The following is a 72,089-nucleotide window of genomic DNA, read 5'->3' as shown; positions in this document are numbered from 1 at the left end:
CCACAAGGTGCCATCCTATCCCCAATGCTGTTTAACAACTACATGAAACCGCTGGGAGAGATCATCCAGAGGCATGGGGTGTTATCAGTATGCTGATGACACCCAAATAGATTTCTCTATGCCTTCAATAACAGCATCAGCTAAGGATAGTGTGTCTCCTCTGAATGAATGCTTGGAGGTGGTAATGGGCTGGATGAGGAAAAACAAACTGAAGCTGAATCCAGACAAAACACAGGTGTTTGCTGTCAAGGGCTCTGACCTAGGTTTGGAGGTGTGTCAACCAGTTCTGGATGGGGCTACACTCCCCCTGAAAGACTGTGTTTGCAGTTTGGGGGTGCTCCTGGATCCGTCGCTCCAAATGACAGCCCAGATAGATGCGACGGCCAGGAGTGCCTACTATCAGCTTCGGCTGATACGCCAGCTGCGCCCCTTCCTAGAGTCGGAAGACCTAAAGACAGTTGTGCACGCGCTGGTAACCTCAAGGCTCGACTTCTACAATGCGCTCTACATAGGGCTACCATTGTACCTAGTTCGGAAACTTCAACTAGTTCAAAATATGGCAGCCAGGTTGGTCACTGGTACATCTAGGGGTGAGCATATTACCCCAACATTAAAATCACTCCACTGGCTGCCGATTAGTTTCCAGGCAAAGTACAAAGTGTTGGTCATTACCTTTAAAGCCCTAAATGGTTTGGGTCCTGGTTACCTGCGGGATCGCCTTCTCCCATACAGTCCGCCTCACACACTCAGGTCCTCTGGGGAGAACTTACTTCAGTCAGCCAAGACTAGGCTGACATCAGTTTCCCAGAGGACCTTTTCTTCTGTCGCCCCTGGATTATGGAACGGCCTACTGGAGGAAATTCATATTAACTCCCTCTATGATTTTAAGGCAGCTTTGAAGACTAGCCTTTTCCGGCAGGCCTACCCAGATTAATGTTAAATCAAGCATTTTTTTAAAATGTATTGATTCCTGCACTAATGTTGTTCCCCGCCTCGATCCAAAGGGAGAGGCGGGTAAGAAATAAATTTATTATTATTATTATTATTATTATTATTATTATTATTATTGCAGAGCATTCATGACTGATTCCCATAAAGATGACAACTTATGGTGGTTTCCTACTTTATATATGTTTTTTCCCAAAGCTTGATGTCAGCTTATCGTATTTAAATAAATAAGAAATCAACAGTAGAGTCCAGCACCCCTAATCATGTGAAGTAGCAATAATAAGACTATTCAACAACCATCTGGCCAACATTATCCAGCAATACTTAATGCCTGAACTAAATACTTGCACAGTTTAATCTTGATTACCATCCAATATAGCATAGCCATGTTCTGTACTTAATAGAAAAGAGTCCTCTATTTGAAGGCCACCTCTGTTTGAAAGACTATCAAGTCCAGTCCGGTTTAAAGATAAAGAGCCTTAAGGAGGGATATCACAGAGTCTTGAAATTGCCCATCAATAGCTACTACCTGGTCAACATGCTGAGCAAGCACACAGAACACCCTGTGAGTGTGTAGTGCTGAGATATATCGTAGTTCTATCTAAATCACAGTAATCATTTTAAAATTTGTGTCTATCTATATATTAGCATATACAAATTGTACGCAAACCTGTGCTCTCATTTTTTGGGTAATGCATTTCCTCTTTTATTTGGCAATCTGCAAGTGGCCACCTAGTCTAAAACAATTGGCACAATTGGACTTTCGAGGCCATCACTGAAAAGACCTTGCTCCACTTCTTCATGGAAATCAGCCCACAGTAGTGACAACACTAATGCTTAGTTGGATAACCAATGTTTTAAGTTGATGCATCACTTCTTATCTCTGCACTCTGCTTATTTAGATGCTACCGGAACAAACAGCTATTAGCTGTTTGAGGGACAACCTCCCACCCCCATGTTGCTTGTGAAAACTAGCTGTATCATGGAGGGGCTCCATTGAAACATTTCATAGAATAGCAGAGTTGGAAGGGGCCTACAAGGCCATCGAGTTCAACCCCCTGCTCAGTGCAGGAATCCACCCTAAAGCATCCCTGACAGAGGGTTGTCCAGCTGCCTCTTGAATGCCTCTAGTGTGGGAGAGCCCACCACCTCCCTAGGTAACTGATTCCATTGTCATACTGCTCTAACAGTCAGGAAGTTTTTCCTGATGTCCAGCTGGAATCTGTGCTTTGTGCTTTGCACATATATTATTTAGAGGTGGTAACAGGTCTGCTGGCACTTATTATTATTATTATTATTATTATTTATTTATATAGCACCATCAATGTACATGGTGCTGTACAGATAACACAGTAAATAGCAGGACCCTGCCGCGTAGGCTTACAATCTAATAAGTTGTAGTAAACAATAAAGAGGGAAGGAGAATGCGAACAGGCACAGGGAAGTGTAAACAGGCACCGGGTAGGGTGAAGCTAAACAGTATAGAGTCAGAACAAACTCAATATTTGAAGGCTATAGGGAAAAGAAAAGTTTTTAGCTGAGTTTTAAAAGCAGTGATTGAGTTTGTAGTTCTCAAGTGTTCTGGAAGAGCGTTCCAGGCGTAAGGGGCAGGCTCTCCCAGCACAATATTTCTGGCTCGTGCTTTATAACCCATTGATTTAGAAACTGCTTAAAAGGTATACTGGAGTGCTCATCCCAGAGGAAGAACATAATGGTGTAGGAACAAAGAGACTGGGAGGACGTTGCCAACAGGTGCTTACTGAAAATGCTCAAGAACTGTGGATCGGTGCTGCTTCCCTAGAGTCACAGAAACAGTTTAGCTCCAGCCTTAGGCTGCAGAACTATAGTATAGACCCGTTACTTACTTACCTGGGAGTAAGTTCCATTAAACTAAGAGGTTTACTTCTGAGTAGACATGCATAGGATTGCTCTGCTACAGTCAGGCTCTCTAGCTATAGAATTATTGCATTGCTCCTTATCTCCTTTTAGAAATAGAAATACCCTAAGTATTATAACAGGTGTCCTCATTTAAGAACAAAGAGAGACAGCGATATCTTTGTAGTTTACATAATACTAGAGACAATACTTACCTCTTATCCTGCAAAGAACAGATTTCTACTGGACAAGTATTTTTTGTTGATGTTTTGACTAGGATTGTACAAAGCAGTTGTAGGCTGCAGCATTCCCTAGATAAGGAACAAGACATGTTGAAGGGAACTTTAAAAAGACAAGTGGGGGGATTACAAAACTCAAAAGCAGGGTTTGGTTTTAACTACTGCAAATATCTACTTCGTCTTATGACAGGTGCAGGAATGAGGGTGGGAGGGAAAGAAATCAGAGAACACTCTCCCCACCTGCCATAGGCAGCACCTGCACAGTCCTCCCTATGTTAAAGCCTCCACGAGCCAGAGACTCCCTTAGGAGAATGAGAAGTTAGTTTTCCCATCGTAAGGCACAGGCACTGACTGAGAAGGGGAGAACAGACAACCACCATTAGAGGATGTGCCATACATTGGTCTCATCTGGGGAAGTCTGAAAGTGGCTTGGGATAATACAGATCGAATTATCACTGACCACACTATGAATAAAATGTTTTCTTGGCTCCTGTTGATTTCCATTGTTTTGTGTACTAATGCCATATGACATCTAGGTCTTTTTGTGGTAAATGCAGCCAGGTAGAGCCCATTGTGGCTTAGTTTATGCACAGCACAGGGCTGTTGCATCTTGCTGAACAACCACAAACACCATCAGCCACCATGATGCGCTCCTCAACTCCTTTGCAAAGAGGGGGGGAATATTAAAAAAAAAGTCATAAAAAATCAACCGATGACCCAATTTGATTCAAATTTTAAGCCAGGATGCATGGGACTACTTCACAATCAAAGCAGATTCTAAGGTGGAAAACTGAGTCCTTTGCATGCAATTGTCAGTCATTGCACAGTATAACGCTGGTGTGATTTATCTGCTGTAGCAGATAAGATAGCAAACGGGGTGAAGGAAGGAGAACAGGAAGTGGGTGGAGCAAACCCAGCAGCTCTGAGAAAGGGAGAGGAAAATTACCGGTAGGAGGAGGTACATGAATCTGTCGCCACGCTGGAACTAAGAAATAGAACCTGTAAGTACAACTCATTTACAACGTTGGAGACCCAGGGTCATGTGACGCTGTGCGTCACAGTAACCCATTCAAAACGTTAGAATAACACCAGTGTAGATTCCCACCTGAACTGGACTACTGGATATAAAATGCCCCCCCCCCCGAACCCCCACACTTTTCCAGTTGGATTTCCTTTGCATCCAACTATCCTTCCTTTTATAATATACTTGGCCTTCATCCTTTCAAAAAAGTGAAGAAACAGAGTTGCCATCTTTCATCTGGCAGGATTCCTCAGGCAGCAACAGCTGCAGGACAGGCAGAAATAAAGCGAGTCACGTCTGATGTAGTGACGGGAAAAGCCTCCCCTTCCCGTTTGGCATGCTGCTGTTGAAGGCATAGAAGCCCTGCCAGAAACAAACAAACAAGGTTGGCAGTCCTGCTTCTGCATTTAAAAGTCTACTCTTAAATTCCACAGCAGACAAACCTGTTGTTCCAGACCTTCACATGTACCAGGCCTTCACGCAGGCCCAGCTACTGAAGCGAGTGCAGCACTGTCGATTGTAACAAGTTGAATGGTACAAGCCAACCCATTTGGCGACCCTTGTGATGGTACATAGAGAGCAAGCAGGTGGAACAATTCCAGGGGGTTGTATTCGAGAGACTGTAGGAGAGGGGTTAATAAAACTCACACAATCAGCGAGGTTCAGAGAAACACCCCATGTTATAGCTTCCACACAAAATTGACTTTACTGAAGTTTTAAGGTTTGAAATAAAGAAGGAAAGCAAACAAGGAAAAAGTGTTGACTTCATGGGAAATAATTTCTTGTAATGTTTAGGTACCAAATAAAGGATTTAAAATGGGGATTTTTTTAAAAAAAAATCTCATATTTCATATATGTTATCTTGGCTTTCAGTCATTCCCTCTTCTTGTACCTCCTCAGTGTTGTAATATTTGGATTAGGATAGACGAATATTCCTGGTTTGCTTAGTTATGTACGAAGCTTTAATTTTATAATGTCCTATATTCTATAGCTCAGCATGATGTTATATGCTTTTAAACTGGAACAAACAAGGGGGGGGGGAGCATTGTCCTTTTAAATGGGAATACACTGGCTTTTAGCTCCAATCAGGGGAGTTCCCATTAAATCGATTTTAGCCCTGTACTTAATTCCCATGAAATCAAAACTAATTTCAAGGCAACTTAATGTAACTTAACTTTTCCCAAATTGACTCTCCCTTCGCACAAATACACACTTTTATGTTCAGGTAACTAATATTCTTTTCCTCGGAGAATAGAGTGTTCAAAGGAAGGGGGAAGGGCAGATGTACATATTGCATAATTCCCAAAGGATTCCAGGAAATAATAATACTGAAGTTGCCACAAAGTGGTAATTGTACAAAACTTGGCTTGCTTCATAATAGAAACACTCAGGGCCTCTGCCAGGCCTGGTCCTACAAGCTGGGAGGTACCGGGGGGGGGGGGAGAGAGAGAGAAATTCCCTGCTGTCTTCTTCCCCAGTCGGAGGAAGAATTGTCTCATGCAGCCTCCTGTGTGAAAAGCCGGCCTTCCTAATACATGAACTCAGCCTGCTGCTGCATACTCTCTCCCTGCCCTTTTCCTTCTTCCAGCCAAAGCAGAGGAAAGGCACAAGAACAGAGAACTCCAGATGGGTACACACACAGAGAGAGAGAAAGAGAGAGAGAGAGAGAGAAGCAGCGAGGAGGAGGGAAACTTAAACGCTGAAGTGCTCTATGACAGAACTGCTGCCTGGCTTTGACAGAGCTCCAGCCTTTAGTCAGCAGTGCAGCTTTAAACCCGCCATGATCGTCAGCCTCTCTCTCTCTCTCTCTCTCTTTTAAACTACTTCAGCGTAGGCTGAGTAAAAGGATAATTTATTGCCCGTGATAATAAGCCATTCACAATGGAGGCAACCATTTCCAGCACTGCAATATGATCACACACTGAAAAGAATCCACTAAAACCACGTTATAGCGTGCCTTGTTTTAAGGCCCGCTTGATAGACGTATCAGGCTGGTGGCCCTCCCTGCAGGGGACGCATAGGTGGAGGCTCCTCTCCTTCACCAATGACAGATTTAGACACAAGCAAAATAAGTTAAAGCTTAGGTACACATAGGGTGACCATTTGCAAAGGAGGACAGGGCTCCTGTATCTTTAACAGTTGCACAGAAAAGGGAATTTCAGCAGGTGTCATTTGTATATATGGAGAACCTGGTGAAATTCCTCCTTCATCACCACAGTTAAAGCTGCAGGAGCTGTACTAGAGTGACCAGATTTAAAAGAGGGCAGGGCTCCTGCAGCTTTAACTGTGGTGATGAAGAGGGAATTTCACCAGGTTCTCCATATGTTCAAATAGCAATGCTGAAATTCCCTTTTCAATACAACTGTTAAAGATACAGGAACCCTGTCCTCCTTTTCATATGGTCAGCCTAGGTACACATATTATGAGGGGGCTCTGAGGTTGTTTTTTTTTAAAAGACTAAATTTCAGGTTATACATAATTGGTTGAAAAATCAAAGAGAAAGGGAGGGACATTAAAAGAGACATTATCGTTCCGATAGGACAATATATTTATATGGCTGTGCAATTATTTTTCATACTGAGTTTGTAAATCCCTAAAGAAATAACCAAGTTATGTAAGGTTATATATAAAGCTGTCTGGGCTAAATATTATGTATATAGAAATGAATGAACTAACATTTGAAGACATCAACAACAACTTTGCACTCCAAAAATAATGAAAGTATTTTAAATGTTATGTGATATGCAAACAGACATAGGGCAGGGGTTGTATTGCTTCTCCAGTTTAGGAAAGATGAATTGTTTACATGCTCTTGGGTTTCTGTACATTAGGAGATTTCATTAATGCTAAGGAAAAAATCATAAGGTGCTTTCATTTAAAGGTGTTTCTAATGCAAGATAGCTGTTTTTGTGAAATTATTCATTTTATGTTTGCCAAGTATTAATGGAAAAATAAAGTTGATAATTTCTATTTTTCTTGCTCTTTGTTTTTGTAATACAACAAAAACAGTGAGAGGAAACATTCACCTGAAATGGATATATAGAGGCCTTCAGATGGAGTCGCCATCTTATACATAAACACGTATGGAATAAAAGAGGGAACAGGTCCGGCCATATCATTAGGCAGCGTGGAGCAGCTGCCTCAGGCAGCAGATGCTGTCTAATGGAGAATGGTGGCAAGACGTTGGTGGACAGTGCTGCGTGTGCCACGTGGCCTGGCCTGCACCCCTATGCTAGCCTTGCTTCCCTGAGGTCAAGATGATGATGATGGCCCATCACCATTGTCAAAGTACAACTAAATCACCAGTCTGGTCAGCTTTTGTACATCTTGACCTTTGCTCAGGCAGCAAAATGTCTTGGGTCAGCTCTCAAGGAAAGGTACATGCCTGCTCCTACACTGTGCAAAACTGGAATGCCAGCCTACTAAGTGTCAGAAGTGGGAATGTGTTACATCCAAGACCACTATCTGGTCTACTTGCACTTTATGGACCAACACATATTAACTTAGGAATGCTGCAGAGAAGGGCACTGCACGCCAGTAGAGGTTCTCTTGAAATGTTCACTGCCAACATAGAAGACCTTTAAAATAATTACCAACAGGCAAGCTGACCCCATCATAACACCTTAATTTCTCACCAGTTTATGAATCAAACATTATAAACTTGGTCAAAAGTTCTGGTATTAAAAGCTTCCCCATTCTCTTTGAAGAGCTGTGCATGCATATTACCAAAGTGTATCTTGGGAGCGTGACCTGGATAACGGCACTACTTTCCAGCCCCATCTGAGCATGCTCCCAAATAGCAGATTGTGGTTGCACAGTCATGCTCACCATGCATACACAGAAAATATAAATTAACTTCTAATCAATCTGAGTTTGAATGATGAAACATAGAACTATACTGGACTGGAGTCAAAGCTTCTTATACATGTGAGAATTACAAAGCTACTAGACTAGACTTTCGAGCACATTCATGTTGAGTTTTGGTAACATCACTAAAAATAATTAAACTCATTGAGTTGTTTGTGTTTACCAATGGCTATTACTTATAATAGTTAAAAGTAAGCTCCAGATACAACTCGTATCAACCCTATGGATAGTATGATGGGTGTTGTAGCCCCCCCCCCCGACGTTTTAATCTATAAGTTGCCCATCCCTGCCATATACTAAGGCAGTTTACCTAGAGTGGCCTTATGAAAAGGAGGACAGGGCTCCTGTATCTTTAACAGTTGTATTGAAAAGGGCATTTCAGCAGGTGTCATTCATATATATGGAGAACCTGCAGAAATTCCCTCTTCATCTCAACAGTTAAAGCTGCAGGTGCCCTGCCCAATTTTAAATCTGGTCACTCTAGTATAGCTCCTGCAGCTTTAACTGCTGTGATGAAAAGAGAATTTCACCAGGTTCTCCATATATACAAATGACACCCGCTGAAATTCTCTTTTCTATGCAACTGTTAAAGACACAGGAGCCCTGTACTTCTTTTCATATGATCACCCTAGTTTACCTCTTAGTGACAGATGCCTGCAAACACAAATAAGATAGCTACTGTCATTCATGCCCTGCTTGTGAGCTTCTAGAGGTCTCTGACTGGGCACTTTTAGATACAGAGTGTGGGACTAAAAGGTTCCTTGGTCTGATCAAGAGACATTAGCAAACTTTTGCTGAGCTCTAACTCTGAAACAAAGTTTGGGGATCTGGTAAGGGTCACCTCAAACTAGAAGGAGCATTGTAAGTCCCAGAACACTTATCCAACTTGGATTAAGATGGGAGCTAGAGAAGAATACCCCTATAATGCTGACAGTATGAAAACTGGGGTAGAGTTGGGGCAGAAGCCCACAGGAGACCTTCTTAACCTAAGAGCAGCCCAGGGGGTGAAAGTGGGCTTTTGAGTTTTCCAGAGGCAACAATTCAAGGCAACTCTCTAGCAATGTCACAATGTTCTCCATGGCTTTACTAGGGGCTAGAGTTGCCCCCTGGAAAACTTGGGTAGGTGCAAAACCGAACTCCCTGGAGTATCCTTAGGGTAAGAGAACTGCCTATGTAGGGTGGATTTTTGGCTGCTCAATTTTCCTAGGGCACATCTTTAAAACAGCCCCTAGCAAAGTCAGGGAGAAACATCTGGTCTGCTTTGTTGTGGGCTGGGTTGAAGAGCTGCCCGGATTGGTTCAGCAATGAACTAAGACAATTATTGATTTGGAGGTAAAGAGCTCAGTTCATTTCCAAACCCATCTGGTGGGAGCTGAGGGAAGCTCATCCATCTAGTATGCAACTAGTAAGTACCAAGCACTTTGGTATGAGTACATCACATTGCAGTACAGATGAAAACAATTATTGTTAAATCACCACTATTGCTTCCAGTGACCAAACTGTAATGACAGAAGCACAAGGCAACTGGAAGGAGAAAGGATTACTTCTAGCCAAGACTTAGAAAGAAGAATCAAATACAGCTGAACTGAGCCATGTGCCTATTTTTATTAATAGCTGCAGAAATAACATTGTAAATCAACAGTGAAGATGTGTAACTGCTTAAAAACACCACTTCCATTTTGTTCTATATTGCAACCAACATCAACTGTTTATTGATAAACAATAATAATTCCTTTTCCTTTTTTTAAAAAAATGGCCCAGCCATTAAAATGGGGGATTTCGTTGGTATTTATAAATCTGTATAAGTTACCTATATTTAAAACACTGAAAGTTTAGAAATTGCTTAAGGATTATTTATTAAAAGCAGTGATATTCATAAAATGGTTGTTTTGTTTTTTAGTGGATTTACTGTTGTAGAGTTCCATCAAGTGAGACCCAAAATCAAGGCCAAGATCCAAAGAACCATACATTCAGTTCTGCCTGCCCAATGGACTTTTGTGCTTTAATTATTATTTTTTAACTGAATCTCCACATACTATGTGAAAAACTACATGGAAAATAGTAAAACAAATTGTTTACAGAAATATGGTCCACTTAGAGAGTAATCACAATTTAAAATACTTTATATAGTTCCATCTGGTAAAGGATTGGTAGCAAAAAAAATTACATAATGGATTACAACACCAGGATATCAGAGAAAGTGGGAGAAAAATCTAGCTATTGTTTTGTCACCAAAGATTTAGCAATGGAAATGGCATAACGCTGGAAGAAACTGAATAGCAATGAATTTCAAGCAAAATATGTTTAAAACACTGAATCAAAGGAACTGTATTAGATTTAAAAAAAGATATATAGATCAGAACATGATAGAAGCTGGAGGTGTGGACAATTAAAAGCAGATTATTTACGTACCTTTTAGCAGTGTGAAACATCAAGCCATGCTGGTGTATTTTACTAAATGTTAAGCAATCACATTTAGTATACAATATCAACTGACCCACTGAGAGTTTTGTTAAGATTATCTTAAGCATTGTATAGGGGATTGTGACACAGAAATGGTTATTAATTTATTTACGGCTGCCGAAAATGCAGTAACTAATTGGGAAAAATGCAGAACTCCACCCAGCCAGCCGCCCGTGATTTTTCTAAAATATTGCCATGATGATAAAACTGACTTATTGCAATCATTTGAGACAAAATCACTGACTGGAAAGTAAGTTTGCTGAAAAATGGGTAACATTTGTTGCATTCTTGAATGATATAGTACACCTGGATCTGTTACACCTATGGGAGCAACCACTCGGGAAACTGGGCTTTTGCTCCTCAAAAAATAACCACAGAAGGAAAGGGAAAGGAACCTCTCATGCAAAGCACTTGAGTCATTGCTGACTCCTAAAGGGACACCTGCTTTCTCTGACATTTTCTTGGCAGTCATTGTAGCGGGGTGGTTTGCCATCGCCTTTCCCAGTCGCTGTTACCTTTCCCCCAGCTAGCTGGGTACTCATTTTACCGACCACAGAAGGATGGAAGGCTGAGTCGACCTGAGTCAGCTGCCTGAGAACCAGCTTCTGCTGGGATCGAACTCAGGCCGTGGGGAGAGTTTCGGCTGCAGTAACTGCCGCTTACCACTCTGCGCCACCACAGAAACAAGCAGAAAAAATCATTTCCAGAGCTGGACAGGTCAGTGGAGCCCCCTTGTGCAAGCTCTGCTGACCTGCTCTGTTCCGAAAATGAGTTTCTGTTTCTTTCAGGTTGTTTTTAGAAGTGCAAAAGCCCCATTGCACAAGCAACGGCTCCTGCAAGGGCATATGGGATACTACCCATAAATTCCAAGGTCACATTCATCTGCTCTTTTTTCATTAATACGCAATTATAGGTTTGGGTTTATTTCAGAAGGAATTCATGTCTTATTTGATTTTGTGTTTTTGCAATGTTGAAATATATTTCTGTTAAAAAAAAGAAAATAGTAAAAGGAATCCAATAGGGCAGCTCAGCAGTTATAAAAATATAAGCTCTGAAAGAAAGTTCTCTCTGTAATGCTATTTAGATCACACAACAAGCAAGATTATCTAAGTTATACTGTTCTAAGAGTATAAAAGACAAATCACAAGAAATATTTGTAAAGTTTCACTTTATTAAGAAACTGAACAGGCAGACATTTCTTACTTTATACCCTTCCTTTTTCTAAAACCAGGCACCATGAAGCACTGAAGTGTAAAGCATTTCTGCAGTCTTTATTACAGAAGGTTGAAATCTACTAACCAGCTGATGTGGTGTGGTTGATTCTATCCCAAAAGGACAGGAAGAGTTCTCTCTCTCAAATAATGAGGACTAAAGTTACATTGAATGAATTCTAGAGCATGAAAGGAAACTCTCAAAAGAATTACTGTCTTGAACATACCCATAGCAGTCACACTTGAGCAGACATTGTTTCTGCATCTTGTATCTTGATGTAAATACAATATGCCATACAAAAATAAACTCCGAGGTTAAAAAGATGAGTTAAAGTAGAACACATAGCAGATGGGCTTCATGTTAACATGTACATTCTACCCAAAAGTCGTACAATGATACCTTTCCATTGTTGGAAGCTTTCTAATAGTAAGGGCACAACTGTTTAATGTATAAGAAACCTTTTTATATACAGGCAAAATAATCCTGCACATGTTTCAGTGCAATGGCTGTTGCACACGTGAAAAGTGTATTCATTTGTATGCTCTAATGAATTCTCCATTGGGAAGATCAAAGTTAATCAAGGGCAGGTTAGATCAATATAGCGTGATTCAGTCCCTAAGAAAATTCTCTTATAGGCCTAGAAATTGGTCTCAGTAAAGCAGTAGGTGGCACTGTTCCCTAAAAGTTACTTTTGCCTGTGCTTATCTTTTGGATAAGGCAATCTTTAAAAAGCCATTAAGCATCCTGTAGCACTTTTCACAGCATTAAGTGTTTTGGACTTGGTCTTTTAGCTAGATGAGAATGTGATCGTTCAAAGATTTTTGGCCCAAATGTTCTTTCTGCCTCATTTGGAGCTGCATACACATCACACCAGCTATTTAAGTTCAAGAGTCTGTTGAGTAAATATCGGGCATGCAGCCACGTGCCTGTTTGCAATATACAACAGGATATTTTAGAGCAGAAAGATGGAGAGCAGCCATGTCCATATTAGACTGGAGACTAGATGAAGTGCAGGACAAACACCGTGTATGTGTACACTTGTAGACCCCTGCGTTGGCAACTATTTCCCCCCCTGAAAACTGAGCATGAATTGAATGATGAGTAAACTAGCTCTATTCACTCACTCACTCACTCACTCACAAAGAGAGAGAGAAGCAAATAACTCATTAAGTCTACAGAAAGAGCACCAGCAAAAGCTTGGGTAGAGACTTCCTATTATGTTCCTCATTCTCATGTGTGAGGGGGAAGAGCAGCGAAATGTTGAAAGGAGAGAATTGTTGAATTAGGAAATGAGAACAGTCAAAGCGGGCTGCAGAGGGGGTAAAACTGCCCTCTGCCAGTGCCTGAGGCTCAAGTGACACAAGAGGTGCAATTCCTTTCATCACAAAGGGTATTCGCCCATCCCTGCAAAGTAGCCTTGGAAGCCACAAATTAAGAGGGGGTCGGAGTGGCAGGGGAGTCTCGTGTGGCGCAGAGCGGTAAAGCAGCAGTTTCTGCAGCTGAAACTCTCCCCATGGCCTGAGTTCGATCCCAGCGGAAGCTGGTTTCAGGCAGCCTGCTCGGGTCGACTCAGCCTTCCATCCTCCCGAGGTCGGTAAAATGAGTACCCAGTTAGCTGGGGGAAAGGGAATAACGGCTGGGGAAGGCAACGGCAAACCACCCCGCTATAAGGCCTGCCAAGAAAACGTCAGCGAAAGCTGGCGTCCCTCCAAGAGTCAGTAATGACTCAGTGCTTGCACGAAAGGTTCCTTTCCGAAGTGGCAGGGAACCAGTCAGCGTGGGCCACTCAAAGCTGCCTTTTCTTCCATAGGGAATAAATATGAGGAATATCACATCTTGAGTGAAGTGATTTGGCACATAATGGGAGAATTTGTTTTTAACTGTGTATATTCATTGTTATATAATGTATGTTTTTATCTGTACGCCACCCCAAGATCTTAGTGATATAGGGCGGGATATAAATATTTTAAATAAATAGAAATACATAAATAAGGATAGATCTCTCAAGGCCTTGGTTCTGTCCACATATGATGGGAAAGGGTCAATGAGCCTTTGTTCATTGCTTGAGTTGTTTTGTTCCTGCTTGAGTTGGAGGAAGTACCTGAGCGGCATAGCAGGAGTCTTTCTTTTTTAAAAGTGGGCTCGATCAAGCACTTACTTAGGTTGGCAGTTGACTGTCATAGGTAGAGATCAAGCAGATAATCCAATAGGTCTTCTCTCACTCTCAATATCCGTGCATGAATAAACTGTCGGTACAACACAGAAAAGAAGGTCGCAACAACAAAGAGACAGTTGTGACAGCAATTTCCATCCTGGGGTAGGGATGGAGAGGTAATTTTAAAAAATGGAAAAGGAGACTTTTAACATGGAAGGAGGTACAGGGGAAGTGAAGCATGATACAACAAGGGAACTGCAAATATTGATTGAGAGAGGCTGAATTTAGGTGTCGCTATAAAGGTTCAAAAGCATAGCTAACTGGTAGCTGTACTGGAATATTAGTTACCCAACCCTCCTTCCTATCCATGCCTCCCTCCTGTTTCTGTTAGGCCTCTAGCTCTGCATACCAAGACAAATAGGCACCTGCCACCAAAGGCAATTGTGTGAAGACAGAGGCGCAGCTTGCAGCTGGCATCATCCCCACTCTGGCCTGCTTCAACAGCTTATCCTACTAGCTTTGAATCTCTTAACCTCTATCCTGAGACAATAGCTATATAGCTCTTTTGTGCAACCATACCATTAGCCAGGGTTAAAAAAAAATTAGGAAATGGAAACAAAAGCATATCGACTGTTACTATGTGATAGTTTGATGTTATAAGTGGCAAGGAAGAAAATACTGTAACAATGCATGCAGCCAGCACTGATATATGAACCGCCCAGAGAGCTTCGGCTATTGGGCGGTATAGAAATGCAATCAATCAATATGAAGTACACAATATTACCAGTGAATCATCAACTTCAGAGAATTGAAGCTTTCTCCGCTGTGGCACCCCGGTTGTGGAACGAGCTCCCCAGAGAGGTCCGCTTGGCGCCTACACTGTACTGCTTTCGTCGCCAGCTGAAGACCTTTTTATTCACTCAGTATTTTAACACTTAATTTTAACTTAAATTTAAATTTTACTGTTTTAACTCTGTATTTTAATCCTATATCAACTTTGCTGTGTGGTTTTATCCTGGTTGTGCTTTTTATACTGTATTTCGTAATTGTGTTTTAAACTGTTGGGTGTTTTACTGTGGTTTTAATTTTTGTGAACCGCCCAGAGAGCTTCGGCTATTGGGCGGTATAGAAATGTAATAAATAAATAAATAAATAAATAAATACATCCCACAAAGTGTAAAGAGTGGGTGGTGTGTTACAGGAGTGATTTCAGCAATACATGGATTTCCTGCGTGACTTTGTCGAACACCGCCCTACTGGTCAGACCCAATTAAGCTTTGTAAAATTACTCTTCTGCAAAGATTAAGTTGTAAGTAGCGGGCAGAAACTTACTTCAAAATAGTTTACCCATGTACAGAAACATTTTGCAAAGAAAAAAACACCTTAAAACCAAAATTCTCTTAGTGTGGCCTATAGGATTTATTTATTTATTTTGGATTCATTCACTCTTATCTTAAGGTCAATAGCTTAATCTTCACAACCAATCTTTTGGGAAATCAAGATCAGGAAACGCTGGTCTCCAGTTAAAATGAGGACAATAAAGTCATAGTTCAATTCAACATACAGAAATTACCTATTTGTGCACTTTTCATCTGTGTCAATGCAGTCAGGTCCAATGCCATTTGGATAAACAGGGTTTACACTGCGCCCTCTTTGAAAAAGGTGAAAACAAAGTGACTTTTCAACCACCAAGGTGGTTAGGATTTTTGGATGTGGGCACAACACACCAAAGTCTTCATATTTTTGAAAGTCACCCTAGAAGCCCCTTCATAGCTCACACTGCCCCTGCTTCTCCCAATTCAGACCACAATGTCTTTGGTTGAATCACCTTGAAGCCCTGCGGGCTGAGGTACAACCAGCAATTCCTCCTCCTCGTCACACTCCGTCCACATATGTCACAGGTCAAGAATGGAGTAGCAAGTATCTATTGAAATCCCAGTGCACTTGGGGCAAAAGTAGGAGGATTCTCCAAAAGGTTACTTTCTGTATTTGCCTAGAACTGTCAAATCAGTTCATAAATTAGTCAGCTTTTTCTTTTCAAATACATATGATGTGGAAAGACTATTCAAGGCTCACTGCTTCGAGAGCAGCATTTATCCAATATATTCATAAAATCAGAGATCTGGGGGGGGGGGTGTCCTTTAATCTAGTCCACTACTGCAGCCTCTCTGATAGGTGGCCATTCAGCTTCTTCTTAAAAAACACTACTGAAGGCCAGCCAACTGCATTCCAATCCATAGCAGTTTGTTCCACTGTTGAACAGCTCGTACCATTAATAAGTTCTTCCTAACGTTTAGTCCAAATCCCCTTTCTCGTGATTTGAACCAGTTGGTATGATGCTCCAGTTTTCACTACTACTACTACTACTACTACTACTACATGGAGCCCGTTCCATGTATTTCAATAAAACATGTACACCTCCGAGAAAAAAGGGGTGATGCAAGCATGACTGGCAGCTTCCACACCTCTTGATATAATTTGCCCCTGCTCTTCCAGCGGCCGTGCTTATTTTTGGTGCCCGAGGAAGAAAAGAGAAGCATCCGGGCAAACCCTGAGCTTGCCACATAGGAAGAGGTCCGTGGGCCTCCAGTATCAACTCAAGCCGTGGCCCAAATTGCTTCCGTTTACACAGACAGCTGCAGTGCAGGAGAGGGAGAACTTCTCATTTCTCAACAGGGCACGATACTATTTATTTATTTATTACGTTTCTATACCGCCCAATAGCCGGAGCTCTCTGGGCGGTTGTGTGTGTTTTGTTGAGGTGTGTTGTAAAGATGCAATGTAAAGACCTGTTTTCTCTCTGCGAAAATACGGATCTTCAGTTCTGTCTCCAACCAAACCAAAAATGTAAGCACAGCAAGAATATCACTACACACGTTAACAGACTATATAACTTTATTTTTTTTTATTTTGTGTAAGCTAAGAGGAAATTTATACACTGAAATTTCAAAAAGACCTCGGGCATGCACGTAAACCTTGTTAGAGGTTTTTCTACATAGCATTCTCTTTTTTCCATAGGAATTTCCCCAAACATATACAACCCATAGTTTTACTGTACATACAGCCTAAACCATAGCAATCTATGATTATGTCAAATTTACACTGTGCAAAATCAAACATAAGAATAGTGGTACAACAAAAATGTAACAGGTATATTTCCTCATAAGACATTCAGATAGTTTTGGTCCTTCCACCCAAGCCAAATTAATTAATACGTAGATCCCGACAATCAAGTAGTTAGGCAGTGATCTATTATTTAACTAAAAGGAACTGATAGCAAACCTTTAAATCCATACTGCTAGAAATAATAATAAAAAAAACTAAATATCAACCACCCAGCCCCCACAAAGGGGAAAAAAAGCCACATTAGATTAAAAAGTGGGGATTTAACCTGCTTTAAAGAAAACCACTGAAAGACCCTAAATGTTTAGGCTTTTTCAGTAAATGTTTTTTTCATTAAGGGTGATTTGTTCTGGAAAAAAAATTTTGAGGGAAATTTCATGAAGAGCAAAAATTGGAAATTTCAATTTTAAAAAAATGTTTATAAAGTTTTGTAAGAAGGACACTACCAGTGTATTCCACAAAGACAAATGTTTACATCCCAGCACAAAAAAAAAAAGGATAAATCTTCAAAAAAGTTCAATCCTCCCTGGTTATTTACAATTTCTAATATAAATTTAGGACTCCAGTATGTAAATAAATATACATAACTATGTATACCTTTCTAGTGCTGCTTACCAACAAATCATCTGAACTTGATTTTTTATTTAAAGCAAAATCACTTTATTGGACCCAGAAAAGGGGGCTGGGGGGAAGAATCAATAGAAATTGTCCAATTCACTTCACTTTAGTCTACCTTGCCTTGGCAACTTGTTGAAGGCATTAATGTGGCTGGAAACATCAACACCTTGGCATGCATGAAAGATAAGTCAGGAAGGCTAGAAATCACCTTGGCAGCTTCTTCGCTGAGTTGTTCTTCCTTTTTGGGCTTTCTATTAAAAAAATAAAAATAAAGAAAAGTTACTCAGTACTATTAGAGAAATGTCTTTCACAATTAAGCCAACTTCTCTAAAGCAATGGGCTCTTACCCCTTCTACTTTCTGGAACTGTTAACTTTGAGAAAAATAGGTTCTGCACAACAAGTAAAATTTGCAAAAGGATCCTATTAACAAAACATTAAACTGAAATTCTTAAGGTTCTGCATCCACATTTAAGAATCCATACAATGGCTCTGATGACTGATAGTTGACATGAGTCTCAGATTTTGAGACACCCCCCCCCCCAATTTCACCCCATTAGTGCAAACGGCCAGGGAATGTAACATCTCTATTTTTATAAACTGGAGATGCAGAACATCTGCGAAGTAAAGCATAAAAAACCCTTCCATAAATGTGCACAGTGAATTAATGCAGAATCAGGGGTGTGGGATTGAGGGGAATTTTTTAAAAAAGATTCCCAAAAAAACACAGGATGAAGGGATCTGATTCAAATTTGGCATGCCTAAAGCCCTCCTTAAGAGCTATCATCGTGCCAAGTTTCATCTTTTTATTTTTAAAAATGGTTACTTGCCATAGCCTATAATGATGTGGTTATCGGAAAACGGGACAGAGCTATCATGCTTTCAAATTTCATCTCTTTATCTTTAAAAATAATAGAGATGTAAGCATTTTGTTAATTGCCATAGTCTAACGGAACAGCTGAGCTGTCAAACTTTTAAAAAATTCTTTAAAAATCAAGGGATGAAGGGATCTGGTTCAAACTTGGCATATCTAAAGCCCTCCTTAGGAGCTATCATTGTGCCAAGTTCCATCTCTTTATCTTTAAAAATGACAAAGCTGTAAGCATTCTGGTTAATTACCAGCCTATAATGAAGCGGTTATCCGAAAATGGGACAGAGCTCCAAGTGACCTTTGCTCTGCACCACAGGTATCCAACGGTTTTAAAAATGTCCCCTAACTGCACCAAAAGTTCAGAGCTCCATTGGACCCTAGGATTTTTGGTGCAGTGCACCCCCCCCCCATTATTTCCATTTCTGCACATTTCTTAGTTTTGATGACAAAACGTAACTTTCAGCAATAGGATCTTCTAACTCATGTTTGAATCTCTGCCAAGCTGGGTAGTAGTAAAATACTTTCTTCCCATAGAAACCCTCATGTGATAGTATTTTTTTTCTTTTTGTCCTTTACCCGTGAAATTGAATTTCTTGACAACTGAGCAGACAGAGTACACTTGCTGCAACCAAAAACAGAACTCCTGTGCCCACTCCTTTCTTAATATGCATTTCCTCCTTTTGCATCTGCTCTAGTACCAGAGAGCTCTTAACTTTCCTTTTGGAAGTGCAAGCTCCTTTAAGCACAGCATTCAAAGGAATCCTTACAAGCATGTGTCCCGACTCTCACCTCAAAACTAGCTGTTTGCAAAAAGCCAAGCAGACATACATTACAAATCATCTCAGCCTGCACTTTCTTCAAGTAAAAACTTCCTACTAAAAAGATAATTGTCTCATCACATATAGTTGTGATACTTGGAAAGAAGATCTCTAATTGTCTCAACACACAGTTTGCTGTACAATACTAGCTTGTATATCTACAGGAACATACTCCTAAATCAGTGGTTCCCAAACTTTTTCAGGTCACCGCCCCCTTGGTTCCATAGACTCATGCCCAGCGCCCCCTACCCTACACTATAAAAATCATTATTCAGAATAGCAGTTTTCAACGACCCACTAAGGAAGATAATAACAAAATTCAAAACAGTAACAATTAATTTAATATTTATTCAAAATCCAAAGCACCTGCCGCAGGCTTGCTGAGGGAGGGAGAGAAAAGAGAGGCAACGCCTCTGTTTTGCAGCCGGCGTGGCAAGGCACACCAAGCAGGGTATGTCTCTTCATTAGGGTTTTGGTGCTTTTGAAACATTTCAATTCACTGTTAAAAGGACTCTTCTTAAATGGTATTAATACATGTGTGGATTCTTCCCCTATGTGGCTTGGGACCAAACTACCTTCTCCCATAAAAAAGTCCCTGGGTTTTAAGACCTTCTGGAGAGGCGCTTCTCGGAAAAGACCACCTCGAGTGCCCCCCTGCCGCCCCCTTGCCTCTTAATGCCCCCTATGCAATCCCACTGCCCCCAAGGGGGCAGTACCACCCACGTTGGGAACCACTGTCCTAAATAATGCCAGGAGATACTGAATTAACACTTCACTAGCTTGGTTTATCCACAACATACACAATGCATGTATCTAAGAAATATAATACACAATTGTACGAATAGTTTCTTCAGTGTCACCTTGCCTTAAAACAATGTAACACAATTAAACTTGTACCACTGTGCTAAGGATGCTGTTCCCTTAATTTTAATAAGAATGGGACTCTTTCATATGGCAGCAAAGAGATCCAAAATTATCTGCTGAGCCAGGATCCCATTTTAGTTTCTTTCCCAAGTTTTTGGGAGTGGCAAGGGTTGTGTGAGGAAGAAATTCAGTTTGCTACCATTGAGAAGAGCATTTCTCATTTTATACAGAATGTCAGGCAGCTTTTTGTAATTTCTGTGCTAAACCAAAGTATCTATTATGCAATTTTGTCTACTACAAATCACGTACTGCAGCATTCCCTCCTCCCAATGCTATCCTTGTAACATCTTCAGAGCTCATCTTCATTCTGTAATGTAAGTACACACTGCATTAAAGCCAACACATTTTGATTCCTTTGGCTTGCCATCAATGTGCACTTCAAGCTGACAGAGCTAGAAAAATTCCAAGCACTTGAATATTTAGAGCAGGAACCTAAGAATATTAATTTCTCTCCTACTCTCTTGCAGACTGCTGCCAAAAGAAAGTTGTGATTATGGCTCCTAAACATTGAAATAGATGCCTAGGATTTTAAGGCCTTAGCTAGACCTAAGGATTATCCCAGGCAAATGGAGGGGTCGTCCCTGCCTGCTCCCGGGATCCCTTGTGTGTCATTTGGATGTACAGGGATGATCCCGGGATATAGGCCTGCTCCAGCCATGGCCTAAGTCTTTTCTGCCTTGCTTGCTGGGAAAGCCACTGGGTGCTGCTAACACATCCTTTTTTGCAGGGGTGTTTGGAGGGTGCAGCACTTAAAAGGATCTTCATGTATCTCTTTGTAAGTATTCTACTCAGAGGGACAGTTCACACGTTCCTCTGGTGTAAGCTCTAAGCTCAGTAGGGGGTGAAGCCAGAAGTCGCTGGCTTGCGCGCGCGCGCACACACACACACACACACATACCCATGGACAAATTATCATATGCCATTCGTGAGGGGGGGGGGGGAGTTTTATTTTGTCTGCATCCGCAAGCAAACTGAAATAATTCACATGTCCCAAATTAAGATGCATATCAAAACACACTACCCTTCGTAATGTGTCCTTCTCCAACGTTGGTGGTGTTATTCTCAGCTGAAAAACTGCACACATTAGAGAAAGTTGTGTACAAAAATAAACACAAATATTCATGCATTTTTGCAGACTGCTGCAGAATTGGACAGAGCAGACTTATGACTGAATACATGCAAAAGTGACACAAACCAGATATAGGCTACCTGTCTACATCCCTACATGCAATAGAAATCACCTCTTTAGTATCAGCTGGGTCATGCGTACAAATGTATTGTATCTGACAGCACTGCTATGGTGAAGGGAACACACACACCATTGCTCCCTTGACCAATGGTGTGTGAAGCATACTCTACACTCTAAAGAGAATGCTCATGTAGAACTCAATGTCCTTTAAGCCTTATGAACATAAGAACATGCAGTCCAGTATCTTGGGCTGAAGGCAGTAGCCCTCTTATGCCACGACTTTGACATTCTGAACCTGGGTCCTATACAGCCCTGACGTCTAACAGCCATTGATAGACCTATCCTTCACGAATTTGTCTAATCCCCTTTAAAAGCCTTCTGAGCAAGTGCCTAGCCCTTCATATCACGGCAGTGAATTCCATAAATAAATTGTAGAAGGACTCCTGAAGGAATGAAGAAGTACTCTATTTTGTCTTCTTTCCTGAACCTACTGCTGATCAATTCCATTGGATGAGCCAGAGTTCTAGTGTTATGAGAAAGAGGAAGAAAAGATTTCCTACCCACTTCCTCCACTCAATGCATCATTTTACAAATACAGTTCATACCTGTCCAGTCACTTTCCTTGTAGGGATGCTGCTCCACTCCTTAATCATTTTGGTTGCCCTTCCATGCCCATTTTCTAGCTCTATAATATCCCTTTTTCAGAGATCATAGAATGGTAGAGTTGGAAGGGGCCTATAAGGCTGTCGAGACCAAACCGCCTGCTCAATGCAGGAATCCACCTTAAAGCATTCCTGAGACATGGTTGTCCAGCTGCATCTTAAATGCCTCTAGTGTGGGAGAGCCCACGACCACCCTAGGTCATTGGTTCCATTGTCGTACTGCTCTTACAGTCAGGAAGTTTTTCCTGATGTCCAGCCGGAACCTGGCTTCCTTTAACTTGAGCCCATTATTCTGTGTCCTGCACTCAGGGATGATAGAGAAGAGATCCTGGCCCTCCTCTGTGTGATAACCTTTCAAGTATTTGAAGAGTGCTATCATGTCTCCCCTCAGTCTTCTCTTCTTCAGGCTAAACAGGCCCAGTTCTTTCAGTCTCTCCTCATAGGGCTTTGTTTCCAGACCCCTGATCATCCTCATTGCCCTCTTCTGAATCCCCTCCAGCTTGTCTGCATCCTTCTTGAAGTGTGCTGCCCAGAACTGGACACAATACTCAAGATGAGGTCTAATCAGTACCGCACATGGAAGCTATACTTCTATTAATGCATCCCAAAATAGCATTTGCTTTTCTTGCAACCACATCACACTGTTGGCTCATATTCAGCTAGTGATTTACTACAATTCCAAGATCCTTCTCGCTTGTAGTGTTGCTGAGCCAAGTATCCCTGATCTTGTAACTGTGCCTTTGGTTTCTTTTTATTTATTTATTTATTATTTATTTATTTAGAACTAGCTGTACCCTGCCAAGCGTTGCTGTGGCTCAGTCTGGTTAAATTGAAAAGAAAGAAAAGACAAAGCAGATGTTTCTAATATGTTTAATTTCACAATGCTTGTGGATATACAATATTTTTAGTTGTTCCATTGTCTGTGTAGATATAGAGATTGTCTGGTTTGCCCACTCTAGAACACGCAACATATAATTGTCCATGTGAGAAGCAATCTGTGTCTAGATCTAAACCGCACAATTCTAAAGATTGGCCCTGAGCTTTGTTGATGGTGATTGCAAACGCCAATCGAATTGGGAATTGCAATCTCTTAAATTGAAATGGCATATCTGTTGGAATCATAGGAATGCGAGGAATGAGGACATCTTCACCTTTGAAAGGTCCTGTCAAGATTGTTCCTTCTATGACGTTGCTAAGTAATTTTTTTACTGCAAGCCGCGTGCCGTTGCAAAGTTTTGGCTGGTTGATATTTCGCAACATGATAATTGGCATGCCAATTTTCAATTACAGTACGTGCGGTGGCATCCCTGGCAGATCGAGTGAATTCAAAAATTCTGTTGGATAATTAACCGCTTCATCTGCTTCCACAACAGTGTCGATGGACTTGTATGTGACTGCCTCGCTTTGAATGTTAGATTGAATAATATTGTTAAGTTCGTAGACGTCTTTGTTCTTGGCCGCAAGAATAGCTCGTTCACTCAGCCAATCGTGATTCTTATAATTGGTTTGAATATTTGGAAATACTTTTTCAACCAATTCTTCTTTTGACGTCACTAAATTACAGAAGTTATGAGGTAATAAAATTCATCCTGAGGTCAGATCAACCGGCACCTTTCCGTTCCCAATTTCCAGCAATTGACGTGAGAATATCTCAGCTGATCGATCGTTTTGCAGCTGGACACACATATTTGTAGTTAATTTTAACGTCTTTACATGTCGCCACAAAGTAGAGTATTTCAGGCAAGCATTTATTTCGTCCGCTGGTGTCGATCGAGGAATTACAGGTAATGTTTGCCTGAAATCTCCTGCAAGCAATATTAATGTGTTCCCAAATGGTCTGATGTTTCCACGCAAATCTTGCAATGATCTATCAAGAGCCTCGAGTGATTTTTTGTGTGCCATTGTGCATTCATCCCAAACAATAAGTTTGCATTTTTGTAATATTTTTCCCATGCCGGATGCTTTGGAAATGTTGCATGTGGGAGTTTCAATGAATTGTATGTTTAACGGCAATTTCAAAGCAGAATGAGCAGTTCTTCCACCAGGTAGCAATGTCGTAGCTATTCTGGACGACGCAAGAGCTAAGGCTATGTCATTTTGGGATCGAATTGCTGCCAGAATCAATCTAATTAGGAACGTTTTACCAGTTCCTCCTGGTGCATCTGAGAAGAAGTTTTCTCCAATCCTGTTATTGATGGTTTTCATTATTTGATCGTAAATGCGTTTTTGCTCAAGCGTTAGCTTAGGAATATTCGATTGCACATACGACAAAAGATCATCCGTGTTGTAATTTTGTTCACGATGCAATTCTACATCGAACGAAGCAGCAACAGTTCGATTCGGTGATGGCATTCCCAATTGATTGAGAACTTTGTTTGCGATTTCTAAGCACAAATCTTCAATCATTATCAATGCTTCGTTGTCGCGCTCATTCTGTTGAGAACAAAGCAGATCTGAAGCTGTAGAACGCGATTGCCGTGCTCGCAACCGTGCATCCTCAAGTCTGGCTGAACGTTGCTTGGCTGGTTCCTTGGCACGTATTTGAGGCATTCTTTTTCTTTTTTTCTCATTTGCTGATGCCCGTTCTTCCTGAGTCTGATTTGCAATTTCTCGTCGCAGTGCTTCCGCTCTGCGAGTACGACGACCTAAGTGTGATCTTCTGCGAGGCATTATTTGGATGAAGTAAAGTAGATTGTTTGGTTTTTTAAAAAGGATGTTTTTACGGTGAGGAGGTTAGCGGAAACTCCTGGCAGTTACCTTTCTTCAGAACGTGTAACTGTCACAGGTGTGACATCTATATTCACTCAGCCAATTATGAGAGAACATGCAAATAAGAGAGGAGGCAGAGGCAGTGGATTGGCCTACTGGTTGGCGATGTCACAATGATCAGCAGGACTGGTTTTGAGGAGGCCTATTTCTTTGATTTTAAGACAAACCTTTGACCCCATATAGAACATAGTTACATAACAACGCTCGCGTATTCAAATGCAACGTTGTGTCAAAATTTCAAAGCAATCGGTGAAGAACTTTCGGAGATATAACGTCTGTTTCGAACGAACATTTACATTTTTATTTAGATAGATATTTATATACTGCTCCCCACTGAAAAATTTCGGAGCGGTGTACAGCCTATCAAGATCGCTTTGAAGTTTGCTTCTGAATTCCAGGGTATTAGCTATCCCACCCAATTTTGTGTCATCTGCAAATTTGATAAGCATTCCCTGCACCTTCTCATCCAAGTCATTAATAAAAATGTTGAAGAGCACTGGGCCCAGGACTGAGCCCTGCAGTACCCCACTCGTTACCTCCCCACAGTTTAAGAAGGTACCATTGATAAGCACTCTTTGAGTCTGATTCTGTAGCCAACTGTGGCTACCTAATAGTTGTTCCATCTAGCCCACTTTAACTAGTTTGCTAACCATAATGTCATGTGGTACTTTGTCAAAAGCTTTCCTGAAGATATTTTATGTCCACAGCTTTCCCACAGAGATAACTAGAACTGGACAAGGTATTCCATATTACCAATGTAGAATACAATGTAAGTGAATGCCAGGCAGTTAATGAATGCAGTTTCTTCACTAAGCACTAAAACAGCAGTAGCACATTCTCACACTGGTGACACAATATTCAATACGCATTAAATATATGTGGAGCAACAGATGTCGTCTTCACTACTGGTTTTCTCCTCAAACTCTCCCCACTGAAACACCAACAACAAAGGCACGGCGCTCAGCACTAAATTAAACAGACGGGGTGGAAAGGTCACACAGGGCTGGAATACTGGTAGGGCTTTCAAATAAACTGCTAGTATTAAAAAAAAACTGGCTTAGCAGTAGTACATGTGAAAATGATCTTGGACAACAGTCCACCACAAGCTGAACATGAGTCAGCGGTATGACGTGCCTGCAAAAAAAATCTAATGTGATTTTGGACTACATGAAAAGAACTATATTTTCAAGAACTGAGTAATAGTTCCAAGTTTACTCTGCACTAGTCAGACCTCATCTGTGTGCTGCATTCAATTCTGAGCAGTGTGCATTACGGATTTAGACCAGCCTTCCCCAACTTGGTGCCCTCCAGATTTTCATACCACAGATGATTTTCATATCAGATTTGGATACCACATACTTCCCAAGCAGAAATTTTGGATCATCATTATCCAAGTGTGATCTCATCTCCCCATTTTTTTTTTTTGAAAAAACACACACATCTGCCTTAGCTCTCTCCCTCACTCATAATAATAATAATAATAATAATAATAATAATAATAATAATAATTTTATTTATTTCTTACCCGCCTCTCCCTTTGGATCGAGGCAGGGAACAACATTAGTATAGGAATCAACACATTTTTAAAAAAATTGATTTTACAATAATCTGGGTAGACCTGTCGGAAAAGGCTAGTCTTCAAAGCTGCCTTAAAATCACAGAGAGAGTTAATATTACGAATCTCCTTCGGCAGGCTGTTCCATATTCAGAAAGTACACTATGAGTATCGCCACATTAAAAAACAAAACAAAACCGTTTTTATTGCTGCAGTTAACTTACCATGTTCCACTACCCTCAAAGCTTTTATCCTAAATTACATTTTCAGACACCTATGTGAGATGTTTAGCAGAAATTTAAGCCTGTCTGATAGTCAATCCAACCGGCAATCAACATTACTATTCTTGAAAATCCAGGGCATTAATGGCGATTCCTGGAATGAGCTGCTGGTTAAAGAGTAATCTAGTAAAGTAAAATCTTATCTTTAATCACCAAAGCATCACATATTAAAAGATTTACAATATTTCTAGATTATTTCCTTCCTAAGGCTTCCGAGATTCCTGCAGGGCTGAAACTAACAGGGTAGGAGGAGTGACACAGGTGCTCTTTACTTTATTAAGGCACTTCAGAGCGGGGAGGAAGGAAGCTTAAGGTAAGTCGTACCCTGGCCTCTCTGGTTTCCTCCTCTCCTTCCCTACTGGAACGCCCCCTCTTTGAGGTCAATTTTCTTTCTCTACTCACTGCAAGAGGAAAGGGGGGGGCTAGATATCTGACCCCCCTCTTCCAAGCTGTCTCTGGAGGGAGGAATCCAAGCCATCCTATGGCCTTTGGGATGCCTGCCTTTGGACCATAGGAGTGCTCTCTAAATTACAGTTACCTTTCTAAATTACTGATTTAAAAAAAAAACTTCCATGAAAATAGCTTGTTTTAAAAGGCAAAGTTCCTCACAACTAACCGCTCTCCCACAGGAATGCAGGAGGTGGTATAGAAGAAGAGGAGCTCTACTCAGACCACCACTGTTGTTCACACTGAGAAAGAGGGAGGCTTTTTGCTGTGCCTTAATCATGCTGAAAAAAGGGGTCAAGCTGCATAGTAAGGGGAATGGGTCTATTACAGTCAGTCTAAATAAGGGTGCAATCCTATGCATGTTAAGACAGAAATCCTACAACCCCCAGCACTCCCCAGCTTGCTGTAGGATTTCTGTCTAAAAATACACAGGAGTGCACCCTAAATATTTGTACTGTACAAATGTATACAGAACAGGGGCTGAAATGAGCCCTGGAACTCTAGTCAGCTATTTTTAAAGGGAGACCACAATGGAGACTTACCTACATAGGCCCAAACAGCAAAGAATATTATGAACTCAGCCTGGACAATTAATGTCTGAATCTCACAGAATACTATAACATGTCATATGCTAAGACAGACTGGCAAAATAGCAACATAGTGTAACAAGGCACAGCATGAAAAAAGTGAAGTCACTTTCTACAATCCGTCTTAGTAAAGGTGTGTGTACAAGGCACTGGGAGCACATAGGAGGTGACTTGTTTACTGTTGCCGCAGCATTTAGTTATGCCTGGATTTGTACAAGCCCAATTTGCCAAATCTGGCGCCATCTTTAATGAGACTATTCTACTTGGTTCAGAGCTCTGAATTTCTACTTTTCAATGCATGGGAATTAGGACACATTAGCGCAGATCTAAAACACCACATGCACAGCGGGGCCTTTCTGCCCCACGACTGGTCGCAGCCTCCCAAGAAGTTGCTCCTGAGGGTTAAGTGTCTGCAATGCCACAGGGAGAGGAGGAACGGAAAATTGGTACCCTGCCCAAAGTGGGAATGCCTTCTGAAAAAGTCATTATAAATATATACACACACACACACACACGTATATGTATTTCCTATAAAAACGTTACTACCGTTCTAATATTTGTAACTGAAAAGCAAACTCACCATTAATTTTCTTCTAAAGTGAAAAATATAACATAACCCCCCCCCCCAATAAATCCCTTCTTTACGACTACCAACGTAGGGCCTTATTTCATCACAATTCCAATCCAAGGAGAATGGGAGTGTCAAGAACGGCAACTCTTCTTTGTGCTTTATGTACATTTTTTCCTAGATGCTTGAACAGACAGAGTTCTGAATAGCTTTCTCTCTCTCCCCCCGTACAGCATTTGTGGTTTAGAGGATAAACATTAATTCAAAGTGAATATTTATTTAGCAACTGAGATATGTCCAATGCGGGAAACTTGTACGTGGTCCCAGCTGTTCCAAAGTAACCCCACCCATAGCCAAGCTGAGTATGACAGACCATAAAGAGGTTTCTACAGGGGCTCAACCCTACCTCCAGCAGCTGCCACAAGAAAAGGACAGGATCTGCTCAAATTCAGCCCCACAGACTCCTTCAGCTGCTGTCATGTTCAGCACCAACATTACATGCAGCTCAGGCAAGGGAGCTGGTTATACAATGTACCATGAAGAAACACAAACACACATGTGCCACATCATACCTACGTTACTTTTTGAAATCTGTAAATGTAGCATTAATTTCAATTGCTTGTCTTTATCCTGAAATGCCCTCTTGCTGCCACTTACTGCATTCGGTACTTTATTCAAATTCCTCCCCTCTTTGCGTGTCCCAGCTCAGCTCACACTCTACCTTTCCTTTTCATCAAACCCAGGTGAGGCAGTGGCTGTTCTGAACCAGTGCCTGGGCACGGTAATGGACTGGATGAGGGCTAATAAAAAGACTCAATCCAGACAAGACGGAGGTACTGTTAGCGGGTGGTTCATCTGTCCGGCGAGGTGATGTTTGCCCTGTCCTGGACGGAGTTGCACTCTCCCCAAAGGATCGGGTCCGTAGTTGGGGGGTGCTCTTGGATCCAGAACTGTCACTTGAGGCACAGGTGAACTCAGTGGCAAAGAGCACCTTTTATCAGCTTAGGCTGATATACCAACTGTGCCCTTATCTGGATAGAGATAGCCTAGCTACAGTTATCCATGCTCTGATAACCTCTCGTTTGGATTACTGCAATGCGTTATATGTGGGGCTGCCTTTGAAAATGGTCCAGAAACTTCAACTGGTACAAAACAGGGCAGCACGGTTACTAACAAGGACTAGCCAACAAGACCACATTACGCCAGTCCTTTTCCAGCTTCACTGGATGCCAGTCCAGGTCCGGGCCTGATTCAAAGTGCTGGTATTAACATTTAAAGTCCTAAACGGCTTGGGGCCAGGCTATCTGAAGGAACGCCTCTTCCCGTATGTACCTGCCTGGACCCTAAGGTCATCCTCAGGGGTCCTTCTCTGCGAGCCCCTGCCAAAGGAAGTGAGGCAGGTGGCTACCAGGAGGAGGGCCTTCTCTGCTGTGGCACCCCGGCTGTGGAATGAGCTCCCTAAGGAGGTTCGCTTGGCAACCTACATTATATGCTTTTAGATGCCAGGTGAAGACCTTTTTAATCTCCCAGCATTTTAACAGTCTATAAATAAATTTTAACTTGGTGTTTTAAATTTGTAATTTTGCATTGCTGCTGTTTTTATCTGGTTGAGCTTTTATATTGTATTTTATATTATGGTTTTATACTGTTGTTTTATACTTTGAATGTTTTTAATTTTTGTGAACCGCCCAGAGAGCTCCGGCTATTAGGCGGTTTAGAAATGTAATAAATAAATAAATAAATAAATAAACCTTGTCTTTATTTGTTTAGAAAATACAAATGTTGGTCATTATGAAATCTAAAGCTATAAACAACCAACTACTTTGTCCGCTTAAGACAAGTTTTCTCTTTCCTGCTTCTCCTCAAACTGGCTTGCTATGCCTGGATTGATTTTTGCTTGGAACCGCTGTAATTTTCTCTGTGAAATTTCAACAAGAGTGAGCAGAACACAGCAATGCTTAGCGAAAAAAAACAGACTGTCTACAGGATCAGCAAAATACAATATTCAGGCAACTTTATGCAAACCTATGAAGAGTCAGTGCAAATAAAGACTTCAGCTCCATATGCACTTGGCAAAAAACATGAATTTAAACTGTTTTGGGGAGTAATAGCTATACTGTCTATACAGTGGCAGTGAAAGCAAGGAATGTTCTGGCATAAAAGACTGAAGCCTTTAGTTCATTATCTTGAAAGCTGCAAAAAACCCAAAACCTCAATTATAACAAAGGGAACCGAAGGGGGCCAGGGGAGAAAAACTGGATTTTCAGCAGTTCTGGTACAAGAACAGTGAAGTTGAAATTAACCCAAACAAGGGATAATTGAGGGTTAGCACTCCCCCCAGTGGTAAACTGTTGAAATAACATAAATGGAATTTGTTTTAAGTACCAACTTCGAATGCTTGGAGCTACCACAGAAATAGGTCTGAAAAAATTAAGTTTCTTGCAAGATCCTTTTACATCTGTTAAGTCCCGAGATAACCTTGCCTGCAGTAGCTGTTCGCTATGCATCAGCATGCATTTGGTACTGGTGAGCTGATTTAGTTCTAAATGCCACTGGGGTCAGATCTGCTATTTTACGTTGCAAAAGCCACTTGCAGACATCAATTCTGCCAGATGCGGATAGGAGGAAGCCAGCTGTGTCCTTCCCTATTGCCTGATCACTTCTTTCCTGTTGTCTTCTGCATGCCAACACTATTCCTAGTATTGTGCAAAGGGCGAACATAACCCCTTATAAAAATGCCACGAATAGCGCAAGTCTTATGAAAAGGCGATACGCAAGTAAACACGACCAGGAATCCCCGGGACAAACTACATGATCCAATATGTGCAGACACAGAAGCAGTATCTGTGCATTAAAAGTAAGTATAAGGAAATACCCAGTCACAGAAAACACTGTAGCCCACCAATTTGAGAAAAGATAAATTACTGGCTTAACTTATAGCAATGGCTGCTTTTGAATGTATGACCTAAACAGTATAGTATGCTATAATGCATACTCACACACACGGACGTGACTTGAGTAATTAACTGAATCGCCAAGTAAAGAACATGCACCTGGGAGCCAGCACGAAATCACCCCAGGTCTTGTATCAGCATCAGAAGCCACGGAAGGCACATGGCGCTAGAGTGCATCAGAATTCACCTCTCTTGAAAAGCAGCACTACCACATTCACAGCCTGAAACTTCAGTGTTGTCCTTTTGCTCCAGGAGATTACGTACTTGCTTTTTCAAAGGAAAGGCAGGATATATACGTATTTAAAAAATAATAATTAATTGTCCTGACATACAAATCAGGCGTGGTTCCTGTGATGCCCACAGACATAACCTGAGCAGAGCCCATTATCCTACTTACAGATTAATACAGACCAGTAGAGTTCACGTGGCCGTCCGCAGTGGCCATGCTTGCCACCTTATTTATTTATTTATTTATTACATTTCTACACCGCCCAATAGCCGGAGCTCTCCGGGCGGTTCACCCTGCATTCCTTTTCTCATACTTTCACAGGGATAGACCAGATTCTAACTGGCTCCAGATTCTCAGCAAAGCAAGTTTAGCCAAAGTTTGACAGCTACTTGCTATGCAAGAAAGAGAGGCATCATGGAGCGGAGATAATAGAAAGTAGCTGGGAAAAGGGGATTAAACAGTAGCTGGAGTGAAAAAACTGTGAACATGTACAGATGTAAGAAAACTTGTCGTCACTATGAATGACCTCACATTTGGATTCTCAGCTAGTGCAGAAGCTGCACATGACGGCAGACAACTCTGCTATCACGTGCAGCCAGCCGTAAGTTTTTAGGGAAGCTTATAGCATGTCAGTCTTGTGGCATGACAGGGAGCTTTCAGCAGCATAGTTGAGTCAGTAGAAGGCAGCATACTGCTGCAGACAGACTGAGAATTAGAAAAGCAATGGTTCTATAACCCATCTCAACCCAGTGGAAGACCTGACACAGTAATCATGGTGCTAGAAGCAGAATGCTGACATCTCAGTAGTTTCAGGCTACAGAGATAAGAACATAAGAAGGACCCTGATGCTGGATCAGACTGAGGGTCCATATAAGTCCAGCACTCTGTTCACACAGTGGCCAACCAGCTGTCGACCAGAGACCGACAAAGCAGGACATGGTGCAACAGCACCCTCCCACCCATGTTCCCAGGCAACTTTTCTGGAAGTGAGGTTTTTATGAGGCACCCTATATCAACAACTTGGGGGATTCAGCTGTGGACAGTTCAGCTTTAGCTTCGAAGAACCATAAGAGTCACCGATCACAGTGATTTACCTGGCTGATGTGCTTGCTTTCTCCACGGTAGACATTAGTTTTGCAAATGCATCAGTCACTTTTCTGGTGGCGTTGGCGGTTTCCAGCTTGGAAGTTGTCAACTCATACAATTCTGGATCCACACCTTATAGCATAAAATTACAATCAGTGATAAATGCAAACAAACGTCACATGTTCAATCTCAATTTAGGTTACTATATTTCAATCTTCTGTAAACATCTGAGCAACCAAAACATCTAGTAAGCAAATGAGTTACAGCTTGTTAATTTCCATCACACATTACTGTGGGAGTTAGAGTTGCAGATAAAATTGGCATATAAGGTATCGGCCACAAGCAAAGACTAAATTTAAAGAATTGTTGTCTTCTGACATCATAAACTACAATGGTTTCAAATCATTATAGCATGATTTCATTGCTACACAAGATCCTCCTTTAGTTTCTATTTTCATCCCATTGTCTCTACAGAACATGCAAGTAGTAGTATTCGATGTCTTTGTGCCATTTCTTTCTTTTCCCTGAAGTACAAGCCATGTTTCTATTTTCTGTTTGGTTTCTCACCTTCCATTAGAACACATTTATGAAAGGAAGGAATTTCAGGAACTAACAAAAAACCTCAAGAAAAAAAAGGCTTTCTAGAAAATTATAGTATTATTTGGACAAAGTACAATAAGATTTATTTTTAAACAGCTATACCTAAGAGTACAAAATGATGACACAAGGGGTAAGCCATCTATTTTTTTATCATTTTGATGAGGACAGATCAAGGTTAACAGTTCAACTGTTTTCAGATATTAGTCATCTGAAGTTATTTCATATGACCAAAAAAGGTCATCAAAGATGACCTAGTACATGCATCTCATACAAGCTTGCCAGCTATTCGACCAAAGCCACTTTGAGTTCAGCTATCAATATGGGTTAAATCCTATGTTAACCCTACTTACTGCAGACCCACTGAAATGAATGGGATTTATGTTAGTCATCCCTAAAGCCCCATTCATTTCAATAGGTCTGCTCTAAGTAAGAGCAATCTTAGATTTAACTCACTGAAATCAGCACACCATGCATTTTAAATACTGTCAGATGTTTACAGAACCCTTAAACACACAAAAGGGACAGGCCTTGTGACGTATCACATAGAGAAGTAATATACTATAAGAAATAAAGTTTCTGAAATCTCATTAAGGTATGCAAATTGTAAAGTTTATTTTAGATTTTATATGTAAAAAGGGTTGTAGCATGTTGCTGTAATTAATATTTTCAAACCATTTGTCAACTAAAGTCTCTTTGATTAGTTGAAATTGATTATGAAATTAATACTAGGGATATTTTAACATCACTATTTCACTAAATTTTACAATAATGTATATGAGGGGGAGGGGGAATTCAGTACAAACAGATTTTCTGTCTCAAAAGGTCTGGTAGTTCCCATAAGGAATCTTTATAGCACTTTAATAGGAAAATGGGCATAGTTAAAAACCTTAATGAGATTGAGTGGAATTTAGCAACAAAGTTTAGACCAAGTTCCTAGCTTAGGCACACATACACTATTACATACATAACCCATACACAGAGCTTCAGCTAAAAGCAAATGACTTTCCAAGAAACAAGCCAGAAAACCTACAGGCAACGGTGACATCTGAATTTGATGATAAGATTCTAATGAAAACCCAGAATAAATGAAAACATGTCTTCATTGTAATTACTTCAGATTAATATATCAGAAGTCAAAACTATACTTTACTAGATGCCAAAACATGTCACTAATAATGATCAACACTGTGAAAATTAAAATGCATTGATGGATTTAAAACTAGTTTGTGAAGTTTTATATAGATACCATAGAAAATTCAAAAATGTCTACTTGCATATGGCTCAACTTATCAATTAGTTCCAATATCTAACACTAAAAGTGAAAATCTGCCTTAATTTAATCATAATGCAATGAAGTAGGAAGACCCTCACACATACAAAATTAAGGGCAGAGAGCATAACAGAGACCTGTTCTCGCCACCCATTGTCATGCGTGCATCAGTAAGCACACAGGCATGCGTCTCTGTGTCAAGGAACATGGGTTCTGAGCAGAGGGCTGGACTGGGATATGGAAGGTGTGCATGGACCTTCTATTCCCTGTAATGGCCTGTCACTTAGTGCCCCTGCACTGAGAGAGGATAAGAGAGAGCTCTGTTATGTCCTGTGGTCATTGCTACACCCATGCAGGGAAGAATCCAATCTGAAGTATTCAGAATAACTTTCTCCTTCTAAAGAATTCATAAGGTACAAGAGTCTTCCTAATCATGTAGCAATGCTGTAACTGCAGCATTTAATAGATCAAGCACTCGAAGTAAAGCGAAAAGCACCTTTAACTTTCAAGAGAATTAAACTGAAGCGGACTGTACTGTGGATGTGTGCAGTGTCTTACCAGTCTCCTAAATCAACACTAAAACATTTTAAAGACAAGAACTATAATACACTTATCTTAAATGCCAACTGCATAGCTTTTCTTCAAAGTAGCTATGTGCCAGCTCTTGTTTAGAAACGTCATTATTGCTAGGAGAGGTTCCAGCCATCTATTGTCCTAGGTCCAAGAGTCTTGGAGCACTGAGACCAATGAAACTTACTTCCAAGCAAATGCATAGATATCTTCAACATATTGAAGATATGTTTAGTTGAGCAACATATGCTCAGCAATATTGGCGTTTTGTTCCAACGGCATTTTAAAGCGGGATACTTCAAGTTTACACATTTGCGGTTTTAAAATTAACAAAATCCATGTTCTGCTTACAGTTCTATAGCACAGACCAAGTAGTACTAACTATCCATTGGAGGCAAATGATGAAAAGAGGAAAGTGTATCAAAGGTGGGCATCTTAGAAAAGCTTAAAGCAGAGATATTCTTCTTGTTTGTAGGAAAGTCACATAATTCGGCTCATGCTTTTAGTAAGAATGTTAAGAGATTAAATTTGCAGTGTTTAGCACTCTGCTGACCTGGGATGGTGGTGGTGGTGCTAGAGCTACTGTCATCCACGGGCCCAAAGAAATCAAGGTTCAGAAGAGTGGAACCTCCATTAGCTTGAAATTCAGTGACCGTGTTGGTAGGCAGCCATATAGAAGGTAAGCCAAGGGAGGGATTTATGTGTAAAAAGGGGGTAAGACACACACTTGAACATGCCAGTTATAATTAGTACTCATTACATAGTCTTTTTTTTAAAAAAAAACAATGACATAATAGTGCTTACAAGATTAGTTTGTAGTTTCTAGAGATGTTAACAAGTCAGTGTACATTCTCATGTACAAATGTAGCAAGGATTTCAATACTGAACTTAAAAGCCAGCCCACATTTTTTTAGAAAATAGGACAGAATCAGAAAGATCCAGAAGGGATGTGCCCAATTAAAGGGAAACAGTTTTTTTTTAAAAAATAATAATAATTCAGAACCATTCTTCTAATTTAAAGCCATATTGTTCTCCAAGTTATTACATAATTTAAGAGACTGACAAAATGTATTGGCTAGTTTAAAGTGGTGGTTTGTTGGTAGGTTAGCAAAACAATAAATATGAATATTGGTAACAATGGTTCTCATTGCATCCAACTCCTTGGTAGCAAATTATATTGTTCCCCTTTAATAATGAAACAGAAAAATCAGAAATAGATACATTTTAAAGGAATTGTTAAAAGAAAGCATGATGAATCGACTGAAGTAATCAGACACCAGACAACAGCAAAAGAGTCCATCCAGGCTTTCCTTCAGCACCTTGACATGAATTACAAAATTGTTACACCCTCAAAACACTGTATAGCAGTGTTTTCAGGACAGTGATATGGCCAGTAATTATGAAAAGTTTGATTGCATTTTAATGGACTAGATGAGGAAGCTGCATCTATCTGCTTAATTTAGAGGCTCTTAGATTTTGAAATGCTTTTCATGATATGCAAACAAGCGAAAATAATGACAATACAGTTTACTTGCCATTAACAAGAAGATTTACTTAAGTAGAACATTTCACAATGTAAGTGAACAAAAATTATAGCACTTACAATACCTGTACATTTTAAAACTAATTTTTAGAAAGTGTACCGTTTGCAAGCAGGTTTTGTTAAAAACTGTGGTTGAAAGCAACCACCACTACATACTTAATTTTACCATTTAGACCTTCACAAAGACGTCTAAATAGACAAGATATTGTTGAGAACCGTAAACTCTGTCAAGTAAAAACCACTTAACTATTCCAATTTTAGACCATGTAATGCAGCATTTTATTCGACAGGTGTTTGTAGGGAACACAAATTCAGCAAAATGATATCTTACCTTGCTCTTAAGCACTACAGATTGCTTTAAATTGGGCAAAACTAAACAGAAAGAAAGCCTGAATTTCCAAAGTTAAGAAATATATATTATTTCATATATATTTAAAATATCAGCAGAGAGACGTTTGTCTGAACTTTGTAGCTTTCTTAACTCTAGCTCTGGTGCTAGAGGCTCTACGGAGAGACGTACCATCTAAAGGGTTAGTAAGGCCACTGCTACTCCAGTCAAACTGGACAGGTGGTAGAGGTTCCTAGAGTTGAAAAGTCAGAAATCAGATTTTACAGTTAGGTCACAGCACAATAAAATGTCTCGTGTGAAGTTCTCTTTTGCATGCAAGCAAAAAGGCAACAATTGAAAAGCCAGGGGACAAACTGAGTACATTGAAGCAAAATGTTCAAAATAAAGCCATCAAAACAGGGTCTCGTGTAAACTATGGATAACTAGGGCTCGTATTTTGTTCCTAGTGCTCAAAACGAGACCATTACACTGATAATATGAAAATAGACTGTGCAACTGGATAACTGAATTAGCTAAACACTTAATTTTTTATTGTCATAACACTTATAGTATATGTATGACCATGAATTGTTATAGAATTCTTTATACATGAAAAATCAAAGGTACTTATTTACTATGAATATAATGCAGATTATATATAATTGTCAAGCAACATGTTTGCTGTAAAAAACTGTACGAAGTGAGACATATTCTTGTAAAGCACATACTGCTGTTATAAAAACACTATACAGAGTAAAACGACTATTCCGAATTGTATTCACGTTTCATTACTTCGTCAGTCACTCTGTAACAGGACGCACCATACACGAACTAAACTTTCCTGTTACAGAGTGACTGACGAAGTAATGAAACGTGAATACAATTCGGAATAGTCGTTTCACTCTGTAGAGTGTTTTTATAACAGCAGTATGTGCTTTACAAGAATATGTCTCACTTCGTACAGTTTTTTTTTACAGCAAACGTGTTGATTGACAATTATATATAATCTGTGCATTATATTCATAGTAAATAAGTACCTTTGATTTTTCATGTATAAAAAATTCTATAACAATTCATGGTCATACATATACTATAAGTGTTGTGACAATAAAAAAAATAAGTGTTTAGCTAATTCAGTTATCCAGTTGCACAGTCTATTTTCATATTATCAGTGTAATGGTCTCGTTTTGTGCTTGTTAATTCTGTGGGCTCCTCTCTGTTCTTGTGCTTGTTCCTAGTGCTACCAGGCCTGGAAATGTATGTGGCGCATGGTAACCCTGCCAAAATGCAACGGCACAAGCCATGATAGTATTCCAGCAATGTAGGGATATAGCCCTGGCAAAATAGGCAGATAAAACTGGCAGAAATACCTAATATCAGGGAGGAAGAAAAAGCATCAGGCTCAACCAAAAGACAATTTAATCTTTTTTTTTTTAGCTCTGAAAGTACAGGAGCATGCAATAGCTAAATAAAATATTCAATGGAATGTTCTTTCAATAATTTTTTAAAAATCAATTTATTTAATAAAAAGTTCATTTGGTTGCACTTGAAAGGGCAAAACCTAAATCAACAGCTCATGTGCACCTAACTCTTCATAGGACAGGGCTGTTAGTTTACGGGGCTAGGTTATAGGACTTTAAGTGTGGATGATGAAGGTGACAAAAGAATAACATGGCTTAATACCTACTTCTAATAGGACATCCATCTCTGGTTTTGACACGCAGGGCAAAAGGTGAGCATCAAGCTGATAATAAATTAGTCACTTTATACCTGCATTGGATTTAATGGATTGGATACAGACTTACCCTCCACAAACAGAAGGGTTCTTTCCGTTTATAGAGGGAACCAGGATGCAGTGGAGGCTTCCTGCTAGAGGAAAGGGATGGGGCAGTGGATTTCAACAACTACCCCATCCCCCAATAGCCTCTTGTGCCAAGCTTTTCTAGAAGGTCCCCCAACCCTGGGAGCAACGTTTCAGGGGGCAGTAAGGGAAAAGAGGAATCAGCCCAAATCTATTCCTCCAGCACAAGGAACTCCACTGAGTAGAGGTTTGGATCCAACGCAATGACAAAACCGCTGTTGGGATATTTTTCTGAAATTCTCTCTTTGGATTCTAGGGACATTCATTCTGGGGACAGAAAATACAAAGCTCTCCGAGCTTTCCATGATCTTTTTCTGCAAGAAAGTGAACCTTCTCTTTATGAGCATCTTCTAGCTCACTTCTCTGGTGCTTTTCTCTGGTGCCCTCCCACTGCCAAGTCCATTTTAATATATATATACTGTGAATTGTAGCATCTCCCTCTTGGAAAAAGAGGTATCACCCAGGACAGGACCAAGGTGTGCCAACAGATTGTCCCATGACATCCTTTTTTAAAAATCATTATCAAGATTATAGCTTGCAGAACAATTTAAATATAGCAAGTGTAGTGGACAAGAGAGTAACTGAGGAAAATGTAGAATCTGCTTACTATTTTAATCATTTTTATATAAGGTCTACCATTGCAGACCAGAACCACCATCACCACCCAACCCCCCCCCCCCCCCGCCCCCGGTAGAGCTCCAAACTGCCCAGGGGCTACTCACAAGGGAACAAAATCCCTTACATCCAGCAAACCTTGAAGAGATCCCCCAACTTGTTATTGCACGCACGGACGAGGGGCTTCTAAGCTTGCCCTCTGTTGGGAGAAGCACCACCTAGTCAACTCCATTCATCCCTTTAGCTTATTTGTTCACACTGCCAGGAACATCTGGTGATGACTAGGGCAATTTCCACGCCAGCACTAGATATACTTGGGACAGTCTATCATCATTCGCCATCAGGAATTTCCAAAAAACAAATACTGTTTTGCATTCAGGTAGGGGAGAGTCAAGTGACCTGACATGGAGATCTAGAATCTTGTCTAGATCTAGATGTCATAAATTCCCCACTACAACCATGACTACATGCAAATGTGTTACTAGCAAAGATTATTACTTTAATGTTTGTTCCAGATGGAAAGGAAATACAAAATAGCGATCTCTTATAAGACCTGTTTTTGGGGGACATTTACTGCCCAATTCTAAAGCTTACATACCCCTTTGCAAAGAAGCTGGTTTAATCATCTTATTCGTTTTGGATGTTTTACTATTTAAATACACGTTTTTGTTCTAACACCACAAAATGCAAAATGAACGTTCTCCAACCTACATGTAGAACCATGCCCATTACACTTTTCGGTTTTGTTCCTATCCCCAGTAGGAGTAGATTACGCATTACTTCTTCCCATTACTTGCTCTGTCCTCTACCCACCCCAGACAAAGTCCAGGGAATTAGAATATATAATCTGTATTTAGATACTGGAGAACAAATATTTAAGTATAAAAATGGACAGAACTATAGCAGGACTTTCAAGTGCCAAAAAACAGTTTAAAAATACAACAGGGAAAGGATTACATTTTCTATATCTGGTTTCTAAAAGTGTGCCAACACCTTTAAAACAGAGAAAAGCAATATATTGAAAGAGGAAAAGTAAAAGTATTTGAGTTGTTAAATGAACAACTATAATCTATTTGACAGAAGTCCAGCTGTTAAGGTATAAGTGCATAGTCAAAGCAGTTGATTATTACAAAGCAGCTAACTGTTGGGGAAGAAGAGATAATCACAGCCTTCTGCAGACATGCATTTCTTTCTCTGTTGACAAGCAACCAGAGTCTTAGCTATGGGGCTCTTTTCAGTCATACAAAGGGAAAATCTCAGGGTTGGGGAGGTGGCACATAGAAAAGCACAAAAATGGTTAACTGCCCAGAGAGCTTTGACAATTGGGTGGAATAGAAACAAAATAAATGCATAAGTAAGAGGAAGAGAGAGAAATGCCAGGAGATCCAAGCATATGCAGTATATTAGCCAGACATACGCCCAGAGCATATTTTGGCACCAAAAACACCAAAAGACCTAAAAATCTTTTACCTGGAACTGATCAGGTGCACATATATTCATCTCTGGCGATACAGGGGGAGTCTGTCCTATTGAAGCTATTTTCTCTGCAGCAGATATTGGTTTCAGGGGTTCCTTAGTAGGCTCTAACATGCCCTAGAAATTAAGACATCACATTGCAGGAACAATTGCAACAATTACTAACTCAACTGGAAAGAAACATTTTTTTTTCTATCTATATCATTTGATCCACTTTGGGTGCTTCTCTGACTATTTAAAATAAAATAAATTTTTGTTCTAATTCCTCACCAAGAGAATTAGGTTAGTATTATTTTCCGACAATTACTTTTCATCATTAAAGAAAGGGAAACATTTGCCAGTTAAAGCAGCTTAAACTTTTAAAAATGCTACTGAGAAAATAAGAACTATTTTATTTACTAACCACGATAACTTATTCACATCCTATAGTTTAAGTACATTAAGGAAAAAGGAAAGGAACCTCTCGTGCAAGCACTTGAGTCATTGCTGACTCCTAGAGGGACGCCTGCTTTCGCTGACGTTTTCTTGGCAGACTTTGTAGCGGGGTGATTTGCCATTGCCTTCCCCAGTCACGGTTACCTTTCCCCCAGCTAGCTGGGTAGTCATTTTACCGACTCTGCGTGGATCGAACTCAGGCCGTGGGGAAAGTTTTGGCTGCAGTAACTGCCGCTTACCACTCTGTGCCACACAAGGCTTTAAGCCAACACTTTATTTTTGTTTACTGCTCCATTTCAAAATGCCTTATTGTAACTTCTGCTTACGTGGTATTGAATAGTTGCACAATGTTAGTGGCCCAGAGAGGCAAGGTTTTTGACTTCTAAAACTTATGTTAAGGGGAAAGCACGAATTGAAATTACTTTAGTCAGAGGCATAGTTTTTCTTGTGATGCACAAGACTTCAGAATGGACAGATATGCCTTTAAATCTGCAATTGTTGTCAGTGTCACCAGAACTGCCGGAACTTAGCTATCAAAATATTCTGGGTGACAACAGGATATTTCACATCACAGGAAAATATACGTCTTGTCCAGATCTCACAGTGAAACCATGTTTGGCCATTGCAGCCATGGCTTAGTCTCTTCCCAACCTCAATAGTGCCTATTCTGTCACTCACTTCCTGGTTTGTAATAAATTTTGTTTTGAATCCAACATTTCAAGACAGGACTTCCACATCTTCTCTTCCACCTCAACAGCCCTCCATATACCCCTCAAATTTGCTCCAACAGAATTGGGGGGCATACAGAGAGCTAAAGGGGGTAAAATCCCTTCCACCAGTGGTTTCTATTCCACTGATGGAACATCACTGCTGGATTCAAACCATAGTTTATCATGACATCAGAATTGAAAAATTATGGAGACAGCAAGCCATAGTTGACCTCCAAACCAGGAGTGTAAGTCCAGTTCAAAATTTGGCTTGTCTGGAGGGAAACTATGATTTATTATTATTATTATTATTATTATTATTATTATTATTATTATTAATTTATATAGCACCATCAATGTACATGGTGCTGTACATTGTGGTATCCAAAATTTGCCAAATTCAGGTGTCATAACAAGCTGTATTTATTATGTATCAAGAAATGAGAGATAGAAATCAGAATATGCAAGTGAGGGAGAGGGAAGCATGAGAGGCACAGTAGATGCTTATAGGAAGCCCACAAGTGGGAAATGAATGCAATAGTATTCAGGGGTACACTGTCATAGTTTTCCAGGTCCAAGAGGGCTGTAGAATCTCTTATTCAATTTCTATCTAGCTATCACCATACTGTGTAATAGTAGCATAATTAAACAGCATTTAACAGAATATCCATCTATATATAGTTTGCTGTCGTCGTGAATTCTAACTAATAAAATATATATTGCACTCCATCCAAATGCAAAGGAACAACACACATTGTTACAATTATTTCTGAACTGACACCAAATTTTAGAAAACTTTAGATTTTGTAGGCAATTGCAGACAACTACTGCCAACTTACCAGTCCTGCTGCATACATGGGTACTATAACAGGTTGCTTCTTGTTACCTGTGAAGAGCTGGGACAAAAGACATTTCGACCAAATTAGACAGAAATACTTTAATTGCAAAGTTGTCCAGTAAGTCCCGAGAATCATTTTTGGACAGAAGTATTTTCATGTATTGACGAATAAAAATTAATATAAAAATGACACAATGCCAATGGAAGGAAGGTTTTTTTAATTATTATTATTAATAACTTACAATGTTTCTTGTGTCGATTCCCAAAGAGCAGAGGAGTTTTTTGTTGCTGTGGGAGCCACCCCACTGATACCTCAATCCATAAGCATCATGGATATCCTGAAGCTCTGTCCATACATCAAGCAGTTCTCTACAGAGCCAGGTATAAAACCAACAGAAGAGTGGAGAAGAAAAATTACTGAGACTCAGCAGCTTTAACCACTTTATTCCGCATCTTTAAATGATTGGCATATTAAAAACTTCCAATTAAATCCATGCCCTAACACCAAACCTCTAGGGAGGTAACAGTGGTATAAGGTTCTCTGAACAATTATTCTTCCAACTTATAATTAGGAAATGTCTGTAGCAAACAGAATGGTGTCTACTTGGAATTCAACATAATAAATAATTTGTACTAAGAGAAAGTAATAAGCCACATCCTAATTAACTACCTCATTTGTACATCACTTTAAGCACACAAAAAAACAACGAGTAGATTAATCTGTGCCAGTAAGCAGCCACTAAAGAACAAACTACACTGAACTAGGAAACTTTTTCTTCTTTTTTTGTAAGTGAAAAGAATTAAAAATGCATTATTTTTGGCCCCACTGAAAGATGTTTCAAAAATTACTGAAACCTTACATGCATGCTTCTGCCTATATCCATTACACTGAATGACCTTTTTTACCTTTCTGACAGGGTCTCCTCTGTCCTCCCAGGCTTAGAACCCGCTTCTAACAAGAGATTTAAAGGTGCAATCTCTTCTTCCATTTCAGAAACAGGTACAGAAGGAAAACAGGCCTCAAATATTCGTTCTAGACGACTTAGGAGCTCTGTCTGCAGCAGAACAGACAAGTTGTGGAAAATTATGTAAATTAGTGTATTTCAAAGTCAGAGGAGAGAGGAATATGAAATCATAAGCTTTAGATATTAATTCTAAAGACAGATTCAACAATGGTAAAAAACACACCACACTATTTAAATGGAAAACATAGCAAAGGAATACAGCTTAAGCACATCAGTAACCGGGGGCCATAATTCCACTTGCCATGGCAAGAGTCCCATTGCTCTCTGGTGAGGGTGATAAGAGGAGTCCCGGTTTTCCTCTCTAGCTTAGAGCTGGGGAAGAAGGAACGACTGTCCCTGCAGTTCTCCAGCACTTCGAAGAGCTGCTTAATTACATGCCTATTCTAGTAACAAGCTGGAAAGGACGGCTAGGGATCTCGTTTTGGCGCTGGGCTGTGAAGGCACAATGGCCTCCGTGACAGGCCAGCACCAAAACAACCCCCCCTCCCAGTTTGAAGCCAGGGCGGGGTTGGGGATCATACCAGCAGTTGTACTGGGCTTCCACAACTACAAGGACATTCCCTGCCTGTCTCCCACATTTTCCTGGGAGTAAGCCCCAATGAACACAATGAGTAGACATGTGTAGGTCTGTACACTTAGTAAGACATCTGCTTGATCCCCTTCAACAGAAAATTTTATTGACTACAAAAAAACCACTCAGCCCAAACACATAATGCTGTATTCATCCCTAAACATTTTCTTACCACAGCAATCCTCTGCATTTATTTGTTTAAGGAGAAAAATTCAGTTTAATTAGGAATATTTCACCATTAACATGCAATGTTTTATATAGGCACGTCCCAATAAATGCCCAAATTCAACACACCATGTTTGCTACTATGCTTTTTAATGGAAGCAAGCAAATATTTCCGCCCCCTCCCATAAGTCTGACTAGTAACAGTGGTATTACAGTGTTATTTTTTAAGACTACTGGATTTTATGCAACTTATCCACCTCTAGGGCAGGGCAGGGCCTCTTGCAGACCTTGGTCTAATTTCAAAAGCCCTCTGCAAGCCCTGGCAAGAGCATTGCTTCACTCCCCTAGAAGGCTAGTAGTGCACTGTGTGGGGAGGAAGAGTGAAAGAAGAGGGGGTGGCCCCACCAATGTTCACATGCAGCCCCCAACAGATTAGCCCTTGGGAATGCAGACCCTTGCAGAAAAAAGGTTCCCCACTCCTGCTCTAAAAGCAGCCACCGCAATGAAGAACAAAAGAAATGCAAGCTGTCAGACTTCTGACAAAATCCAAAAAAAACCCTGCTTTAATCAATTTCGGAACTTTGTAGTAGTTGGTATTTGAACTGCTGATAACCGTGCAACTTAGGGCATGTCTACACCAGGGGAGGGGAAGGGGAGGAACTCGTGATATGCTAATCGCGAGATCCTCCCCCTCAGTCCACATGGGCCGTGCGAAATCCAGGGCATCGCACCCGTCGCAGTGGCCATTTTTTTAAAACAAACAATCAAGAAGAGCTGGAGTGCACGAGTGCTCCAACAAAATGTGCAAGGTTTAAAAAAAAAAAACCACGCTCCCGCTCCTCTCTCCTGATGGGCACGGAGTGCCTGAAGAGCTCCATGCCCCGTTCCCAGCTCCACGCATTTAATCGCGAGGAGCTGGGACGAAACCGGGACAGCTGCCCACACTTCCCGTGGTCTTGGGACGATCCCGAGACTGCGGGAAAAATCGGGCTAAAAGCCGTCCCAGTAAGCCCGGGGAAAAGGAGGTATTATATCTCCCTGCCCCCGAGATGCCCTGTGCGTCACGTGGATGCCCAGGGATGATCCCCGGGATAAGGCATCGTCTAGACATGCCCTTAGATACTGCTATGTCTAGAGTTTATGTGTTGGATCCAGAGATCCGCCCAAGGAATGGGATGGACAGAAGCGGACCTCCCCACCCTCTCCTCACCCTACCAGCTGAGAGAACCTCTGAAAATGCTCCCTCAAGAGTCAGGGAATCCTACTGAATGCAAAGGGGGCATCCACAGGAAACCAGACCATAGTGCCTGCTGTGAACCTTCTGCAACCTCATCCTTCCTGTATAGCTCTTCTGCCACAATGGCCATCAGCTTTCCAAAGGCTCACAGGTTTTCAGGCAGTTTGGTTGTTTTAAAAATGACTTTTTCTTTTAATTAGTTCATGTATTTAAACTATTTTTAAATGCCTTTAAGGGTACAACTGTCACGTCAGCATCTAGGGTAAAAACCATACGAAATATTCAAATAAGCAATGAAAATACAACTAAATACAACATTTTAATTTAGAAATGCATGTTCTTCTGCATACCTAGGTTCCCCACGTAAGTAACATCTACTAATTTTTGAGAGGCACCACTTCACTTCTAAACTAATAGGCACTCAACAATCTGAGTTCACTATTAGTGGAACTGGCAATAGTTACTGTATTTCCTGACCAACTTTAAGGCATGTTTCAGTTCAGGGTTCCTGCCAGCCAGTCATGCCATCCACCAGGATACTATTTTATCTCAGTATTTTTATGCCATCTTTCAGGGGGAAATATTTCATCATTTATTGTATTTTTTTTTAACTACTGAGCATGCTCAGTCTTCAGTTCCTTCATCCTTTCTTCTTGTCATACACTGTGAAAAAGACTTTATTACTATTCCGTTTTTAAAAAATAATGATCATTTAAGCCACCTCTATTGGAAAAGGGGGGGAGATAATGTAAAATAGCTTTACAGATAAATACTCCTAGTACCACTTTCAACATTTTCTTTACTTTCTTTAATTTAATACATGTGCTGAAAATACTGTCTTCTTATTTAGTGGCGTGAGAGGAAGATGTTAAAGAAATAATGTCAAGGCCTTTCCTACTTGACTGCCTCTTAAAAAAAAATACACAATAGCTGCTATTTTGGCACATATCTCTGCATTGATAAAGGAACAAAACATTGAAGTGGTTCAGCCTGCGGCTTTGTTAAAACTCAGAACACGTAGTAGAGATGGAGAGTTTATTCAATGGCAAGTCAATTCGACGTGTTGCAAAATGTTGAGAATCTTCCAACAAGAAAAATCAGGCCCAATAAGTTAAATATGTGGAAATGTCTTAATCTTTAGCTACCTCCTTTATAGGCAAATAAATATCTGGCAATGATAATTACTTGCCAAAAACATTCTACACTGTATAATGGCTGTGCCCTCTGTGCCGGATTCCAAATATAAACTCGTCCTTGTTACCTACCCACCTTATCTGTTCAAGACCATCCCGTTCCCCATTACTCTAATTGGAGGAGAGACTCAATCAGTATTCTTATTGGATGCTGGCAAACACCAAGGAAAGAGGAGGCGGCAAAGCAAGAAGTGGCTGTGCTTGTGTGGAAGGGAAGGAGTGAAAAACCAGGGGATCATGAGGAGAGCCTCCCTCTACAAACACAGCAGCCATCAGGAGAGGTTCAAGAAAATAAAATTAAAAAATGGAGTAGCCAGGGATCAACCCCCTCCCCACAATGAAGCAGCCATGAATGCAAGAGAGGAGAAGGAGGTATAGCAACCATAAGGAGAGCCCTCCTTCTTCCCCCCAAAAAACAGAGCAATCATGAGTGGGGGGGGAATGACTGAGAAAGAGAGAAATTGGGCAGAGATGAGTTGTCTGGCAGAGATAGAGGAGATCGGTTGAGTTGGCAAAGGGAAAATGAGCAGGCAAAGGTTAATTGAAGAGGAATTGATTTGGGGCAGACACTAAGTAGGTAACAAATCTAAAGTAAATTGATTTGGGATGACCTACCTATTAATTTGTAAGATTAAATTAATTGCAGGTGTATTTAGGGGTGATTTGGAGAAATTAAGAGAGGTGTCTTTTGTGAAATGGCTGTTTTATTGGAGCAGAAAACCATGGATTCAAAGGAATGGTTTTGTGCTTTGAGGCTCAAAACACAACTTTGCTATGTTTACAGGTTCTTAGGCACCTTACTTGTCTTTTAACCTCACTAGTTTGCCTTCTGTGAAATGGATGTTGCTGCAATAAGTTTTGAAATTAGCCTCACATACCCCAGCCACCATTTTCTGACTGACCATGCCTCCTAGCAGCCATATTGGGATAAAGCCCCAGTATTTTTTCAAAATAGGCCCATCGCCCAAAAAGATTGGAGACTCCTAGGCCATTGGATAAGTCTGAATTACTATCAGCTTTCAGTATGAAGGACAATATTACTATCATTTGAGCAAAGAAAACTTTGCAAAGAAAAAAAAGGATCTGTTCAATAAGTGTTCTTCACCCATATCTTCAATTGAAATGTCTATATTTGCATGTGAAAAATGAAACCATATTTCGATTTGGTCACAGAGGTATACTGCTAATTTTATAATAAACATTATGTTGCCGTTTAGATAATACATTTGCAGCCCCTGATCTATTCTACCAGTATGGTCATAGGGCATTTCTTCTCCTTCTTCTTCTTCTTCTTATTATTATTATTATTATTTGTATCCCGCCTTTTGCCCAATACTGGGCCTCAAGGCGGTCTTACAAAGTTTAAAACATACATTGGGGGGAAAAAACAAAAAACATAACATTTAAAATACACAACAAAAGTCATAAACACAGATGGAGGGCCTGCTGGAACAAACAAGTTTTAGCCTGCTTCCGAAAGCCCATCAAGGTGGGAGCCAGCCTAGCTTCCCCGGGAAGAGAGTTCCCAAGCACTGGAGCAGCCACCAAGAAGGCCCTCTCCCATGTTCCCACCAAACACGCCTATGAAGATGGTGGGACTGAAAGAAAGGCTTCACCAGAAGATCTCAAAGCATGGGCAGGCTCATAAGGGAGAATACGATCTTTCAAATAACCTGGACCCGAGCCATATAGGGCTTTATAGGTCATAACCAGCACTTTGAATTGTGCCCGGAAACAGACTGGAAGACAGTGGAGCTGTTTTAACAGGGGAGTTGTGTGCTTCCTGTAACCAGCCCCAGTCAACAATCTGGCTGCAGCTCTTTGAACCAGCTGGAGTTTTCAAACACTCTTTAAAGGCAGCCCCACGCAGAGCGTGTTATCGTAATCCAATCGGGATGTAACTAAGGCATGTGTCACCGTGGCCAGGTCCGACATCTCTAGGAACGGGCGCAGCTGGTGCACTAGCTTTAACTGTGCAAATACACTCTTGGCCACTGCCGAAACCTGAGCATCCAGGCTCAGGGCTGAATCCAGAAGTACACCCAAGCTGCGGACCTGCGTCTTCAGGGGGAGTGTAACCCCATCCAACACAAGCTGAATCCCTTTTCCCTGATCTGCCTTTCGACTGACCAGGAGCACCTCTGTCTTATCTGGATTAAGCTTCAATTTGTTCGCCCTCATCCAATCCATTACCGCCAACAGACACCAGTATAACACAGAAACCGCTTCCTTGGAATATTAGACTCCCTAATTCTTCCTCACCGTGCACACAAAACACCACACAAACGGTTACAAAGGATGGGAGGCAAGTGTGTTCTTCTCATATCTCCATCTAGCCTGCCCCTTCCACCATAAAGGATCATGGTCCCGCACGGAGTGGAAGGGCTAAGCAGAGATATGGGAGGGTGTATTGGCATCCTATCTCCCACACAATGGTCTGAATCACTGGGTGGCTGTGCCCATATGTTATGCCCTTTAGGAATCCCTCCACATGTAAGCATTGCATCCATGAAAAACTGAATCAAGCTTCTTGTGTAGGGGAATCAGCTTGCCTGTAATTAGTGGGGTCTCAGTGACCTTATCTAATCATATAAAAAGCCTTGGATGCTCCTCCTGGTGCTGTTCCTGCTTGAGAGGCAGTCAGAGTTGTTGCTAGGAGCGCCTGGTTCCTTATTTAGCCAATAAGGAAGCTTTTCTTTTTCAAGACAGGTCAGAGCTTGCCACACTGATCCACGCTTCTGTAAGTTCTGAGCTTGGTTACTGCAATGACTTCTATGTGGCACTGTCCTTGAAGATGGTTTGGAGGCTTTAACAAGAGCACAGTGCTGCTGCACACCACTGTGCCTTTTCTTTTCTTATGTAAACTGCTTTGAACTTTTGCACATGTGCAGGAAGGAGTTCACAGAACAGCCCTAATACAATTTTGTCTTTTGGGCTTCTCACTTTGGAGACAAGCAACGGTTTGCTCGTTTTTTTGAAGAACACTAAACATCTCCCCTTTACTATCTGAAATTTACATTGATCCAATTTCTCCTTCAGATTCAATGAAATAAATTAAGTTCTATAGCCCATTGATCTTTTGCCTTGAATGGCTTTGTAAAACACAACTAAACTTTAAACTCTTGAACCTGCCATGCTCTTAGACCATGGTCAGTTTTTAAAATGAAGTGAGCATCCTTATATAAAGATGGTGAAAACCCTGTTGCAAATTAAGTCAAATTCTCTTCTATGAAATGAAGTGGTTGATGGTCAGATTACAGAACACTGGGGGAAAAAACTTTTTTTTAAAAATCACCAAATACCAGTTAAAGCCAATCCAGTTTTAAGTTAGCTTTTCATGCCCAAATCCTAACCATTTACTGAGGCCAACCTAATAAAGTCATAATGGCACAAAGATTTATGATAGTTGTCTTCACAGAAAGTGTAAGTCATCATCTGCACTATAAGCATTTCCATGAATGCATATAGCTAAAATAGCATTTAATACAACAGAAAGGGCTGCAGCTAGAGAGGAATTAAAGGTAGTGTGAAGGGCTGTAGCCAGAAAAGAAAATGGACAACATCTCACCCAGTCCTAAATACATGACTGCATTCAGCAAACGGAGTCACCAAGGGTGAGAAAGCTTTTGATCTTGGCAAGCAAGAATGCTCAGGCAAGGAAGTTCCATTACAGCAGCTAGATCAGGCTGCCAGAAAAATGTGAAGTAGATTTCTGGAGGAAAGTCTGTAGTTGTGAATAGCATCTACTACTCTGAAAAAAATACGGTGTAACTGTTTGATGAGCTGGGAGGGGGGGCGTGTTGACGTATTGCTTTCTCTGGTGCTGAAGAGTTTGTTTCTCCTCCTCTCAATATGGAAAGCTGTTTCTCCTACACAGAGCCTGTTCAAAAGACACCTTAAACCCTGCTGGTTAAGGCTTTTGGTTAAGCAGCAGGGTTTAAGGCATTTTGTGCAATGCATTTTGCTAATCCCCGCTCACTCACTAACCACAGTCAGACCATCTGCAGCAGGGTTAGCAGCTCTAACCACGGCTTAAAGCGTTGTGTGCAACAGCACAGATTGTGGTTAGTGCTAACCCCAGAGAACCACAGTTTCGCTAACCACGGAGCCTGAAGTGTGGTCTGAACAGGCCCACAGTCTCTTTTACTTCCCTCTCCCAGCACTAATTTCAGCAACAACTCTACTCTTCATCATGAGAATATATTCCTTCCAAATACCACCCCATCCACAAGCTCCTGTGCCACTTAATTTCAACTGAAGGTAATTTTTTTATTTATTTTAACAAAAAGGAAGGTTTACTTTGTAAATTGATTGCCTGGACAGAAGGCAGAGGGCAATTTTAAATCTCCCCTTTATTTCTCTCGGCTTTTCTCAGTTCCTAAGCCTCATTTGCAACTGGCTTCTCTGTCCCGAAGCCCCCCTTTCAATACCAGAAAGGGTGGCAGGTGGGGAGAGAGGCCAACTCCCTTTGTTCTGTCTTCTGGAAGCTCATTAAGAAAACAACAGAAGACTGGGTTGTGAAGGGCAGCTGCTGCAGGGAAAGACGAAAAATAAGGAATAGATTTCTTTGGAAGGGAGGGAGGGAAAGTTTCTCACAGCCTTTTTAAACCTAGTTTGGAAAACAGATGCTGCCTGTGTTCTGTTGGGCTTGCTAGGAAAGTGCGGACAATGTTTAATATTCAGAGAGAGATCTGCAGGGGATTCAGGCTTATGAAGCACGTGGTCATTGACCGCCAGTATGGCGTAGTGGCTAAAGTGTTGGACTGGCAGTCGGGAGATCTGGGTTCTAGTCCTACTCAGCCATGGAAACCCACTGGGTGACTTTGGGCCAGTCACAGACTCTCAGCCCAGCCTATCTTACAGGGTTGTTGTGAGGATAAAATGGAGAGGAGGAAGATTATGTACGCCACCTTCAGTTCCTTGGAGGAAAAACAGCAAGATATAAATTAAAAAATAAATAATAAATAAATCTGCACTATTAGTGATTCTCCTTAATTATTTTGGAAATGTAGGCTGCCACTTGCTGGGTGGCTAGGAAAGGCACACTTACTATATTCTGGGTGGCTAGGACCAATCACTTTTGGCTATGAAGTATACATGCATAGTACTGGGTGGCAAGAGAAACAACTGAGATACAATGAAGTGTGAATTTCTGATAATAAAGCAAATAGTAAAAACAAACAAACAAAAAACTGCTATCAGAAGCAAACTATGTTAGTTACCCGAGATGATGATGATGGTAATTCTTGCAATTGCCCACTGCCAGTTCCCTGCGAAGATGTTACTGAAATACTGTCAGTCATCTGAGCCACCGAACCTTCAGCACCAGGAGTTGTGCCTGTCCTATGAGATGACCACACATCTTTTCCTGAATGAGATTCCACTACATGTTCATCTTCAAAGGCAGCCCACAAGCAGCTCTCCTTTTGCTCAGTGTCAAAAGCATTCCACTCTGCAGCTTGGTTACAACCAGCAGAACTGAAGTCTGAAAAGTCATCAGAGTCTGGAAACCTTTTTGCCACGGAACCAAAGTCTCCAAATTCATTGTCATCTCCATTTTCCAATTCTGTAGTAGGCTGCAATGTCATCCTGGAACCAGTATCAGTTGATCGACATTCTTCTGACACAGTGTTTGAAATCTCATTTGGTTCAGAAGTAGCTACCTTTGTTGACTGCTGGTGAACACCACTTCCATCTGTGACGTCACTACATTTATTTCTTGGTTCTCTGATGTTTTCAGAAGGGATCTGAAAATGTTCTTGGTTTGCAGCAGCTTGAGCACCATCAACAAAAGCAAGAGATCCATTACTGACTGTGCCAAAGTCACCAAAATCATCTTCACTTAAGCCACTACAGGTTGCATGTCCAGTGTAGCTTTCACCATTCTTAACTATTTCAGAAGCACACACCTTCTCTACTGTAGAAAGCCTGCTTTGAACTCTACTTAGATTAAGGTTCAGTGTATTTGCAGTGTCATTGGTACAACAAAAATTATGTTCTTTGCTATTTTCAATGTCACATTCTCTTCTTCCTTCAATACTTTCAGTTGTGCCTACTGAATTCACATTTGGTTGTATGGAAGAGACAGCGTCGTTATGTTCTAATGCTGTACAGTCCTCCTCAGCCTTCAAGTCTTCATTGATTACTAAATTAACTTTTGAAATGCAGATATGTTCACCTTCTGTGCAAGTTTCCCCTTCATATTCACAGCTTCCATCTGAAGTCACTTCCTTCATCGATTCCTCCTCTCCAACTCTATTTACAATATTGTTTTCTTGCATACTTAATACTTCTCTTTCACTAGAATTTTTGCATATTTTATTTCCCGTTTCTTCCACCTGGTTTGTTTGTTTATTTGAGAACGTGGCAAAATCTGCAAAATCCTCTGCTGTGCTGGGTATAGAATCTAGGCTTAATTCAGTACTATGAGTGCTAGTTGTTTTTAATCCCTTTGAGTCACTGATACTGTCCAGATCTTCTACTCCCTGAGAATTTGCCATGTCTGATGTTGTAAATCCATTCGTTAGAACTTCTGGACATGGCTGTCTCTCGCCATTACAGCTGTCTAGTTGCTGGTCCTGATTTGGAACTTTCATATCAGTCCTAATAATTTCAGAGTATGGTGACTCCAGTTTTGCAGTTCGTTTTACTTCTACTGAGTTAACATCATCAAATGATGTACCCAAACTTCTACACTCACATTTTTCATTGCTACTATCAGGTGGTCCTTTAACAGAGTTAGGGAGTTCTGTAATACTCTCTTTATCATTCGCATATCTAACAGTAGCAAAGGCTATAATATTGTCTACGTTGCCTGAGTAATCAGAGTTATATGAAGATTTATGTTCTTCCTTTGAACTGGAGTAATCTGATGCAAAGTCAAAGCCTACACTGGTACTTCCAGCATCAGAAAAACCACCAAAATCACCAAACTCATCCTCCTCCTCCTCCTCAGCTCCATTATCTAGTGGTGGAGGGGATGAAGAATACATTCGGATGATATCTGGTTCCATTGTTCAATTCTTGATGAAGGTTTATTTGCACCTATAAGAAAAAGAAAGGAAAATTACTAAATATGCTACATTTTAAAATGCCTTTGTCTAACAGAACAGAAAATGGAGGGGGGGGGGTAATTTACATCTGAACCATAAAACTATTTATTGTATTTATTGTAATATCAAAACTTCAATGTTTGCCAAATAGGTTTTCATAATGACAGCTAATTGGGAGATGCTAAAAAAAAATACCATGAAAAAAAAACCCAGAAGGAAGAGAAATTGGGGGAACCAGTCATTAACACAAAAGAGACCCTCTCTTATCACTCTACCACCCTTCTGCAAGCAGAGCACACTTCTGGTATTGGAACTTGACCGAAGAGAAAAGTGTTGGTGGGGGAAGAGACCATGAGGAGGTACGCCGTGTCAGGGAAGGGTTCTGCATTCCTCACTTACCTCTCACTTTTGCTATTAAAGATAGACACAAACCCCTGCTCTTTCTACATGATTAAGACAGATACATGCTTGGGGCTGCCACGAACACATGTAGTTTGCCCATAAAAAACCTCTGTATTCAAAGAATCAATTCTGAAGAGCAGCAACATGAGGTAACAGCATTGCTCCAGCATCAAACGAATAATTCCCTGATATGTTAGAAGTGGCAAACACATGCTTAACCTTGTTGTTTCTAAAAATTCTACTGGCAAATACTTGTATCTATCTTTCTACATAAATAGATAAAGTCCAAATCCACGCAGAGGCATAGTTCTGAAGTTCATTTTCACTACTATTTCTCTATATCATTTTGACTACTATTTTTCTCTCTATAAAACTATGCAGTACAGCGCATGCAGAGACATACTGCAATCTCCCAATGGTCCTTGCAATTATTCACGGCTCACCCACCCCCATCACAACAGGCATTTTGCTAGTCTTAAATAAAAGCAAGTTCTCAGGGTTTCCTTTTTGAGATCCTGTAAGGTGACAAGAAACAATATAAAGAATCTGCTACCAGAAGAGAAAAGACATCCTGGCTCACAGGAAAGCTATTCCAGAAAGTGGGTTGGGGGAGGGATTGAAATCCAACTTTTATCTGATGAGAAGGTTTTGTTTTCCTTTTCTTTCCTAATAAGGTCTGGGAACATTTGTATGAGGTTATATCTAGACTAATAAAATGGACTCCATACAAGTCTGCCCACATACAGGTACGAGCAATAGGTATGACAACACTTGAAGCAAATAATCCTAACCCTATACTGGTAAACACTCACAGGCCCTGCTCAGACGACACCATTAACCATGCTGGTTAAGGATTTTTGGTTAAGTAGCAGGGATAACGGTGTCATCTGACATGCGTTTTTCTTAACCAGGTGCATCCACTAATCACACTGTGGTCGGCCTCACTAACCATGTTATGCAGCATGGTTAGCAGCACTAACTTCAGTTTAAGGAGTCGTCTGACATGCACCCATGGTTAACGGGCCAGTATAGCTTCCAGTATAAAGTGGCCAAAATTGCCATGGCCGCTCTAGCCTGTAGACTCAATCGCTGCTCTAGACTGCTGCTTTGCTTAAAATTCTCATTCTTCCAAAGCAGATAAACTGTATGGACAGGATGGAGAATATGATATACAGAGATGACTGGGGGGTTGTGGAAAACTGATGACAACAACTCAGGGCCACCTACTTCTTATTTTTAGAGGCACCTTTCTCCAACCTGGTGCCATCTAGATGTGTTGGCGACTGCAATGTCCATCACTGTTAGCAAGCATGGCCACCGGTATCCTCTTTTCCAGAATTCCATATGCAATCCACCAAGTAAGTCCAAAACCAGAGCAGGACTTTAAACAGACTAGCATAAACCAAATGAGGAGACAACTAATGAATAGTGTTACTGTTCCACTATTCCACTGATTGGAGGCTTCTGCATCTTCATGCAAAGTGAAATTTAAAGTTACTTTTGAGTAAGCCCCACAGAACACAATGGGTGTTTCTTTTAAATAAACATGCATGGCTAACCACTGTACATTACTCTCTTCAATAGAACCCAAATAGTATTCCCAGCTCCTATCAATGCAGGCAGATTTCACCCTCCTCATCCCAAATATCTCAAAGAGAGATGGGCTATCATCTTTCCCAATTGAATTTCTGCCTGCATTTCCTGTAAGCAACTGAAATGTTCCCTCCTTTTATTGCTCCCCATGACTAACACAGAACTCTTGCTCTTACCACTGTACCTTATTCCCATCAGCAGCACTCAAAGAGTCCTTCCTGTTCTTATCAAGTTCTATTTGGTTGGCTTAATGCAGGGCAGGCTGCTGAATCTGCTGGGAAATCTGAGTTTGAGTTGAGTCTCCTCATGTGCCAGTTTACCTGGAGACCCTCTCCATCACCCCACCTATCCCAGCAGATTCAGCACCCGGCCCTGACCTGCCAAACAGCAGCCTCTTATCTTTCTCGTTCTCAGCCACTAATAATATGGAGTAAACAGGAGTCGTTCCCCCTCTCAATATTCTAAAACAGCTGTGACAGGAGAGGGAGGGCGAGAGACAGTTTTGAGCATGGACTGACTTATTGCTAGTCCCACTGACTATCATTACTTGTTTAAAAATGTATTTTAAAGACTAAATGGTCACCAACACCTTTTTCCAAAGTCACTTTTGACAGGCGGAAGGGTTGTTCTTTCCGGGTTTTTTCTTTAAACTACTCTTTGCGCCTCAGAAGTTAACCAGTTGTCCTGAAATTTTCAGGATACGTAAAATGAACACTTCTTTCTGGCACCTGAAAATTTCAGAAAGATTGTAAAAATGTTTTGATTTTATAAAGGTTATAACACCACCACCAACACCACCCTTGAACTTGATTTAACATGGTGGAATGCTCAAATTTCTGACACGCCTTAATGCAACAGTCACTGCTGTAGCAGCTATAATTTAATTATGCTGCACTTTTTGACTTTGGAAGCTTACATTAAGATATAACAGCAGTTTATGTATATATGCAGGTGCTCATGGCAGTTCCACTTTATTTATTAAAAGCATTTTTATCCCACTCTTTAGCTAAAGGGGGCTTCCTCACTGGCTTACAAAGATGGAGATGGTCCCAGCCTTCAGGCTTATACCCTATTTCTTCCATTCTAAGATGCACTTTTTTTCCCATATAAACATCTCTAAAAATGGGGTGCATCTTAGAATTGCGGGTGTGTCTTAGGGTTTTTTTTTCTGTTGGTGGTACTGAAATTAGTGTGCGTCTTACAATCGATGGCATCTTACAATTGAAGAAATACGGTAATCTAAAAGACGTTTCTGAAAGAGATGACATACAAAAGGGGATGGGAGGGAAAAATAGAAAAAAGCAAGTTCAGGCACCATCTTTTAAACCTGAAGTCCTTGTAACAACCAACTGAGATGGAAACAGTTCAGGTAGCCTGATGAAAGGATTGCCACTAGGTGACCATTTAGGGAGGGCTAAAGGCAGCTGGTCTCTCAAAAGAGGCACTGAAACAGCCGTGTTTCTCTTCTCTCACAAAGGTGCTGTAATCTAATGGAATTTACTACTGGAAAGGGAAAACAAATGTTTCCAGGCACTTTCAGTGGAAGATGGTGTCAAAGGAATGGTGGCTGCTAGGGCATCTGCATCTAAGCATGATGTGCTGACTGGCTACACGCCGCGCCATGTTAGGCTTTGCTAACCAGCCAGGACAGACCTGTCCCCATGGCACTAATATTGCATTCCCCATTCCCCCACCAATTCCATGCCTCCACTCTCACTTCTAAGCACCTGCCAATAATGACACTGGGCTCCCACCCACTCAATGGTAATGATCTTTTACTTCCAGAATGTTGATTCTGAAATTGGAAAACTGAAGAGTTTACTTTTGCATGTTGTCGTATGTGCCTGGAAACATTTGTTTTCCAAAATGTGTCCGGGCTTAATAAATTTAGGACTTCTGAGAACTTGTTTCTCTCTTGGTCATTTGCTATATCCAGTGCCTTTCCATGTTGGGTTTGTTGTTCTTATACTTCCCTCTGCACTACCTCACTAGCAGCTATTGGACACAGATAGACTGATTTTTCCCACTGCAAGAATTCCAACTGTGAAAGAGAGATGTGCTCATTGACAACACCAACAGGATACACATAGCTGTGTACACAAATGAAGATCTAGGAGCTCCAGTACTTGCAGAACACACAGTTGTCACAAATGTGAAGCTGACCTTAGAAGTCATACATGCTGTCTAGGACTGAAGATACCAGAGCAGTCCTGACTTCTTTAAAGTTCCTCACACACAAAGTCTTTCAGTTGTGAAGGAACACACTACAGAGGCACACAGGTCTTCCTGTAGAATTACATGCACTAGTATAAGAACAAAATTAAACCAACTATGCAATAATCAAATACTACAAACAAGCATTACTTCTAGTTTTTTAAAAAATTGACTGCACAATATAAATAACTGACAGTTACAGATTTTATACTATCTAGACACAAGAACCGGGAGTCACATTCCTTGCAATGTGCTACCTAGATATATAAGATTATCAGAAATTTGGAATCCAAAGGGGGAAAAGGGTTGGGGTTTTGTTTTTAATTTTGAGAAAAATGATATATGCAATGGGTTGTATCCAACTGTGTCATTCTGCTAGTGCAAAGCTTCTATGACTTGTAGAAACCCTGTTTTAATCCTTACATAAATGTCAAGTTCAACACTTTGATTCAGCTTATGCTAGCCATTATTACATGTGCTTTCACAACTCGTTACAACTTCACTATACTAAGTGTTGCTTGAAGCCTCTTGTACACCACTTCTTGTACATTTTACGTTAGATACAACATGTTTGGGGTTTGTTTTTTTAAAAAAATCTAAACTAACTTAACTACTTTAAGAACATGAAATAGGTACAGCAACAGAAAAACTATATATTTGGTATTATTTATGAAATTTAAAAGTATAAATGTCTTAATCTTATTCAAACAATTGCAAGTATCTCTTCACTGTATTCTCTAAATATTCTCTGAGAATACATCCCCTCCAACTGCTAGGTGAAACTATTTTTTTGCTTTCTGCACCTAGTACATCATTTAACATTAACTCCAGCTTTGTTAAAATAAGAACTGCCTCGTTTCACTCTACTTCTGTTTCCACCTAAGGAGGAACCTGTGTGTTCCACCTAAGGATGGAGACTGTTTCTAGCTGGATTTTATATTTTCAGAAAGGGGGAATAAACCATTACTTGTTTCTTCATCTGAGCCTTTGGGAGTGTCCTAGCAGCAACCTAAAACGATCTCAGCACCCTTGTGTGTGTATTTTCAAACAATCACTCATTCTTTTCACTTGATGCAGAAGATGGCGGAATCTGCAGAAAGCAAACAAGAGGAGACGGGGACTGTGTACATATGCCTTGTCATGTTGCAGGAACACTATGCTCAGCTGACTCTAAGAACACATGAGGATGTTCTGTATTCTGCAACATTTCCAAAGTAGTTTTCCAATATTAAATCCTACGGGCATTGCTGGTTTAATAATCCAGTCTAATGAAGGAACAATGCTGTCATCACTACCATTCCTACATTTTTAGAAGAAAATATTTTGTAACCCCTCAAAATGTCCAGTTTTCCATTTGGGGCCTAAGAGAAAAATGCAGCTATTTTCTGAATTTGTCCTCCAGGGCTTCATATCCTCTGCACTGTCCTGGGAAACCTACCAAGTAGGAGTAGCAACGGAGCAGGTCTTTATTAAGTCGTACGGGGACTCTGTGGGAACAGGATTGGCAACTATGGAAACAGTGGCCTAGATAGGCCTTTTTTCTGATCAAGCACAGCACTACTTATGCTCTTGGGTATGGCACCCTTGGATCTGGAGAGACCCCACCCCCACCCCAACATCTAAGAGAACATGGATTTGACAAAGTTATTCAAAATCCTCTTCCCTTACTTGTCCAAGAATCCTCCCATTTGTTATCATCTAGCATCTAAGCTTGATTCATGTGGTAGATTTCAGCTTCTGTAACAAAACTAAATTCTCACATTTCAGTTACAAATGTGTAAAATTGGCAATTAGGTTTCACATTGTACACAGCCCAGTATAAATGAGAAAATTTGCTTTCAAGAATATATATTTCATCTTCAATACTGAGAAATATGACATCAAGAAAATCACATCTACAGGGGACAAGATGAGAGATTTATTAATGACCTATTTATCAGATTATGGGAACATGAATTTGAGTACAAATTCAATTTAAGTATTTTTGGAGGAAAAATGAAAATGGTTCCAAGTTTGGGAAGGGCAGAAGAGGTTGGAACAGGCAAAGCAGCTGTTGCTATGGTTTAAAGGTTGAACTAATCTAGGTTTCTGGCAGCTACATATTTTTCTTCTTAATTGAAGGTAATGGAATTTGTCCTTGACTGTTCAACCTTTAAATTGCTTGCTTGGGATTTTTTTTTATTTTTTTATTTTTTTGCCATTTCACATTAAAACTGACACACAAATAAGACAGAGCGAGGGAGAGATGAGGTTCTCTCATAGGAGTTAAGATGTTTTTCTTCTGGACATCTCCCATTTCTTCACACTCAGTACTATTACAAAAGAGCTGCTGCACAGACATTTCACCATTAAAACTCATTCAAAATATGTAACTATAAACAAGTCAATATATATTCCTCCCTGATTTAAACAAAAGTTAATTTACTTTCCATAAATCGTTTCTTATACTTAATATACCCACTTGTTTCACAAATACTTCTATAAAATTAAAACGATTTTGCTTTGCTCGTCTTCAGTATGGTTGCATACAAATATTAACTCTTATTTCTGCAAAGATACATTGAATTTAAATCTTAGCCACAAACAATACACACACACATACATGTCTGTATTTATTGAAATTTCTGATTATTTTAAAAGCTACCTTCCGTGCAAATTGGGCCGTAGCTAGACCTGAGGTTTATCCCAGGATCATGCTGGGTTTGTCCCTGTCTGAGCGCTGGACGCCCTGCGTGGCACTTAGATTAATAGGTTTGACCCCAGGACAATCCTGGGATAAACCTTAGGTCTAGCTATGGCCTTGGTCACAGCAGGCTATCAAGTGGTCTACCTCCTCTACTTGTAACAGGCCTCTGAATACCCCAAAAAGCTGTGCTGGACAACTCTGAGCAGACGCGATGGTGGCAGAGAAATACAATTTCTTCATTGCCCTCACTGCCATGGAGTAGGCTTTCAAATGAGCTCTGTCCTATATTCAACCAGATTTGATCTGAGTTGTCCATCAATGTTACTCTAGTCAACACCCCACTTATTTTATCAACCAGAGCATCCTGTAAAACTAGTGGGCTCATTTGGCTCCACCGTGTGGGAGAGGATGCTTAGGAACTATCATGTCAAGTGCCCGGGCCATTGTTCTAGTCCAGAGATCAACCAGGGCTTCGACAGAATCGCCTGCTGAGGTGACAGGAAAATCCCCAAGAGCCTTCAGAAGGTCATCTAGATTCATCAGTCTCCTGGGCCAGACCATCTTAATCGTCCCACCCCTGCAAAGGCTCCAAAGTTCAGCAAGTCAAAACTCCACCAGGTCGTAATCTGTCCAAGGCAACAGAACTATAGCAAGTTCCTCCAAACCCAGATCACCATAACCCCACCCTACACAGAAAAGATCCAAAGTATGCCCTGCTGAATGAGTGGGGCCAGATATTAACTGGGACAGACCCACTGCTGCCACTAAAGCTATGAATTCCTAAGCCACTCCTGACAAGTTGGCCTCAGCATGTATTGTTGTACCACCCCAGGGCCACTTCGGCTAGCTGAGGAAAGGAGACGGTTGAGCAGGGTGACAGGCTGTTCACTGACAGAATCCCTTTCTGTCCCAAACACCCACCTGCAAATAATACACACAAAACTGGAAGATTCCAGCATGGGGTACCTGGATAGTGGGTTACTGCAGATTACTGCAATGTGTTATATTTAGGACTGCCTTTGAAGATGAACCAGAAACTTGTAAGTACAAAATACGGTGGTGAAGGTACTGACTGGAACCAGGCCTTATGATCATATTACACTATTATAGCATCATCACTGGCTTCTGGTTCATCTCCAGGCTCAGTTCAAAGTGCTTGCTTTGCCCTATAGAGCCTTTTATGACTTTGGGTCATAGTATCTGAAGTACCTTTTCCTTTATGTACCTATCCATTCCCCGACATCGGAGGACCCGCTCAAAGTACCCCCACATACTGAGATACATCAGGTGGCCACTTGAGAGCCAATTTTGAAATGCCCTCCCCAGAGAAGTCTATCTGGCACCTTCATTTCTGACCTTTCACCACTGCCTTTGTATTCGCTCAGGCCTTTTAACTTGCTATGTTTTAATCTGCTATTCACTTTTACTGCCCAGGGCTTATTCTAGAGGGCTTAAAAAAATCTCCACAGAAATTTCAGATCTTGTAGTATCTCTCACTTTTGATATGTTAGACTCTGCTATTGTATATTGTTGTCTTAGCTTTTCTTGCATTTTGTTGGTGTTTTATTTTATGTCTATGTACCTCACTCTGAGAGCCTTGGGTATTGGGTAATTCAAATAAAATAAATAAATGAGCTATTATTTTAAATATTTACAAAGATACATTTAAACAAAGAGACAAATGGTTCTTTGTATGGCTTATTAAAGAATGAGGTTTCTTAAATATCAAACTTTCAGGGACAAAGACTGAAATGGTAATCAAATACATTTTCCCCCTCCTCCAGGATTTAAAAATAAATATCTTTTTGGACAGCATCAGCAACACAAAGATTCTGTTTGCACATAAAAACAACCCATGGCTTAATTAAGCCAGGTTACTGAACTGAGGATTGTCCGAATTCAGAATTATGAGTTAACTATGGGTTTTTAACCACGGATAATCCTCAAAGAGAACCCATAGCTTGTTGCTTGGTTGTCAACTGTGGGTTGTTCAAGCCATGAACTGCCATCATGTCTGAATACATAATTGTAGGCTGTGTGTGGGTTGTTTTGCCAGGATACAGAGGTGGCTCCAGTGTTGCAAAGGCTCCCAGGATGAGGGCTGGGAGCACAGTAAGGGGGCTAAACAAAATAACCCACAAATTGGCGAAATCCCGTAATGTGCTCTATCATATGGCAGCTGTAGTGTAGGTGGGTTAGGTCAACAACCCAAGGCTTAATTAAGCCATGGGTTGTTATGTACAAACTGTGTCAAAGTCTTATAATTGCTCTTAGCAAATAAAATCACTGACTACATGTAGATATTTGAATATTATGAAGGCAATACACTCAAACCTACTTGTATATCTACTTAAACCTGCTTGAATTGTCATACCGTACTAGGGAGGAAAATCAATGCCTTAAAATTGGTGGTCTCCTGAAGGCACAATTAAAACTGGTGACTGAGCTTCAGGCATCTGAGACTCTTCCATCATCTCTGGACTAAATTTACTAATGAAATCCTAATTCCTTTGATTTTATGCTTAAGTATATTTGGGGTATAGAAATCATTAAGAAAACATAATTGCATTTCAGATTAAAGTCCAGTATGGTCTTCAACTTTGCATCTGTTCATGGCAGAACAGTACTAAAGCACACGTTGCAGAAAGAAAACTACTTTGGCTTGGACAGATTAAATGCCAATCCATTTGAGCAATGCCCTTTTGGGGCTTTATAAAAACCTATCCACAGACTAAGGAGATTAAAGAGAACTTTTTAAATAAGCATGCTTGAGAACATGATGGGAAGACTGTTAACACTTTCATAAATTAGTGCTTAACAAAATATTTGCACAAGATCTCCGAAAGCTTGAACATATTTAAACATATCCCATCCCAGAGAGAGATCAAGTGATATTTTGCTATGAATACTTTTATATGACATCAATAACCTTGGCAAACCAATTCCCAGGCTCTTCAATACCATTCACACCTATGTAATCAGCATAAACAACTGTGGTATCTGATTTTTTTCTGGTACAGCAGTCAACATATCTCATCGAAAGCATGCACTTGTTGGCACCGTGCTGTGCCAACAGCTTTCAGGGCCTGCAATAGGAAGAACATTTGAAAAACTCTGGTGCGCATGAGAAATATTGCAGGCTCTTGTTTGGACCCCAGCTATTATCCAACAGTCTTGTAACACCTTTAAATAATGGTGAGCAACTTCTGTATCTCCAGATGTTTTAGCCAACAAACTCTCATCAGCCCTAGGCAGCACCAGCCAATGTTGGGGTGTGATAGGAATTGTAAGCCAAAACATCTGGAGAACCACAAATTGCCCACCCCTGTCTTAAAGATGAATGCATTTATTATGGCATAAGCTTTCACAGTCTACCCCATCAGACATATGTAGTACTAAACTAAGTTGACAAGCAGCACATGGGTGTCGAAAGAAAATGTTAAAAGGTGGAATTAAATGGTAATACAGTCTGTAACAATTCAACTAGAGATTAACTCTATGCAAAGTAAGCACAGTGATAATTTACAACAGCAGTAATTGGTGATAACAATGCTAAGATTACACGATGTAAATTAACACCTACAATGGGAAAGAAAACCATTGACTTGGTTTGCACATAATGCTAACCCATAGTTAACCATGTTTTGTTGCCTACCCAGAATGTGTTTGGCAGACAGCTGAACAAATCAAGGTTTGTTTTCTTAATCACTGGGTTGTTCATTTCCCTCTGCCTTCACCCATTCCTCTCTATATCCCAAATACATTTGTGCTGCTTTAGTACTGGCATGCAGAGAGTCTGAGTTTGTTTGTTTTTTGGTTTTTTTTACTATTCTTGCCCACTGCCTCTGCAACCTGGTGAAAAAACTCATGAACAACTGATAGTTCTGGGTTCATATGTAACAACCACCCACGGCTTAAAAAACCCAGAGTTCACAACCCAACAACAGATCATGAGTTCTCTTTCACAGTTGTTCGTGGTTAACAAACCATAGTTCGTTAGGGTGGCTGGGTTCACACATCATGACAACCCAGAATTCAACAACACATACCCTGGGCTAGCACTGTGCAAACCCCAGTCACTGTATATTCAGATCCAAATGAATAGAATCAAACTTCGTTATAAGTTCAGATTCAGCTATTTCATGCTGGAGTCTCCTTTAAAAATTCTTCTGTTTATGAATGATAACTTTCAAGTCAGCAACAGACTGAAATGTTCTGATACTGATTAGCTATCCCATATGGCTTGAGAACTTGGAACCTAATTCACAGTGTGTGGAATAAAACATGGTTTGACGTTAATATGGCTTTTGACAATTCTAGCTTCTGAACCCAATATCCCAGTTTCCAAATTCCTTTTTTCTAAACTAAAAGCCCTAAATTCATCAAACCCAGAGATAAGTTTCCTAGGTAGTCAGTTCAGATCATCTCTATCTATCTATCTGGGGTTTTTTGCCTCCATGTGCATCACTTTACACTTTGTTACATAGAAATATATTTGCCACTTGGCTCATTCACACAGTATGAAGAGATCCTTTTGGAGCTCATTGCAGTTCTCCCCAGTTTTCACTATCCTGAATAATTTGAAACCATCTGCAAATTGCTAAGTTTACCCATGAGTCTTTGGTAAAGGGCTTTGTCAAAAGCTATTTGGAATTCTAAATATAGGGCTGGATCTAGAGACCTGAGAGCAGAGTTCCATTCACGGAACAAAGCATTCTCAGCTCCTATGAACAGAAGTGGAAAAGGGGTTTTTCACCTAATTTCCCTGCAGCCCCCTGAAAATCAACTCTAGGGAATTTGTGGACCATTGAGAACAGTAAGAAGTTGGCGCTGGGAGCTGAACATAGAAGGGGGAATCTTTTTTTTAAAAAAAAACTTCCCATGCCTCTGTTCGCAGAAGCTTCTCTGCTGGATGATCAGGGGTCTGGAAACAAAGCCCTATGAAGACAGACTGAAAGAACTGTGCATGTTTAGCCTGGAGAAGAGAAGATTGAGGGGAGACATGATAGCACTCTTCAAATACTTAAAAGGTTGTCACACAGAGGAGGGCCAGGATCTCTTCTCGATCCTCCCAGAGGGCAGGACACAGAATAATGGGCTGAAGTTACAGGAAGTCAGATTCCGGCTGGACATCAGGAAAAACTTCCTGACTGTTAGAGTAGTACGACAATGGAACAGTTACCTAGGGAGGTTGTGGGCTCTCCCACACTAGAGGCCTTCAAGAGGCAGCTGGACAACCATCTATCAGGTATGCTTTAGGGTGGATTTCTGCATTGAGCGGGGGGTTGTACTCGATGGCCTTATAGGCCCCTTCCAATTCTACTATTCTATGATACAATCATTTTTTTTAAAAAAAAACAACAACCAAGTTATATCAAAGCATTTATACCAATCAGCACAAAGTCAGTCACCTCAAAATACTTCAAATGTATTCATACTGCATATTAACTGAATGAAGAGCAGTTTACCTTTGATGAATACCACAACCCAATATACTGAGTTTTAGATTTACAACAGATTCTTTTACCTACAAAGAAACAAGTGATGTTATTCTTAGCTTGGTCAGCATAAGCTTACATCATCTATAATGTATCAGTGGATTGTATCTAAACAGGTTGCTCTTACAGTACCTGTATAAATTGAAGTGTTGAAACGACCAATGTCTGCTATCTGCTTCTAATGGAAACATGAGCTCAAGGTATTATATTTCTCTAGCAGCTACTGTACCTGCCTCAGTTTGATAATGTTCTAGTTCAAGGTGGAACCTCTTGCTGAATTTTAGCCATATACACTACATCTATTCAGCCTATGGGAGCCCATTGCTCTGTACATCTAGCAAGAAGCCAATAGTTAAGTTGGCTCCTATGACAATTCTTTTCTAAAATAGCTGCTGTAGAAGACCTCTCTCTACCCAGGGATCTGAGCAAATGATCGCAGTGATCAAAGTTCACTACCAACCTAGTATAATGTTCACCACCTTATAAATAATCAACATAGTCCAAAATGTAGCAAAGTCATTTAACCACTCTCTCTAGGGTAGATAGATGGAGAGACAAGCCATAACACAACTAGCCAAATGGTCCTTTATACTTTTAACTTACTTTCTTACAGTCCCCCTATGATGGGCATGCATTTTAACTTTAAAAGGTTGTAATATTTATTTGAATCAAGAAGGAGGGAAGACCTCAATAAGAAACACTAAATGAATCAACTGGCCCACAAATATGGCAAAAAGCAAATGAAACACAAGATAAGAACATATCTGATAGATATTCAAAATGTAGGTACATGTACACCAAACTAAACTTGTCGTAACATATTTCCACATGTTTTCATTTGTATGCAGCATTACTATTTGTGTTCTTCCTATCTTTGTCACATAGAGTTTAATTGTATTGGATGTTACCTCACTTTCATGACATGAATGGACCCGGGTCAGCTTGATACCTTGTGCTTTTATTTGCCACAGCAAGTTTAGTTTGCTGTAGTTATACCTTATATCAAACATATTCTTATCTTGTGTTTCATCTGCTTTTGCCATAATTGTGGGTTGATCGACTCGTTTGATAATTAATATTTATTTGGACACAAGAAATTAAAAAATATCACTGGCTCTACTAGGTAAGGTTTCATTTTAATTTTAGAAACAGTTATGGGGGATGTTTCTCAATGCATTTATGGAAATTAGTCCTAATACAGATGTTGTATATATAAGCCCCACTGTATTACAAAAATCCTATTGTATTACAGTAATGAATAGTACGGCTTAAAAAACAACAACACTATAGTAGAAACTCCTCCCATATGTACCTGCCTGGACCTTAAGATCATCCACGGGGGTCCTTCTCCATGAGCCCCTGCCAAAGGAAGTGAGGCAGGTGGCTACTAGGAGGAGAGCTTTCTCCGCTGTGGCACCCCGGCTGTGGAATGAGCTCCCCAGAGAGGTCCGCCTGGCGCCTACACTGTACTCCTTCCGTCTCCAGCTGAAGACCTTTTTATTCGCTTAGTATTTTAACACTCAATTTTAACTTAAATTTAAATTTTACTGTTCTAACTCTGTATTTTAATCTTATATCAATTTTGCTGCGTGGTTTTATTCTGGTTGGGCTTTTTATACTGTATTTTGTATTTGTGTTTTTAACCTGTTGGTTGTTTTATTATGGTTTTAATTTTTGTGAACCGCCCAGAGAGCTTCGGCTATTGGGCGGTACAAAAATGTAATAAATATAAACAAACAGTAACAAGCAGCTCTAAGGCCCAATGCCACACCAACTGTTCTGGAGTCTCCTTACCCTATTTTAAATATTACAGTATCTAATATATTAAACATATTGAATATAGTTGAAACAAAAGGTGTCTGTTTTACTTTCACCTTCCTCTAAACTAGAGATAGATTTTTGTCATGTTCATTAAAAAGAAAAAAAAGAGTCATAAGTTTAGATTCAGACTTAGTCATGCTTAGTGTACACCCAATGAAATCAATGGGACTTTTTGTTATGAATAAATTAAGTCCTATTGATTTCAGTGGGTCTATTTTAAGCATGACCAAGCCTCCACCCAGGCAAATTTAGTTGCTCTACTCACACAATAGTGGTATTTATTACAAACATCAGACTTCCTCTTTGGTCACAAGCAAAGGAAGTTTTAGAACGAACAGAATAAATAAAGTCAGCCCTGTTAGGGCAAGTTCACATGAAAATTCTTACTGCCACAACAGATACATAAAAACAGAATTCCTAAAGAGAGAGAGAGAGGTAACTCAGGATGGAGTGATGGCAGCAACTTAGATTTGGCTTTTTAAAAATCCAACGATGCACACTCCCATCAACAAAAAGCTAGGCTGCAATCTTATGGAGCCAAACAATTTTTCAGATCTCACTCTCTAAGGACGGAGAGAAAGATCTGCCCTCAAAGAAGGAAATCCAAGCCTTGTCCATGAGACTGTGTAAAGGTGTTCAACTAATGTCAGAAAGGCAAAAGCAAGCATTCTGGGGCCTGCTGGGAGAGACTGTGGATCCACAGAATTCAAAGCATTCCAATTTTCCTGACATTTCCCCAGAATGCAGAGGAAACTGCTCTGGAGCTGGTAGAGTTTATTTTTCTCCCATTGATATCAATAGGAAGAAATTTTAAAAAAGAGAAGCTGTTCCCAAAGGGGGGGGAGAGTTATCCCCCCTTCTGGCTTGAGTCTAGCAGGGCATAGAAAAAGATGGTTCCTCTGCCTCAAATTGCTTTCGTCCACCCCGTGCTTCACAAGAAACCTAATCGCTACAGGTTCAATGTTGTTCTTTACTCAGAGAAACAGAAACTCTTTCAGTTTGTTTACAGGAGCATGAGAGATCTTATTTATTTATTACATCTCTATACTTCCCAATAGCTGAAGCTCTCTGGGCATTTCACAAAAATTAGCACCACAAAATACAGCATGAAATTCAATATAAGGGATTAGAACTGCAGTATGGAAGTGCAGATTAAAATGTCATTTTTAGTCCAAAGAAGCTACTTAACTAAATTTCAGGACACACTTGAATGTACTTCAGCATTTAAAAGCAAATCATTTAATTGTATGAGAAACTTTTAAAAACAATGCCACCTGGAAAGTTAGAGCTCACACAGTACTTAAAATGGTCAGAATATTCTATTAAAACTGTCCAGAGTTCATCACCATGGAAGCCAACAAGAAGAGTTTTAAAGCATCAACACTACTTTGAGGTCTAGGAGCAAGCTTAACAAAGCTCCTCCAATTACAATACGAAACTAAAGATGCCTGAAACAAGGGTCTCAAGACTGGTAGCAACACCTGGCAATTAAGGACTCCTTGCATGTTCCAATGGAGATTCAGTTCACGTATTTTTTTACATGAGCTTTTGTCAAAGACCCACTTTTTAACTCTTTGCCTAACCGCAGAACTAGACACTGAGCAAGTGTTTACAAAGAGCTGCCAGTTAATATTAACTGATCTATTTTGTTGCTCCAAGTGCAGCAGCCATTCTCTCACACATTCCACAATAAAAATGAAGGTTTGCCTGAATGCTATCAATAGATCTCATCTTTGGGATTCTCTGAGATTCTGGACTGAAGATAAGTCTCCCATGTGTAAAAATAAATCAATAATTAAAAAAAAAACCTCAGCAACAGCCACTTCAGTGATATTCCTCTTGAATGCACTCCACCAACCGAATTTGTGTTATAATCCTAATAGAATCGTAGAATAGCATAGTTGGAAGGGGCTTACAAGGCCATCGAGTCCAACCCCCTGCTCAATGCAGGGATCCACCCTAAAGCATCCCTGACAGATGGTTGTCCAGCTGCCCCTTGAATGCCTCTAGTGTGGGAGAGCCCACAACCTCCCTAGGTAACTAATCTATCTATTAGATGATTCTGGGGATCATCTAGTAGATAGATGATCCCCAGAAAAACAAAACCAGTTGTGCACGGTGCCATTTATAATAGTCACCACAGCTTGATCCACTTTTTCACACTAAGGAGTCATGAACGAAATGGAGAAAGAGAAACAAAACAGGTGAGTAAGCCACAGTACTTACAGGCCCCTGAGATGCATCAGCTACTGACTTAGAAGAACAGAGACAGCTTGGCAACAGCCCCAAAAGAAACCCAATACCTTCCATGGCCCCAGACGAGGCCCACAGTACATCTTCATGACGACACTAGTGAGGAAGCTGGACAACCATCTGTCAGGGATGCTTTAGGGTGGATTCCTGCATTGAGCAGGGGGTTGGACTCGATGGCCTTGTAGGCCCCTTCCAATTCTGCTACTCTATGATTCCTCTATACTTCCCCTGTTATTGTTTTTCCCCCTCCCAACTTTTCAAAGGAAGCGCCTCTCGCCTCTCATGACATAACATAGGAAGAGGAAGTGCCCCATAATCTTTCCTTTCGGGCCCCCTCCATAGACACGTTGGAAGGCGCGTATCAAAAACACAACAATTCTTTCCCCACCCTTACGGGGCAAGAAGGAAGGACTCCCCTCCCTCGCCCCCAAACACTTGCTTTCTCTCCCCACTCCCCACCCCCCACCCCCACCACACACGCATACACGCATACACACGCACAAGCTGAGAGAGGCATGTCACGGTCCTCTAGCAGGTCCCCCGTTTCCATGCAGAGAGGGCTGCCTGACCAATAAATAGAGGGGGGAGAGAGGGGGCGCCCCCCACCCCCACCCCTACCCCCACCCCTATGGCTCTTCTTCCATCGAGACCCCTAGGAGACGGAGTGGGGAGGCTCCGCTTTCCCTTTCAGCTCCGAAACCCCAGGCTCCAACCTAAGGTAAACCCGAGGGCAGCGGCAGCAGCCTTTCTTACCTCTGGGCTGCTTCAGGGGCAGCTGGGCCGGGCATGTCCGGGCCAGACTGGACGAGGCTGGGAGGGTCGCTCGGGGCCTCCTCGGCAACCGCCATCAGGGCGAAGCCATCTCGAGCTCCCCCCCTCCACAGAGCCCCGCCAGGAAGCGCCTTTGGTCTCACCCAACTCCCCTCCCCGGCCGAGCCGCCCACTTAGTCCATTGTTTCCCAGCATCCAACGCGGCTCAACGCTCCCCTATCTTTGCGTGTCCCACCGCCACATCCTCCTCCTGCGTCACTTCCGGCAGCGCTCGGATCTTTGCGCCCAAGCCCATAGAGATAGAAACTTAGAGCGTCATGCCGTCGCAGTGAATGACGCTTGGGGTCTAAAGTCGAACTTGAAGTTCCACTGCAGCTTATAGGTTCCCACTACAGAAATATCAAGGGACCTAGGAGGACGCTACTCGCCATTCCATTTTAATAGACGCTCAGGCTGCGTCGTGCTATAGTTTTCTATCTCATAGATACAAAACCCGACCTAAATGAGATCCGCCGGCCATGTTTGGTGTGGGCATGCCTGACCCACAGTGGCGCGGAGCGGGGCTGCCATCTTGAGTCAGGGGCAGAAGTCTATGGCTTTACCTTACGCGGCAGAAGAGGGAAGCTGAATTGATGCAGAGGCAGCCATGTTTAGAGAGGGCAAACCTGCCCTTGCTCTGCGAGGGGAAGAAAATAGAGAGGTCCTGAGTCAAGGCTGAAGTTACCTTCTATGCCGCCACTGGCACTAGTCTGCTTCAGGCGGCACTTGAGCAGGATCTACACTACTGGTTTATATAGGGTGACCATATAGAAAAGAGGACAGGGCTCCTGTATCTTTAAAAGTTGCATAGAAAAGGGAATTTCAGCAGGTGTCATTTGTATACATGCAGCACCTGGTGAAATTCCC

At 40.8% G+C, this 72,089-nt stretch overlaps 1 protein-coding gene across 3 annotated transcripts; it reads right to left on the bottom strand.

Annotated features, from left to right (window-relative positions):
- Positions 1 to 16,657: 16,657 nt before the first annotated feature.
- On the bottom strand, positions 16,658 to 71,318 carry AFTPH (aftiphilin). Of its 3 annotated transcripts, XM_063115987.1 has the most exons (10): positions 71,166 to 71,315; positions 52,116 to 53,937; positions 43,609 to 43,757; positions 42,945 to 43,071; positions 42,704 to 42,760; positions 40,717 to 40,839; positions 36,963 to 37,023; positions 35,453 to 35,536; positions 32,468 to 32,591; positions 16,658 to 17,772 (listed from the first exon to the last, which is right to left on the bottom strand). In XM_063115987.1, the coding sequence occupies exons 2-10, from the start codon at positions 53,904 to 53,906 to the stop codon at positions 17,628 to 17,630; spliced, it is 2,661 nt and encodes an 886-aa protein (XP_062972057.1). In that variant the 5' UTR covers positions 53,907 to 53,937; positions 71,166 to 71,315; the 3' UTR covers positions 16,658 to 17,627. The 3 variants fall into 3 exon arrangements, with proteins under 3 accessions (XP_062972057.1, XP_062972058.1, XP_062972059.1); XM_063115988.1 differs by lacking the exon at positions 35,453 to 35,536 and having other exon boundaries at positions 71,166 to 71,314; XM_063115989.1 differs by lacking the exons at positions 16,658 to 17,772; positions 35,453 to 35,536; positions 36,963 to 37,023 and having other exon boundaries at positions 32,474 to 32,591; positions 71,166 to 71,318.
- Positions 71,319 to 72,089: the final 771 nt, after the last annotated feature.

The sequence above is a fragment of the Elgaria multicarinata genome, chromosome 2, assembly GCF_023053635.1.
Source record: "Elgaria multicarinata webbii isolate HBS135686 ecotype San Diego chromosome 2, rElgMul1.1.pri, whole genome shotgun sequence".
NCBI classification, from domain to species: domain Eukaryota; kingdom Metazoa; phylum Chordata; class Lepidosauria; order Squamata; family Anguidae; genus Elgaria; species Elgaria multicarinata.
Note: the sequence above shows the minus strand (reverse complement) of the source record. Positions and strands in the feature narration are given on the sequence as shown.

Excerpts from the sequence above, each read along its gene's own strand:
- AFTPH (XM_063115987.1), bottom strand. The coding sequence starts at position 53,906 with ATGGAACCAGATATCATCCGAATGTATTCTTCATCCCCTCCACCACTA. Across the intron at positions 37,024-40,716 it reads GTGCACCTGATCAGTTCCAG|GAACCTCTACCACCTGTCCA; the intron begins GTAAAAGATTTT and ends TTTCAACTCTAG. Across the intron at positions 17,773-32,467 it reads AAAGCAAGCACATCAGCCAG|AAAGCCCAAAAAGGAAGAAC; the intron begins GTAAATCACTGT and ends TTTTTTTAATAG.